Below are 72,089 nucleotides of genomic sequence, written 5' to 3'. Positions count from 1 at the left end.
AAGCACTACATTCATTTTCTTGTGAAACAAGGTCAACTGGCATCAATACCCTTTACAGAAAGTGAACCTACATAGCCAGGAAGAAAGGCAGGTCTCACAAAAAAATGTGAACACTAATCTGATTTTAGCCAGCCCATACCAATTGCTCTTTCTGCCTTGAAAGTGTGGCACCAAAATTACAGCATTTTATTTCATTGCACGCTTAAAGATGACAACAGCATTTTGCCCATCACCTTGAAAATCACCACCGAGCAGGGGATATTTGATGTAAGATTATGTGATAAAGCAAGTTCCAAGTCAATGCTGTAGGTCCAAAAATAAAATACAGGTTAAACATAGGTAGCTAAATTCAAAGTCAAATGCCTGTTAGATGGCGAAGTCTCCTTCTCATACCACCCTGCTCAAGGCAGTGCCCTCATTCTGACTTTCTGTTGCCTAATTCAAGCATTTGAATTATCCCTCTAAGGATCACATCACAGAACTTACCACTGAGTCTATTCAGGGTGCATTTCACTGGTCGTGGATCCTCAGTTTTCCACCTAGCAGCAGAAACAGCTGCCTCTCACTCTACTGTGAATCAGCATCACATTGTGCACCAATAGATGTACTTTGCTCTATATTTGATGTTATAACTCTTCCAGCACACTGTACAAGGAGTTAAGTGGCTTCAGAAGTATAAATCTGTTTTTGGTGAAGAAATAATTAGGTAAATCTACAGAAAACATGGAAATTCTTATTATAAGAATAATTGCACACAAATAAGATTATGTGTGCAAAAACCGCCGAATTCTTTCACCACTCTGGATCAGATCTACCTGTAAAATTCAGTAATCCTGCTGCACCCAATACCTCATAAACACCTCTTTTTCAAACAACGTAATTTTCTGGTTCCCTAAAATGGAAATTAATCGAGAGCTTCCGTAGTAACACAGAATTTAATTTTTTTTTTTTTTTTTTTTAAATTAAGGTTCTTCCTTTGTAGTCCCTAATACTGGACAGCTGCTACCAAGATCAGCAAGTATTCTGACTAACAGAGGCAGAAGAATTTTGGATTATTGTTACGTTTAAGGAATGTGGAGAATATAAAATTCTATACCTCGAAACCTACTTCTTTCAGACTGAGTTTCTGTCCCGTGTACTGCTCATCTGCCTTAGTCTGCAAGGCTGAAAAATCTGCTGCCATGAAGAAAATAATGTAAGATTTTAATTATTCACTAAATACTTAAAAATACAACAATGTTGCCCTCACTGTTCATCCTTGTTCTAAGAGTTTACTGTGACCATAAAGTTTTTTTCACTGCTGGAAAGAAGGATAGTTCTTTTCACCAATTGCTTTGGTGGTGCTCTCTTGTCACAAAGGCTCCCACAGCAAATGAAGACTGAAGAACAAATTCTTTAATCTCTCTTGGTATTATCCGATAATGCACAAATAATTGAACAAAAAGATAGTATTAGATCCACCTGAAAGTTAGTATATGATGCAACAAAGAACTAGAGAAGAGTTGTTTTTTTATTCACTGTGGCATCTTTCACAGAAATCTTCATTGGTGGGGACAGAAATACTGTCAGGTTCAAAAAAAGACATGCACACACATATACATAGCAGTTATTTTTAAAAGTACAAATGAAACAAGCATTTAAAAAATGGCTTTTTAGGTATTTTAGGAAGGCATTTAGGTGTGTATTTGTGAATGTTATGAAAACATCACTGTCATTATTCACTGACACAAAATAGTATAAGAGCAACTTTTCTTGTTTGTTTGTTTGGCTTGGGTTGTTTTCTTTAAATCTAAGAGTTTTTTTACAGTTCATGCCCAGCTCAGCCAGTTATTTGCCTACTGCTTGTGGTGAATGGTTTGTGGTACAGCTTGAAAGGAGCAGGGGCTCTGAAGATAGGAAACCCTTTTTTAAATACTCCAATCCTCTTTATAGATCAGGGTGAGGGTCCCTGTGGCTGGAGCTCTGCAGGGTTATATCCTGAACTGCTATTTTAATTTGCATCCTCTACAAATGACAGAAGCCCTCTATTCATTCTGTGTTTTGCAGCAAGGCTTCATCACCTTTATTTTTTTATTTATTTATTTTACCATTTTTCATGTGTTTAACTCTGCTTCCATTCTTCTAGATCCTCTGCAGAGCAGTAGTGTACCTTTTAAAACAGATAAATTCTCCTGCTGCTAAGGTTTTACCTTTTGCATTTATTGCAAAAGTATGAGGAAAGCTGGGCTGAGCTGAAAGACTTTTACTGTGTAGGGCTTGATTTTTAGTAATGTGGCACAGCTCACAACTGTAAAACTTCAGCATTCCAACAGCATTTGGCTCTCCTCATATGAATGGTTTCATAGATTATAACTCAGAATTTATGCAGGTGAAGTTAATTTCAACACTGGTGAATAAGATTTTTCTCCCATTTAAATTGTTTTTCTTAAATAACCATCCTCATTTAAAAAGGAAAAATTCCCTGAATCTGGTCTCTTTAAGACTCTTTTTCTAACTGTGCTCAGAAGACATATTTCCATATGAAAAGGTAAATCATCATTTTCTTATTATATTGATTTTCCACTTACTGTGACGGCAAAGATTTTCAGTCTTCCTAAAAAGAAAATAAAGAAGGATCAAAGTCAACACATTTTTATAACCTGATGAATATTTTCCACACTGAATCACTCAAGAAATTAAAACCAACAGTCTACAACATTTAAAATCATGGTGTGAACGCACTCCAGTGTACAAATGCTGCACTCCTAACCATTTAAATTCATTAAGTTCTTGGCAGCACTATCTTATGTGTGCATATGTTTAATTTATTTGTACTGACAGAGACTCCACTTCAAAATACTCCACCAGATAGGGATCATGAGATGGTATCAAAAGTGATTCGCTGGATCTTGTCACAAGTTAGACAAGGTTTTCATCCCTTTTGACAATTTTTCCAAGAATAAGTAAACAGGAAACGAGAATTACTGCATGCAGCTTTCCCTCAGCTACACTGATGGAAACCCTGCACAGAGGACGAGCAAAATTATTTCTGTTGGCCAATATACGTACTCAAATAATGAGCATTCAATCTAGCAAATTCCAAAAAAAACCACCACGAAAGCCACACCTGCGGGTAAAAACACTGCTGTCAAAAAAGGAGCATTCTATTACCACAGAAGCCTCCCTGCAGAAAATGTATTAACAGACTCAAAAAGACAAAGTGACTGCTTCCTTTGTAGGGAGCCACGCCACCCATGACTTCCCAGCAGCAGCAGCAGCACAAGTTCCACCAGCAGATGTGGAATCACCAGGACAGCTCAACCAGTTGTAGCTGCACCTCCACCCCAGAGCTGCTGCCCCTGCAAACTTTGCCCCAGGACAATCCTTTAACACAGTTATGGGTGGCTGTCACGTTCTTCTCTTTCACCAGCTCATGACAACTCCTTGGAGAAAATATTCCTGGATATCCAGGACGCAAAAACCTTACTAGACTTCAAGACAATAATCAGAAGTACCTTTTAAGCCATGCAAATGGAAAAAGATCTGTGATACCTTTCACAAGGCATCTCTCCTAAAATATTTTTCAAATATTAACACCTCTCATTTGAGGCACGTCCCATAAGAAACCACAAAGCAGTGCTCAAATAAGGAACTGATATCACAGCTTCTCATGGTTATTAAAAGATATCCTAGCTATAATTGAAGCCAGGGAGCTACAACCAAGATGATCCTTATTAAAATAAACTAATGAGATTTGACAGAATATGAATTTAAGCCTAAATACCAACAATGTCACAAATGAAATATATTAACTGAAAACCGTTGCATTTGATTTGAGGCCCTATCATGCAAAACGAGAAAAGAGGTCACCCTAGACCTTCAGGGAATCTGTTCTTAGAGAAATTTTAATTTTGTTCACAACCCCTGGGAAGCCAAGATAATGAACTGCCTCGCTCAGAGATGTAAGAGGTGTACCAGTCACACACTGACAGCATCATGGTTCATGTTACCTCATCTACCTACACGGAATATTCAGCTGAAAAGAGCAGTGATAATGGGGACTAGACAGTGTGCTCCTTTACTCACACTGGAAATCCTGCTTCAATAGGCCTGAGCAAGTGTTAATAATTTCCCCAGAATGAGTGGGACACCAACCCTGTCTCTTGTTTCAGTCACATGCTGAAGGAACGGGGTTTGTACATTGCTAAGTGTAATACAAGAGCTCCTTACAGAGCTTGGAAGCTGTAAAATAAGGTAGGGTGAGCCAGTAACTCTTTAAAGGAGTCCCTGGGTCACCTTCTGACAGAAACTTGTAAATGCAGGTGTCTGAGCCTTTTGGATGCAGTGGGAATGCCAAAAATATTCACCCATCCAAACCTGGGACTACATGCGCAAACCCAGGCAATCCCACACGCTAACAGAAAGCGACCAAAAAGTGTGTCACAGAGTCAGTCCAACACACTCCTGGGACATCTGGCCTCAGAGTGTGAGCCTCGAGGGCTCTGCCTCTGCACGCCAGCTGGTTTTGTGCCCTGCTGTCCACTGCCTTTCTGACAGCCAAGTGGCTACTGCCTCCTGCGTGGGGTCCACGATCCAAACTCCTCCAAAGCTAAAATCCTTGGAGGCGCTGCTGTTTGAGTATACCTACAACTCCCCACACTTCCACAAGCCTCAGAAAACACCACCCAGAGCAAGAGAAGTGCTCTGCAATGCTGCAAGCCCTGCAGCACCATCCCAGCCCAAAGGCACAGAGCTGGTCCCAGCACAAGCCAGGACCAGACACCAGTTACCCAAGGCCTCTGGCACAGCCTCTGCCTGCAAAGCAGGCGCTTGGGAATGTGCCACTGGAAAGCTGAGCTGCCTCTTTTTACACTGGGACAAGCAGCTGCTTAGAAGCTGCACTCAGATTGCTCAGTGGTTGTTTTGAAAACTGGCCAAAATCTTGCCTTCAGAATTTTGGTGCTGCTTGGGAGGACATGCAGCAGCAAGCAAAGAAACCTATTTCTAGTGGCTTGGGTTGCCTGGTAGTTCAGTGATAAAAAGTGTCTTTTTCTGTCTGAGTGGCTTGAAAGATGGTAGCACAGTCAGTTTAGCAGCATTTTGTTGATGATGGTCCAACACTGAGCAAAAACTTGCTCAGTTTTCCACATAAAAATACCATTCCATGGACTCTCTTCTAATTTTGAGAGCACCACAATTGCCTGAAATCACATGGTTCATGATATTGAATACCAAAATTCAGTCGTGCTCGTACAGATTGAAAAACGTCACCTAATCTGTGTGGGAGACTACCTGTGATCTTTGTGGGATGATACAATCCCCACACACAGAGAAATCCTGACTTTCCAGCAGTTACAGTGGACATTCACTGGCGGTTTCTGAGACTCAGCCAGCATTGCAGTCATTTGTGTAACTTTAAAAAATGAGTGGTAAAAGCAAATCAAGTCATTTACAGGAACTGATGGTTTTCTTTCCACTTATCTGAAAAATCAGTGTTTAACACAGCAGAAGTTGCTAGTTTGCCTTTAAAAGTATCTTATCCACTACTGAACTTGTTCAGTTCAAAGATTGCCTTCAATATTTTCCTTTTATCACTTTCTAAAACCGATTTCTGCTACCTAACGGAATAAAACTTGCTCATTTCTGGGGTATGCAGAGCAGGAGCACTCATGACACCCATGAGATCTGCAGTAGGTACGGTGAAAATGCAAAGTATTTTGCTAATTTGAGTGCGGGTGGCAGAAAATTCCCTGCTTCTGCTTAAACACTCTTCATTACAAAGTCTTGCTCCTCATCTTCCTTCTTTTCTTCCTTCTTGGCTTCTTGATCACACTCCACTTCTGTCCCACGAATTCGCCTCCAGGGTCTATCAGGAAAACAGAAACATAATTAAGAGCAAAACATTCTGAGCTTAGAGAAGATGAGAAAACACACTTAGCCTGGCACATGGAAGCGGCCCAACTACTTGTGAGATGCAGCACGAACAGCAAAAGAACTCTCAGAAAAGCCTGGACACAGCCCAACTTGCTAATAAGTCAAATCAAATTCCAAGGCAAGGCAGAGATAACACAGATCAGAAGACAAAAATCAATGAATATTCTGGAGAGAGCTGTGTAAAGATTGCGTGATGAAGTGCTAAGTCAAAAGTGTGTTTATATGAAAATGGTTCTCCTCATACAATCAGGCTACATGGAGACCATGCAAATTCCTTTCACAGAGCCCATGCATCTGTCTCCAGAGAAAGTGATGGTAGAAGAGAGATAATCTGCATTTTTTTTGCAAACTTTTTTTTTTTGGCATTCCATTTCTTAAGCAGTAGAAATGAGAATACTGTGAAAAAAGGAAAAGATTATGTAGCCAGGAGTATTAACGAGCTCTCACTGAAACCTGACAACCAGTCTGAACAACCTCATAGTGTAAAAAGCCCAACTTGTAAAAAAGAAAGAGAAAACACTGTAGACTGAGAATCTATAAATAATCTCAAATGGAAAGGCGCTGTTCAGCTGGCACAAAATAATTTCCTTTATTTTCAGTCAGTTTGGAAAACTAGTGTTTTAATATATTTTCTTTTGATTACATAATTGTTGAATGGGTGTTGCTTGGTTTGTCACCATATTTGTATTTCTCTTCTATGTTTTTCATTCTTTTTCAGTAAAAAATTTGCATGAATGTGTAGGGTTGTTTCCAGAAAAAAAAAAAACATAAATAGAAAGAGTATGTTCTGCTGCCTTTTTTTTTCCTGTAGATTTCAGTAGCTTCTTACCAGTGACTCACAGTGTCCACCCTGCTGAAATTTCCAGGCAGAGGAAGTGCATAACTCACATTTTTCATTATATTATTAGCTTTTACCTGACATACTCCTCAGTGGGATCAAGTGTGCTTGGTTTCTGCTGCCTGAATCCTTCCCCTTTCCTGGATTCAGAGTGAGCACCTCCCTGCAAATGAAATTCACAGTGAGTGGCCACGGGCAGAGTGAAGGAGGGGATGTCTGGGGTGCCTTGGGGACCAGCATCATGCAGCAGATCCACTACTGCTCTGCAAGATCCCCACAGGAAGAGTGATGGTGAAACTTGAAGACAACTGGCAACAAAAGAGGGCTGAGAACCTAAAAGCAGTTGCAGGGAGAAAATGGACTATACATCTCTCACAGGACAGAAATCTTCCTTCAGGAAGATGTGCCTGGCAGTCTTTGCTAACTCCGGATTTTTCTGACAAATCGTAAATGCGTCTCGCTGTGTCACTGAGGGACTCCAATTTTTATATGAGTTGTGTACATTTATAGTTTTATCTCCTTTTCCTCCCCCCTGTCCCCCCCAAAAAACCCTCACAGGCACCAAGTAGCGTGATTTGAAAATTTTTAAGAATTTCACAATGGCAGGACTTTTATGAGTTTTAAAAGCAAGTTGCGCAAGAGGAGAGCAAGGCAAAATCAGACAAGTGATGAACCTGTTAAAAACAAAACCCTGAAACTCTTCCTCTCGTGCTCTTTAGGTTTATCTGGAAGATTATGCTTTAGCTGCTGTTTTCCCAGTATCCTTCCCCTGAAAGCCTGAATAATAGCCAGTTTTAAGTGGCACCAGTGGGAGTTTCCAAAACCCTTTTTCATTGTAGTCCAATACAACGTGAATGACAACACTCGCTTTTTCAGAGAATGCCGTCTTTGCATCCATTTTAAAAAGAAAAAAATCAAAAATCTTTCATAAAATGATACTGAATGTTCATTTTTCGAGTTGTTGCTGTGGTCTGAGCTGCCAGGAATAACAATCAGCAGGCCTGTGAAGTTGCCCGTCGTGACAGTGCTCCTAGGTAAAAGCAAACCTCATATCCGTTCATCTTATCTGAGCTGGGTTTAAGCAAACAGCTTTCACTCTGCACCCTTTCATGGTCAGATACTGGGAGGGGAATAAAAGGAAAAAGTCTAAACTATGCTTGGAAGAAAGGCAATAAACATCCTTGATCACTATTATAGATACAGTTAGTTAATACCTCCCAAAGATGATGGATGTGCACGGAGCAGTGCTCTGCATGTGGAGCAGCTCTTCAGCTGGAGTTAACTCCACATCACTCAAAAAACCCTCCATGGGATTGATACAGAAACATCACTATCAAGATATGCAGATTAGGCCTCCAAAAGTGTCAGAACTGTATGAAATAAGGGGGTTTTTTTTAACCTCTGTTGAGTGCTAATCAGGCAAGTTCCTCTGAGACAGTGCACTAGCTCATGTCATGCTGAGCAGAGCTTTTGGTTTTAACCCAAAATTCCTGCAGAATTGTATCTATCTCATCAAACAAAGCTTATAAATTAAAATTCATCTTACTTTAAACCTATGCCTTTGCTCTACAAAACTATAACATCTCTCTAGTGCTTAATACATGGAAACACACATATTGCCCCAAAATGACATTCCTCTAGCCCCACATCTGGCTCAGCAATATTCAGCTGTGGGGGCCTGAAGGACGACTATGGAAAAGCTAGCAAAAAATCAGCTTTCCCCAGATACATCCCCTTGGTATCCAGCAGCTCAACACCGCTATATTATCTGGTCTTAAAACCACCAAGGGTGCCAGAGTTAATTTTAAGATTTACCAGAAGGCTTTATGCTAAGACTTTGTGATGTTTCATCCTCTTCATTACCTGAACCTGACTTATAACTGGAAAAAACCCAGTGAAAAACCACACAGGTTCACTTTGTGGGGTGGTTTTGCTGTTTCTTTTGGTTTACTCTGTCTAATAAACCAAAAAGAGGGCTCCTAAACCAAAAACAGGGCTCCTAAAAGACTTACTGACCCAAACCCCACAGCACAGAGTGTAGATGGGCTAGAGTCTCTCAGCCCAAACCCGCTGCAAATAAAACGAGTAAACAACCCAAAGAGGAGTCCTGGGGAAATAAACATCATGAAACATGACAGCAGTGAAAAAACTCGGCAAAATGCCCATTTTGGGTCACTTTCACTGCGCTGGGGGGGGGGGGTGGGGGCGGGGGGGGGGCTCCAGCTCTCCCAGCAGCATCTCGCCCCGGTGGGGAGGAACAGGGTGGGGGCAGCGAGGCGAGAAGGGCCCCGAGGATGGGAACGGGAGGGGGACGCTGTCCCAGGCCCGCTCTCTCGGGTGTCCCCGGAGCGCTGTGCCGAGGCCCCGCCGCCTACAAACCGCCCCAGAACCCACCCTGCATCCCGCCCCGCCTCCCTCATCCCACATCCCGCCCCACATCCCGCATCCCACATCCCGCATCCCGCATCCCACATCCCGCATCCCTCATCCCGCATCCCTCATCCCGCATCCCGCATCCCTCATCCCGCATCCCTCATCCCGCATCCCACATCCCGCATCCCCCATCCTGCATCCCTCATCCCGCATCCCGCCCCACATCCCTCATCCCACATCCCGTCCCGCATCCCTCATCCCGCATCCCGCATCCCTCATCCATCATCCCTCATCCCGCCCCACATCCCTCATCCCACATCCCGTCCCGCATCCCGCATCCCTCATCCCGCATCCCACATCCCGCATCCCACATCCCGCATCCCTCATCCCGCATCCCACATCCCTCATCCCTCATCCCGCATCCCTCATCCCGCCCCACATCCCGCATCCCTCATCCACATCCTGCCCCTCATCCCACATCCCGCATCCCTCATCCCGCATCCCTCATCCCACCCCGCACCCCACATCCCACATCCCGCATCCCTCATCCCGCCCCACATCCCACACCCCGCCCCACATCCCGCATCCCGCATCCCTCATCCCGCATCACGCCCGCCCGCGGGGCCCCGCGGCTCCTCCCGCCCCCGTCCCTCTCGCCCCGCCGCCGGAGGTGTTTTCTCGCCGTGCCCCATCAAAGCCCCTTCTGTTATTGAAATCTGAGGCCGCTTCCTCCGCGGCGGAGGCGGCGGGCGGGAGGCGGGGACGGACGGGCGGGCCGGGCTCCCGCTGCCCCGAAGAAACGTCCCTTTGTTCGGCCGGGAGGGGCCGGTGCCGCCCCACACGGGGCTCTGAGCACCCCCTCGGCCCCGGCCCCAAGGCGGGTGGGCAGCCCCGCCCGACCCCCGGGGTGCCCCAGCACGGGGGGACCCCCGAGCCACCTCGGTGCCCCGGGGATGGGGACCCAGTCCCCGGCCGTGTCCGAGCATCCTTGGTCCCTAAATACCTCCGCTGTGGCCACCTGCACCTCGTTATTTTACACCAGAGAAATGCATTGCACGCCTTTTTTTTTTTTTTTTTTTTTCCCACTTTTATTAATAACCACAAACTAATACCCTGATACTTCTTTCTCTCAGGCACAGGAGGGATTTTTGGGGCGTCCTGTGCAGGGCCAGGAGGTGGACTCGATGATCCTTGTGGGTCCCTTCCAGCTCAGGATATTCCATGACTGTAGACAGAGCCCTGTTTATTTGCCTGGGGGTTGTTTTATTTTTGTTTTATTTTTCCTTCCAGTGGGATGTGCTGTGAAGTCGCCGATGAGGCACAGCAGTGGTGACCCCTGCTCGGTGACGCTGGTGAAACCCACGTCCCCTCAGATGTGCCTCTGCACCAGGATGTGTCAGGCTCTGGCATTTCCTGATCAAGCAGGATTGATGGGCTGCAGCCTCTTTTGATGGTGCGGGCTGAGAGTTTGACACCCACAATGATAAAAGCTTAGCAGGGTCCAGGCTGGAAAATGATGTTGGAGATTTGCAGTGGGTGTGACACAGTCACACTCTTCTGTTTAGCATTGGAGAGAGAGCTGGTGGGAGGGAGGGGGAGAGGGAAAAGGATAAAATTAATCCAGAAGATCAAGTTGGCTGGACCACCTGCGCTTTTTAATCCATCAGATTTTAGAGGTTAAGAATTCCACATATATTTCCTACTGCTGTTGGGAGATTTAGACATCAAGAACCTCATTTTTCTCAAGTGGAGGAAAGTAACACCTGCTTTACTAAAACAACATTATTTGAGCCCAAATTTGCCAACCTGTAGTACATCAACAAGGCTGGGCCTTTTTTTCCCCCTGTTCCTTTCATCTGCTGTTGTTTGATTTGGTTTTAGTTGGTTGCTTTCTTTTAAATAAGACACGTTTAGAGTCACAACAGTGTCCCCACCTTTCGCCTGCAGTTGTAAGATGTGAGGTTTGACGTGTGTGCTTTTCCTGCCGTGGCATTCAGGGGGTTAAAGCAACACACCCCACGGATTTTATCAGGCTCCTTTGGTGTCTCCTGATGTGAAGTGGACAACAATACAGAAGTTTTTGATGCTGGAGGAGTACTTTGGCCGGGGGTGGTGTTTAGAATTTGCAGAAAGTCTTGGCATCAACAGTTGCTGGGATTTGGTGATGCCAGAGCCCTGAGCAAGGTGTGTTCTGGTTTTGGGGTGTGATAAGAGAAGCTGGGTTTGTTTCCTAGGTTAATAATTCTGCTGGAAGTTGGGGGTAAAAGAAAAACAGGAGGGGATGCTGTTAGGTCCAGCTGTTTCCACCCCACTACACCCCCCCCCCCCCCAGACCTTTCCTGCATCACTTTCTCGCCGTCTGGAACCCGGGTCCCACCCCCAGAGTTAATGGGAGTGTGGGGGGTAAATCCGGAGCGGGGGCTGGGAGCGGGCAGAAGCAAGTGGTCGGAAGTGTCATGTTTCTCAGGGTGCCACACACGCTAAATCCCTAAATTCAATGGTCTCTTCATGAGGAACGCTACCAAGTTCTTTATTTTCTCCCCCCTTTTTTTTTTTTTTTCTTTCTTTTTTTTTTTTTTTTTTCCTTAAGCCCCGTGTAGTTTTTAGCTCAGGACTTGTTGGAGTCGAGAGAGGCTTTTTTAGGTGCGGATCTGGGCGGGCTGGTCCTGAGGGGCGAGGACAGGGACCTGGAGGGAGAGGGCAGCGTGCTGGGACGGGGTGGGTGTGTGTGGGTGTGTGAGCGAGAGGGAAACCGCGTGTGTGGGTTTATTTTTTCCTCCCATTCCTGGGGTCTGAATGGGAGCACGTTGAGCTGTAATTAAGACATCTTGGAGGCGTACTTAACTCATGACGTGTTGCTTTTCTTTTCCTCTCGGTGAGAAAGTGGCTCTCTCTTCCCTGAGTCAGGTCCTCTGCCACCCAGAGCCACAGAGAGACACTCGGGACATAGACACACACAACGCGCACGCTGACTTAAGGTGAGCACCAAAAAACTTCCTCCTGCACTTCGCTGCCCTCCGTTTCAAACTGCTGGAGAGGTCTGAGAGCATCTCAACTCGCAGGGAGCTCTGCGCAAGGTAAAAAAAAAAAAAAAAAAAAAAAAAAAAAAAAAAAAATCAAACTTTTGGGAAAGTTTTTGTACTCCTTTGCTGCTGCGAGTCGGATGGGGACCCTGTAAGCAGCGCCTGTGGCATCAGCTGCAGGGCTGCCTGAGCTGGAGGGATCTTTGAGCGTTCTAATTTGGCAGCTGAGGCGGGGGGCGAGGGTGAAAGACGGATTGAAACTGGCTAACTTCAATGTCTTTGACTTTTAAGTGCTCTGTGTTTCCAAAGGAGGGATCATGTTGCAACTGCAGATTCCCTCTGAAAGACAAAAGTTGTATACTTGTGCTCCGTGGCTTCCTCCTATGGGATTATTCTTCTCACAGAGATTTGTCTTTTTTTTTTAGAAGTATTCCTCCATCCGTTCAGATGCTTTTAGAAGTTTTCAGGATGTAGGAAAAAAAAGAGCATGGTAGACTGAACAAATGTTTCAAGGACTGGAAGCAGAATCTGCACAAAGCCCATCCAGTTAGAAGCCAGAAGATTTTGATAAGATGTGATATGTTACATACTGATGTCATATTTGGCTATTTATTGTCAGGGGAAACCTGAATACCATTGGGCACAGGTCTCTGTACCATCTCCACTCACTGAGAAAGTTGGGATGCCTCAGCATTCGACAAGTGTAGCTGGTCCAGGGCAGTGAAAACTGCATCATTTTACTGCCTGTTTATTCAGGGCTTGGGGTCAAACCCATATAAAGGTGCCATTTGAAACGTTTTTCATGGCAAAGCTCCTTGTGTGGTAGGTTTAGATAGCCAGGGCTGGAAAGCTTTTGTGTGTTTGAATTAAGGAGGTTTATTGCTGTTTGTATATAATTAGTGAGGGTTTAATTGCTGCTGGGGTCTTTCAGGGCAAGAAAGTTGGTGCCATATATGTTGCTGCTTGATGTCATGTAAGTGATACAACACCTTCAGGAGACTCTGGGGGCCTCGCAATGTGCTCAAGAGAATCGTGCAGGTGATTAACAGCTCTGAGTTTGTATTAATGGCTATCAAGATTGTTTAAGTGCCTAAATGTGGAAAGAAGGAACCTGGAAAGAGCCCTGTTGTTCTGTTAGGAATATGGATGATGTGGTAGTTGAAACCACAGATGAAGTGAGGCCGCGTAACTATGGATACAGACCCTCTCAATAAACACAGCTTCTAGAGACAGGTTACTTTCCAGCACGTGGGGAAATATATATCACAATCAGCAAAATCATCACCAGCTCCTGTGAGGAAGGAACCAGGGGTCTGCAGAACTGTGCCAAGGTGTGCCAGGCAGGAGGCAAAGTCCTCGTGCCACGCACAAACAGCTCTAGTTTCCTGGGGGTTCTGTGTCTGATCAGGGCTCCTGTAAAGCCCAGCTGAGCAAAGCTGTTCTGAGAGCGTTGCCTGAGACTCCAACCCCTGCACACCCACCTGTGTTAGTGTCAAGGGGAAAGGGAAGAAGGAAAAATGCAGGAAGGAACAACAACAACAACAAAACCTGAAACAAACAGTTTGTGATGCTTTTCAATGCTACAGTTAAAGCAAAGTGGGGGGAAAATGTAGAGAGCAGCTTTTTCAAGTTAAACCCCCAAAAATGTCAATGTAGTAATGAAGACACTGCTGGTCTTCATGGAAATTTTGCCAAAGGGCCAATTCCTTCAAAGCCTTCCTAATAAGATTCCTGAATGTATAAGAAGATTCAAATAAGAAAGAGACAAAAAACCATCAGGAAGAAAAGTGGTGTCCACAGCCGTGTCCCTGTCAGAGTCTCACAGTGCAATTCACAGCAGAGCATCCTCTCAGTACAAACCTAGCAGGCTCAGTTTCCTCCCAGTGCCAGTGAGCCTGGTTAAAACAACCCAAGATAATAAAAAGAAACCCAAAAAACCCAAACAAACAAAACTCTGCAGAAGTACAAAGGTTTGGGGTAGGGGGAGAAGACGTTTCAGGAAAGGATGGAGGGTTTCTGTTGCATTACAGTTCTTAAAATTGGTGAGAAGAGCATTTTCCACTGTAGGCTCCCGCAACATTTCTGATTTTATGCTGGTATGTGACTAAAGGGAATGTTTTTGTCCACTGTTGGTGACAGCTTGGAGCCAAAAGAACTGTTATCAATATTTATTTACTGAAGTCACTTAACCTCCTTGCCCCTCGGTAAAAAATCTGGAAGCAATATGGACCACCCTTTAAAAGGTGTTTTGAGATCCTCAAGTGAAGAGAGACTTTGCAATTGCTTACATTTAAATACATTAGAAGTTTTCCAATTCGCTGCAAGGATTAAAGTGTGAAAACTGGAATTAATGTTTTCTGCTTTTTCATTTGCTTTTTCACTGAAGCAGTACTTAAACTATTCCTGGAAGTTGAAATATTTTGCATTTCTGTTTCACTGTACACCTGTGTATTTCGTTGCTTAAACTTTAGGAAAATGAAAAGTTTTGTGGGGGAAAAAAGGTTATTTTCATAAGACAGGCTGCTTCTGTTGCTTGTGAGGAAGTATTAGACATTCTGTCTCCGCTGGTACGAACTGTAGCACACAGTGCTGCACTTGAAAAGGCAGCTTGTAACTGGCAGGTAACAAAATGTTCTTTGGGGTAAAAAAAAAAAAAAAGAAGAAGAAATTAAAAAAAAAATTTGAAAGTCTTGAATATACTTAGGATTTCAATCAATGGTGTTTAAGGAGGATTAGAGGAAGCAGCTGGCTAAACAAATATTAGGTGTAGAGTGGATGCAGTGGTATAAATTAATAATGCAGCTCTTTATCTGCTGTATGAATGAGAGGGTTTGTGGCGATAAGGCAGCTCTAACACGGTCCCTGGATGCCACCTAGTGGATATTGCCGAGCCTTTTGGCAGAGTCTTCGTAAATTCGCATCATCTGTAACTAATTCAGGCGCAATTTAACTGCGAGTGGTCACTTTTATTCACGTTTACCATTAAAAAACAAAATCAGCTAGGGTTTTTTTTGTTTGTTTTTCTTTAAATTAGATTTTTAGCGGGGGTTATCTCTGTGTTTTAAGTGCTCATTAGGTCTGATAAAAAATCGGTTCAGCTTTTATTTGTAATTTGCCGCTAGCATCTATTTGCAGAGACTTTTTAAACCCCTCAGTAACAAACAGCCACAACTTAGTAGTCAGTTTGATGCACTGAGCTGTTAGTGTAAAAGTGAAGACATTTCTGTACAAATACTGTGTCAGGGGAAGCTGTGTCTAGCAGCAAGGGTTTCAAAGCTCCTTCCAAAAGTCTTTTATCACATAGGATATGCTTTTTTTTAACCCCCTTTCCATTTTTTTCCCTGAATACTGTGTCAACGATAAGCAAAAATGAAGTAAATGTATTATTTCTGGTAGCTGAAAAAAGGTTGTAAATCCCATTTTTTTTTTCCAACTGCCATTTTTCTCCACCTTTCTCAGACGTCACACTCACCACTTCAGTTGTCTTTTTTACTGGGGAAAGGAAAATTGTTTATTTAACAATTATAAGGATTGCTTACTCAGTGGTAGGCATCCAGGTGCTATCGGTTCTCATAGCTCTGAAAAGGATCCCATCCAACAACGAGGTTTTAAGCAGGCAAACGTGCACCTGGATATACTTTGTGATGGGATTTATGGTATGTGGCCAACTTACAGGCTTCTACTTCCTCAGCTTTTCAAAAATGTCACCATCAACACAGCTTCCACTGCAGCCACCCCCTAGGCCCCCAGACGAGGTGAATCCATGGCTTATTTTTAAAATAAGTGCCACAGTGGCTGTTGGAGCAAAGAATTATTAAAACACATGGCAAAGTCAAGCTCGCCGTGCTTCACTTTCTCCTCGTTGCCATCCCTGAGAAGGAGATCAAACCTGCTGGTCATACTCAGCAGAACAGTTCCTGTGTCCTTCTCATTCTGCCAGCTTTGGAAACACACTTTTTTGTTTTCTTTACATTAGGACAACGGGATGGGTGTCTCAAACATGACCAGTAGCTCTGAAAAACAAAAGCATTTAAAGCCTGCATGGAGAAGCCACACATCAGCAGTGTGCATTGATTATCCTGGCATCTCTTCCCAAGACCCACACGAAACGTTGCCACAGGAGGTTGTTAACACAACCATGAGTTAATGGATAAAGTCTGCTGTTCCATTAATCAGGAAAAGTTTATGAATTAAAGAGTAAGAAGGCAAAATACCACAGCAGCAAATGGACTAATTGACTCAATCCTGTGCTTCCTAGGTGGCTTACCTTTCCTTTCAGCTCTACCCAGCCTGGTGCTGTGAATCACAAGGGCTTCTAATGGAAAGAAACACAAACCTTATTAATGAGAGTCTTTGCAAGGCCACTGAGCCTCTCCTGGGACCAAGCTTTCCACTGGCACACAGAGGCACTGCCGCTTCCTGGAGCAGGGCATGTCAGGGCAAAACCTGCATCACTAATGGCCTGGCAGAGCAGGAAAAAAAGTCATGAGGCAGAAGAATGTCCCTGGATGTATGTGTCTCGCTCCAGAAAATGTCATCTTGGCATTTGCCTTACTGCAGGAGACCATCCTCTTGAGACATCTTTGCATTAATAACATCTTCTAATTACCTTACGCACGTGCAGCCTGCAAGGAGCGTGTGGGCCACGGAGGCAGGTTGGATTGGAAATGTGTTTGACAGAAACCTTAAGCAGTAAGAAACAGGAGTTTCAATGTAAAAAGAAGGAAAAGTTAGAATTATTTGGGTTGGAAGGGGACTTAAAGGTGCTCCAGTTCCAGCTCCTCTGCCAAGGGGTCACTTAAAGGTAATTTAAATTTGGGGTTGATCGCTTTTGCTCTGTGTTTTTGCAAGTATATTAAGGTATATTAAGGGGGTTTTTTGCATGTAATATGTTAATTAGCACTGCTTTGTGTCATGGTACCTGATACCTAAAGCTAATGCAGCTTATGAAGATAGCTGGTACCTAAATCGTCAACAAGTGTTAGTGAGCTATGCCGTGAGGAATACCTACACCTACTGCGATTAACACTTTCTTATGTTAAGAATTCCTTTCCTGCAGTGGTGCCTACACACACAGGGCAGTGGCAGCCTCTGTGCATCTGCTCTGTGAGATTCTGGTCCAGAAAAACCAGAGATAATCAACATTACTCACGTCAGTAACTCGGCGAAATCAATAGAAACCCAAACAGGCCTCAGTGAATAAAACTATTCATCTATTTGCATACATAGTATCACACATGGCTGATCAGGAAGCAGCTCATAAAGCTCCAAGCTGCAAATCTGTTTAGTTTTATAGATATAACCAGGTATAAGTTGGTGTCAAGAAAGCATTAAGCGAAACTGTGCACATTTGCAACGAGTAGAGGAATCAAAGCCTGCACCTATGGAAGAAGGACATGATCAATGTAGGGGAAGAAAAGCTTTCATTGCTAAAATAACTTCCCAAAATCTCCAGTCAATAATGAGTAACTATCCGTCTATTCATTAACATGCTACGCTCCAGTATATTTATGTGGTTGTTGGTTGGGGTTTTCTTCCATAAACATATTTTCAGGCAAAAAAGAAAACCACCCCTGAGCCACATAAAAATAATGCTGCCTAGAAATAGGAAAAGCACGCTGCAAAATGTGAAAACGCTGGAGTGTTGGGCCCAACCAAGAGATTTATAAGAAGCATATCAGAGAAAAATAACGTTGCAGGTTGTGTGGTAGTTCTCCTGCTGAAATCGCAGCGATGCACAAGTGGTGCAACTACAACAGACCATGATGGTGTCACCACTTTCTGATCACACTGCTTATGGCCTGAGGTGATTTGCTCAGCTTTTTTAACACCCAAGGTGCTGTACACACAACAGAGGAAGTCTGGGACTTTAATATCGTGCTTAACCTGAAATATTTTTGTGCACACTCTTATTTTCAAAAAAACTACATTTCCAGATTTTCAAATATCTGAAGCAAAATGTCACGTTTTCCTGAGTCTCTGTAACTTGTTTTTCTAATAGCTTTCATTATATAGATCTAAAATATGTACACAAGACACGATTCAGCTTTTGTCAGCAAGTCTGGCAGGCAGACGGATCTTTTGGTTTGGGTTGAGTTTTTTCAGTCGCTGTATTTGTTCTTTGATTGGTTTCATTAGAAATCATTTATGCTGGTGCACTGTAAGTAAACTCGAGGATCCTAAAGTTCTTTCTCCAACCTAGATAATTCTAAAAAGCTGTGTAAATGCAGTGACTGTGTGTCTGGTGGTGCCTGTGCTGCTGTGCCTGGTCACATTTAAAATGTGATGTCATTTTGATGTGTTGTGGGGACTTCATGGTCACCTCTGTGAGCCAAGAACCAAGGAAAAACAGCAAAGACGTCCATCTCCTAAGTGTTTTCTAGACTTTTGCCCAGCTGAAAAAGCAGACAGAGAGAACAGCAATTCAGCTGTTGTCATTGATGCAATAAATGTAGCCAGTGGATGGGTTGTTGCTCTCAGTTTCCAGGCATTTAATGTGTTTTCCCCCAAGAGCAGGCTAAGAGGAGCATGCAGCCACTACGTTCTTTTCCAAAGCAGCCTCCATAGCTGGTTCCATCTGCATTTTAATATAAGCTCCACTCTGATCAAACCAGAACACCTTTCAACCAGGCCATTTCCCCAGCATGATGGCAGAAGGGCAGTGGCAAGTTTAACATCTTCATTAACGAGCTGGGGAGATATTTTCCGGACAAAACTAGTGTGACATGTTTTCAAAACTGGTTAGGAAATAAACAGCTCACTGTGACAACAGGAGCACATTTCGAATGGGGTTTTGCCAGGGCTAGTCAGCATTGGTACTCTTCAAGGTTTTCATTGGTGACTTGGATAAGGAAATAGAAAATATGCTTCGGTTTTCGGAAAATGCAAAGTAGGGAGAGACTGAATTATTTTGGAATCTGTGCTTTGAAGTTTTAATGGTTTTGCCTGACTGGAGAAAAAAGAAAAAGGGAATGTAATGTTTTCACAAAAGAGAGTGTGGTAAACTGGCACCTATAGAACATACAAAGACACTTCAGCATCTAAACAGGCAGAAAAATATTTAACAAAATCTAAAAAGGAAAATGAGAGTTCACACTTTGTGGCCCAAATCATAACTCTGTTCTTGAACAAAATAATTCAAATACAAGATCTTTGCAGAAACAGTTCAGCCCAATCTGACTTCTAAACTCATTTGTGTTCACAAACTTGAAAATTATTTGTTTTCAATCAGTCTTATTCTGCAAATCTGAGTCGGAAGAGGCATCCTCACTTGTGAACATTACTGTGCTGAGTGATCCATTTTACACACCAAGTTGACAGAAACTTCACATTTACTGTTTCTGAAGACATATCAAGCAGCAAAAATTATGCAGAGAATTATGAGATGCTCCTTAAATATGACTTTGCCAAGGATTAAAAAAATATTTAAAAAATATAATATAATATAATATAATATAATATCATATCATATCATATCATATCATATCATATCATATCATATCATTCTTATACTATTGGAATATTATAATTATAATATTATATTTTATAATATTATAATGTAACATTATAATATAAAATTATAAGACTATAAAAAGTTAAACTACCACACTGAGGGAAAACTCTCTAAGTGCCAAGAGAAAGCACAAACATTCATTTCCAGACCAGGAGACCCAGGTCCTGTCAAGCCATATTTTAAGAGTGACTTATATTTGCTGCATCTGATGATTGATAGAGATTCTTTTATTTTATCTGAGGAGAATTGGTTGATTTCTGCATCATTACTGAATTATTGCAATTTGTTTGTTTGGACTTCAGCCTTTTCCTGATATTGTACTGGGGAAAGGTGGCTTTACTTCCAGCTGGTTAGGGGTTCCAGCAAATCTATATTTATTCCTGTGACTTTCAGAGTGCAAAATAATCATGTCAGGAAACAAACCTCCTTCCACACGCAATGATATCCATCAACTCTTCATTATTATAACTTCTGAAACTGCCACAAAATGATGAATGAACAAATCTTATGCTTTTTTCTTTAAATTACATATATATTTGTGGCAACTTTCCAGTTGATATTGAGCTTATCACGTAAAATAAAACAAAATCTTACAAAGGTAAGTGTAAAAATGGTGACCACATGGTGGAGGGCAAGAGCTCACCCTGAGAAATATCTAAAGAGAGGGAGGTGGAGGTCTCTAATGTGGGACCACACCATTCTCGAGGTCCTTTGACACCAAAGAGCCAATTTGACATATTTTTTGTGTCAGGCTTGATTATTCCCTTAACTGTGACCCAAAGTCATTAGAAATCCAGGATCTAGATTCAATATATTTTGGTTTTCTGCTTGTGCCACCTATGGGGAATGGCTCTTTTGCCCATGGAGTCACAATCCCATTATCAGGGAAATTTATACATGGAAATTTGTTAACTGGGGGAAAACCAGAAGCAAGAATACCCCTCTTCTTTTGCAATTAAATGTTTGCAAGTCCAGTTAAAATGTGCTAACAACTATGAGCAAAAGGATGAACTAAACATTCTTCTAGTCAACAGCCATAACTTTCCATTCCCAGGTTTTTAGGATGCAATATTGGCATGAAAAAGGCAATTCTGATTCTCTGCAGGTACATAAGCTCTTTCCAGACTTTAGTAAGGACAACAGAACACATAGGAAACACAAGTGGGTTTACCTCAAGGGAAATTTGTTTCATATTCCTCTGTCATGGAAGCTTAAATATGGCAAATGGCCTAGAAAGCATAAAACAAAAAAATATTTTCATAACATTTTGTGGGTTTGTTTTATTAGGTCATCAGTTTTGAAGCCATAATATCAGATAAGACTCTTGACTCCCAGTAGGAAAACTCTTTTTGCCTTTGTCCTTACAATGGAAAGCTTGAATGTATGAACTGCTGGAGTAAACTGGGGAGAACAAAGAATAAAAAAGGAGAAGACATTACAAAATGAGGCCAAAGGTCCATTTCAGCACCACTTGGTATTGCCTTTTGAGGAAAAAGGAAGAAGGGCAAAAACAGCAGGAGAGAGTGAAACATATCCAAATTGCAGTATTGCCTTTCCTCAAAGAACCGAGGGGTGTGAGGAGGAAGCTCAGCTCTTCTGTGCGTGGTAGGCACTGTTGTAAAATGTTGAAAATTCTTCTTAGAACTGTGTTTAGCTGAATGTAGAGAAGGAAACAAAGCAGGACAGAGCACAGAAAACGCGAGGCTCATTTATGATTGAGGCTTCCCAATTGAGTCTTCCATTTCCTATCATCCAGCACTTAATTGCTCCTGGCTTTGACCTTTAATGCAATTCTCCAGCACTAAGCTGATGAGCATCTCCAGATTGACTCAGGAAGCTGTGGGTGCTTTGTGCTTGATTCAGTGCTGGAAGAGCCTTGGGGAGTGCTGTATTTCATCCCAAAATGACCTCGGATATATTCCACAGAGTGCCCTGCTTGGACAGCGAGGGATGAGCCAACAGATTCGCCTGTGATGCTGACCTTTGCTTTCCTCCTCCTGAAATAAAATCACAGCAGAGGATAACCAGAGGCCCACAGGCACAGAGCAGGCCATTATGGATAAGTGCTTGCTGTGTCCTTCTAGCACAGTTTATCATTCCACTGCTGCAGGAATTCTGGGGTGATTGCAAGTCAGGCAATGTTACGGAAAAGCTGGAGCCCAGCACCTTGCTGCTTACATCTCTCTGTCACTCAGGGCAATAACTTGTCAATGCACAATGGAGAGCCCACAGAGGACTTCCAGGGGGTCATTATTGCCATCCTAACCCCTTGCTGTTCCAAGGAAAGACCTTGCTGTGCCAGCAGAGGACATAGCACAATATCCACCTGAGACTCAGGCACCTGAAAACAAATGTTAATTGTTGCCTTTTAATTACATACTGCTTTTAATAGGAGAGAGAGAATTGCTGAGCAGTTAAGGCATTTTGCTGTAAGGATATTTTGCTGCTGCTGCTGAAGCATTGCTTCAGTCCCCTGCTCTGACTTAAATCCCTCTGTGACTTTGAAGAAGTTGGAGGCTCTTAGTCCTTCATTCCTCCACCTACCAAAATGGGATGATAAAACTTCCTCCATTCACAAGGATGTGTGAAGATGCAGATATTCCTGCAGGCAGCCTCAGCAGTTCATCTGGTGGTGGCACAGAGTCACCTATAAAGTGTGGCTGTGCAGCCAGTTCAAGCAAGGCCAATTATTGCTTTCATCTTGAGGCCATATTTATTTCTCCTCGTGACACTGTCCCAGGATGGCCTTCATGCCAGCCAATCTAATCCTGGCCATCTCCAATGGCTTTGGGAGGGATTATAATGAAGGAATCCAGAGGAACTTTATGGAAAATACATTTCTATCATCAGTCGCTGCTCAGTTGGTACCATATCACATTTTTTTATGCGAACTCGTGCTTCCAGCAGGGTTTATGAGCTTTGTTGAGACACTGAATCACAGCCACTGAGCCCAAAACAACACTTCCTTTAGAAGCTGGAGTAGTTCTCAGCACTCATATAGATTTGGGCTGCCATCTTCTGTAGTACTTCAAATAATCATTATTCCAAGTACTGGAGAGATGTCTGAATGTTACAGACTACAGGAAAGTGAATTTGAGTGAAATAAAAGAATCTAGGTTGCCTAGGAGTACTGGGAATCATTTAGGCAAGACAAGGAAAAGGTCATTATCTGCCCCAGAAACTTTCCAACTTGCTTCTAGAAAAAAAAATGCAGCAGCACAGAGAAGATGTGGAAACAACAAGGAAACCTACATACAATTCATGCAGTTTGTCACTTACAAATGACACGTTAGTGATCAAAATTAAAACTAAAAAAAAAAAAAAAAAACTATACAGAAATTATAAATGGGAATTTATGTGCCTTTTTGAATGCAAGGGAAGCCCCGTTATTCACTGTGTCTAAGCCATATTGTGTGTAACTGCCATGCACTTACTTTACCAAGATGTGAGCACCTACACAAGTAAAAGGAAAATAAAAATCTGGTCAAAATGCCTTGAGCAACGAGGTTATTGTTCTTTCTGCAGAAGACAAAAAAGGCAGTTCTGGCTCAAGCTTTGTTGAAAATAGTTGTGCAGCTTTCCACTATTTACTTTTCTAAAGGTTAATACAGCAGCCTGAAAAATCTTGAATAATTACAGCGAGGGCTGTGTATGCTAAAGTCTTCTGACTCATTGACTCGGAGGCCAATAATATTCCTTTTGATTTTCTGACTTCATTTCCCTGTTAAAGTGTGGATAGCCTCTGAAATTGCTAATTTATAGATTCGTAGGCATAGTGGGAAAGATTTTAGGTACTTTTGTTCAAAGCAAGTAAAATGATGTTGTGTGCTGGCCCCTTGCTCTGCTGATTTTTCTGTGGGTGTGTGCTTGATAAAAGATGTCACAAAGTAAAGTTCACCTTTGTTTATTGCATGAGAAGTTTAGATATTATGGGGTTTTCCAGATTTTAGCACGTGGGAGAGGACATTTCTGACCGTGGGGTTTCAGGAAAGCCAACACAAACTTGGACATAGATCTGGAAAACATGTTACTCATGAAGGCATTAATTGTGTTGTATTTAAACAGCAATTGCTACACTTCTGACATTCTACTTTCAGGTTTTGAAACAAGTAGGAGCTGTGGCACTCTCTGAGAGATGGCAGAACACTGCAGGTTCCTCCAGCGACCTTGCCATAGCTCACCTCCAGAAGCTCTTCTTCAGAACCACAAATATATTATGTACTTTTTGCAAATCACCTTTCATCCCTACATCTTAAATACCAACAGAGAGATGGCAACTAGAATCAAGTCATTTAAGTGGACACTAAGTTAAAATTATATATATTTTTATTATTATTATTATTATTATTATTTCTTTTTTTTTTAATTAAAGCTGGTGTTCTGAAACACGTTTAGCAGTTTCAAATCAAAGAGAAATCTTCTGAATTTTTCCTGGACGCATCCACGATGCAGAGAATCCTAAATATACATATTCAGGCTCTATCTGCAGTGCTTGTGCCATGATTACCCTGTGCACTGCTCTGGGATGTTGCACAGAGCCACCACAAGACTCAAGGAACAGACCAGCCAGGAACACTTGGCCAGAAAACATTTTCAGGTCAGGATATTCCTTCAGTGACTGCTGAAAATGTTTCTTGTGTTTACAGCTCTGGATGTCTCCTGTGAAATTAATAACTTTTCTTCAGTAACCAAGAGGAGTAGACAGTGTTGTTTAACCTCTCCTTTTGCCTGCTGAAAACCAAAAGATATTTATCTCTGACAGCACCCACTGGACTCTTTTGCCAGTGCTAGAAAATTAAGTTGCTTTTCCTTTTTTTGTGATGACCAGCAAAAGAAAGGGTGGGCCTGCACACCTTTATCCTTGTAAAACATTAAAACCTAGAGGCCTCAAATATCTTTGCATGCTTCAGAAATATTTTCCTTAGTTTGGAGGGTTTCTGTTGGGTGTGGGGGTTTTTTTGTTTGTTTTGTTTAGTTTGTGGGTTTTTAGTTGATTTGTTTTTCAGCAAGGGTTAGGGGGTGCTTTTTGTGTATTTTTGAAGCAGTAGCATTATGCCAGATGTTTCAGGACCTCTAGAGGAACCATTTCTAGGTGTTCTACTAGGCTGTTAGATTTTACTTTCTTATGTCCTTAACATACAAGCACAAGAAAGGAGAATTTTGAAGCAGAAGGGGAAGACACAGGTGGGAAGACAGAGCAAAATATTCACAACTTCTCATGAAGGGAATGAAACCTGAGGAAAGGTAAAAAAATATAATTTTGGCTAAAAAACACAGTTGATGGAGGAACTGTAGGTGCTGAACAGCTGCAGAACTTTGAAGTGAACACAGGGAAGTTGTATGCTGGGCCACAGTCCTGGATGATTTTCCTTGCTGGAATTTACTGCTTGCTCTGCTGTGTCACAGCAGGGAACTGCTCTGTGTCCCTCCCTGAGCTGCAAGTGAGAGGCCTTTCCCTGCAAACACATCTCTTATCCCCAGAATAACCAGGCAGAAAATACTTTCTTGCAGAGCTTTATTAAAGGGTAAATAAGTAGTAAATAAATGTTAGAACGTGCAAAGAATTGCAAAGCAAGACATCAGCTGAAGTCCAAATATTGTCTCTGAATTCAGAGTGCGCAAGGAAAATCTGAGTTTTAGTCAAGGTGCTATTTATAGCTTTTAAGTTCAGAGTTTATAGTAGAAATGAGTTTACAATGGAAAGTATGTCAGGTTATGAGTGTGCCAGTACCTTTTTTCCAACAAAATCTAATTTGAGACATTTAAACAGAGGTGTTCGGAGTGGAGGACTAGTGTCAAAAGCCTTTTTATTTTTGTCTTTTCTTATGACCAGCTTGAAACCCTTCATAAAATATGTGTGCCAGTCCTTTTATAGTAATAATGAAGGGAATTTCTGCTTTTAAATAGCATCTGACTTTAGAGCCTTTGATGTCCCAGCTGTGAGAGAGAGGTCACACAGTAACTCAGACAGTAACTGTGATGGGAGGTGCACAGCCACTGCCATCCTCAGCTCCTCCTCTGATTTGGGCTTCCCCTTTTGCTCTCGTTCTGCTCTCAGGAGATGGGATCTGTTGCAGCCACCCGCTGCTTTATTCTGGTCTGTGGGTTTGAATGCAGGCCTGACTCAGCCTCCACCCCTGTTCCCTGACTTGTTTCAGCTTTTACCCTCACTGCCAAAATCTAGGCTGGAGTCTGCTTCACTCAGTGTGGGATTTATACACCTGGAGCTGTGTGACAGCTGAGGAGGAGCTGTCTTCTCTTGGATAATCCATGTGGACCATAATGAGAACTGAGGTCCCAGTCAGATGCTCAACAATTGTTCTTCTCCACTGCCCCCCCAGCTCCTCACCCACAATCTTGAAATAAAAAAAAAACAAAACTTGTTCTCTTGCCACAATTGCCGTCCCCTTCCCATGGGAGAGAAGGTATCACATTTCTTTAATTGATTTTCCCCTGCAGCACATCTGAGACACTGTGACTCCCTGAGACCAAAATGCCTCTGGTATCTAAAGGCAGGGATTGTTCCATCCTGACACCAGCAAAGATCAAAGCCAAATGCCCCAAGTTAGTCTGGAAGCGCAAGGAAAATGGTCCTTACTCCACATTTATACAAAACAGATCCATGACTGCACCTCAAAGGATGTGTCGTATAAATTTGAGATTAAAACAGCAGGGTTCAAAGGCGTTAATTCTGTGTGGTGTAATCTTCTAGTGGCACGTTGAAGGTGAGAAATTTATCTTCCTTAAATGCAGGGTTTATATGCATGCTTTTATGTCTGTGTCAGATCTAATTTGAGCAATGACCTGATTTTTTTGGGAAGAGATTTCTACTGTCTACAGCCTTTCCAGTGAGACTGGATTATTAAAAAGCTCATCAATTATATTTGTGCTTCTCAGATTGTTTCGTCTTGGTGCTATGAAGCTGCTTTTTAAATAGCACCCATTCCTCAAATTGACCAAAAGACGAGAATATTTGCTATGGTTGCCATCATGTATCACCTACTGGAACTATATTTGCTAATTTTCTGTTGTCAGTGACATTTTGTTTACTACTTTTTGCTGTATTAACACCTATGGCCCCTAAAATGAGAAGCTTACCTCCCCTTGGAAGTGCTGTTCCGGTGAGAATGTTAAAATAGCTGTTTTACATGGATAACCCATTTTAGAAACAGATTAACCACCACACAACTTTGAAGGAGGGGTGGGCATGGAGGTTGCATCTGGGCTCTGCTCAAGCCCACCCTGTGAGACTCCAGTCCCACAGGAGAGAAAGTTAATAGTTTATAAATAAGTATTCACTTTCTGCCTGGGACCCACAGTAACTGCATGAGTAGTCATTCTTTCTTCAGGGCAGATAACAACATATCTTGGTGTTTCAAGACTCAAAAACAGAGGGAAACTATTTTCTTCTTATTTATTTTTTGTGTCCGATAATTTCTCTCCTTGTCACGGGTAGGCTTCTCTAGAGAGAGGATGAACAAATTCCTGAGCACTGGTCTGTCTTTCCAGCTCTTACTGGTGTAGTCAGAAACATATCTTGCTTTATCAGAGTGTTATCAACAACCAAAACTGTGATGGGCATCCATACATATGTAACATGCGGATAAACACATGCTTTCTGCAATGAGCGTTCACTTTGCTCACCAGCTGCTACCAATTATGCTCTTGGAGGCGTTTGTTCCCTCTTGCAGCTATGCCCACACCAGGGCTGACCTGTCAGCATCTCCCTACCTATCTAGCTAAATCAACAAACCTTCTCTTAGCGTAGATTAAACTTAATTAGGGATTAGCACAGCTCCCAGCTCTGTTAGGCAGCCCTCAGGCTGGGAGGTGGAGCTGTGCTGGGGTTGGGTTTTGGAGGCCTTCACAGGGATAGGTTTGGGCATTTGGGGCTCTTTTTTTTAACCTCTGCTATTTGACTCTTTAAAAACCCTTCCCCGGCAAAAGAGGACTGCTGGAGAACAGCATTTAGAGTGCAAACCCTGACATTTGGATGTGAAGGAATCCATGCCTTTGGCCTCTGAGAAAGAAATGCAACTGAGCTGACCCCACAAGATTTTAACTCCTGGTAAGTGAGAGATCCTAGAGCAGGGTCCCATGCCCCGTGTGCTCTGCAGTTTTTTTGTAGCTTGGGAAATTTATACATGTCACCGAGATGAAAGCTGGCCTAAGTACAAGTCGGTATCTCCGTTAATTTATTTGATAACTTGTGGTCCTGGTAGAAACTCACAACCTTAACTTCTAAAAGCAGTAAGGAAATGGTAAGCCTTGATGATGCACAGATCCCTCATGGTCTGACAAGTACTTGTGGTAGGTGATGCTACACGGGGAGTGCAGAAAAATGACAAGTATTCCATAGTGCTGACTTTCCGAGAAGAAATGAGCAGAAATACCAGCTTTTCAGGGAAATCCTCATCACATCCTCCTGTTCTCCCCTCTTTCCTTTGGGGCAACGCAGGCTAGTAGCAACAACCCCTGCCATTAGCATGCCAAAGGGGAAATCAATCTTTTTTCCAAAAGCAGCAGTTTGAGGCAGGGATTCTCCTTTCAGGCAGTTTTGGAGATGCTTTGTTTCCACTGTATTTCAGTTCCTCACCCCTGGCTGCAGTTTTAACAGCCCTGTTTGCAGTGATTGGAGCTTATTATGGAAATTCTCTCGTTTTCTCTGGGGCAGGAATTTGGTGTAAAAGCTCAGTGAAGTTTTGGTAACTGAAAAAAAAAATAGAGAATGGCTGTGTCAAGGCAAAAGTCAGCCTTGCCCTGTGTCCAGTGATCCCCTGTAATTGCTTGAGGAAAGAATATCTATTCCAAAAAAATGGCCAGGAGGCGTGCAGACCTCCTGTCTTGTGTATTTTTGTAGGAGATCCCTGTCTGTCACAGGGATGTCACCCTCCACAGTGTGACAAGCCCTGCCTCAGGAGCAGAGCTTCCTCTCAGGGGTAAGGATGTGGACTGGGGGGTGTTTAAAGCCCTGGAAGGTGCTTTTGGAGAGCCGGGAATAACGTCTGTGAAGCAGGAAAACAGCCTGCATAGTCCTGAGGACATAAAGCCCAGACAAAAGCCTGGCGTTTATTCTGGATGGCTGTAGAACTGCTGATCCCTGAAATTAACTAACTTTGGAGGAACTTGGAAAAAAAAGTAAGTGAATCCTATCAATTTGCCATTAATTTAATCTTTGGAACACAACTCATTTTCAGCCTACTAGCGTGGGTATTCTTGTTGACTAAGCACGTGTATGGCCTTGTCTGGCTTAAAACAAATCAATACAATTTCCTTGTTAATTGAGTTTCCCAGTCCAGAGATTGTCAAGAAAACCTGCTCTTGGGTTAATGTTTTGGTTTGGCTTGCTTGAGGTTTTTTCTGAAGTCTGCACAGGTTTACTTTATCTTAAAGACTGACCAAGAGCCAGCAGATATTGCTGGCAGACAAAATTAAGTCTCAAGCCAGTTCACTTACCAATTACATCAATGTTTTTTTAAAATGTCTTCTGTTTCCTGTCACAACTCTACAAATTAAAACCCATCCTTGGACTTTGGTTCTCTCAGTCTCTCTGTATACCAAACCCAATTCTCTCTTGTTTGTGGTTTTCCACACACTCTTTTTCTCGATGTATGCCACTTTTCTGCAGCAGAATGTGCTTCCTAGGCATAGACTCCTCAGTCGTGTCTTCCTGCATCTGAATATATCTGAACCTACAATATGATGCACTTTTGGAATTGTGCAAGGTGCACTAAACTGCCTGCTCTGCAAGCCCTTGTGCTTACACAGCTTAAGAGGCTTTTATTTGCCATGATATGTTCTGCATCATGATTTTATCAAGCAAGTTGCAAATGGTCCAGTTAATTCTCTCCTTTGCATTTTCTGAAATTTGCTCAGACTACTGTGGTTTTCCATGATGAGGGTGTCACACCAGCGCAGAGCGCTCGGGGGAGTTCCTGCGTTCTTTTCCCTATTACACCTTTGATTTAAAAACATGTCCTGAAATTATCTTTATTTTCACAACACTCAGCGGTCCGGAGTGGAAATGGAACTGCCATTTTCCTCTCTTTCTGCCACACCTCCGGGATGTAAGGTCTGTCTTCCTCACATTTTGCTCATAACCACTGCAGCAGGCAGGGAGAAACCTCCTGCATGACCAAGCACTTCAGCAGCCAAGCCGTTTAAGCCAACCACAAGTGCCTCCATTTCATTTGCAGATATTTAATGATCCTTATCAGGGGGAGCAGCAGTTGCTGCTTAAAGCAAAGAGTCCACTTAGGAAATTACTGGAGTCAGATACCGTGAGAGAAGTCCCAGTGATGAGAAAGGTGCTTTGCTGGCAGTGTTGAGTGCTACTGGGAACAGGTTTGTGGCTCTGTGTGGATCAATAGGAAGCTCCATCTGAGTGTGCCGCATTGTGTCATTAATAGCATCAGTCAGGAGAGTTTGGACCTGTCATGAGGGGGAAGAAAAAGATTTCTGCTTGAAATAGGAATTGATTGACCTACTTATATTGAGGTTTTTGCCAAAAATCAGGTATACAAAAACAAAAAAAAAAAGGATCCCCTGTGTCATAACCTAGTCCTCTTCTATCCACATTCCCCTTCATCCTGGGCAGTTTTTCACAGAGCAAGCAAGTTCTGATCTAAAACTAGCTCTGTTTCTCTCCTCCATGCTAAAATGTCTTTATGAAGGCTGTAAAGTTTTTCTACAGCTTAAAACTATATCCTTTCCTTAAAGGATATAGTTCCTTAAGCTCAAACTTATTTACGGCCCCACTAGTTCTGTTCCCAAGCCTTAGCTGAAACATTCTGTAGCTTCCCTGGCATTTGCTCTCTGATATATTTATAGAGAGCAATCATATCCTTACTGAGGTGTGTTTTGCCAGACCAACCAAGACAAGCTCTTTTGGCCTCCTTTTATGAACAGGTTTTCCTTTCTTCTGTTTGCCCCAATAAGCCCTTGCCTAAATGTGTCCCATTCTAAGCCACCTCCTCCTCCTCCTCCCAGGGGACCAGGAATGTGGGCAGTCCTCATCTGGGCACAGAATTTTTCTGGTGTGGTCTACCTCTCATGAAGCTCTTCTCCACTGCTGGCACATTTACTGTTCCTGTGTCATGAGCAACCACTCCCTCACAGATGTATTTCTGCAGCACTGCCAGTTTGCAGCTTCAGTTTTCAAATTATTCTCCTTTCCTCTGGAGTCTAATACATCCTTTTCCTATTTCTTTCTAGTGCTCTTTTTAACTTACTTAGTTCAAAGTGCAGAACTGCAGTCTCTCTATGTCAGTATCTGCAACTGCAGGTATAGAGAGTCTGGACCTTTGAAAAAGATACTAATTTCTGTCATCTTTCTCAGATCTGACTGACCAAAGCTGACTGTGTAACCCTCTCTTAACTTTTTTTTTTTTTTTTTTTAAATAAATGAGTCATGAATTTTTGGACTCAAAAAAAAAGCGGTTTTTCAGACCATAGTTTTAATTTGTTGTATCCTTGCTATTGTTGATTCTTTTGTAAACCAAGCCAAAAAAAAAAAAAGGGGGTAAAAAAAGAAAGGTGTATGCATAATATTGAGGTGACACTGTTTACTTTTATTAAAGTTTGAAAGGGTTGCCTTTATTTGGAAAGATTTTCCTACAACCATCCACAGACTTACAAATGTTTATTATTTGTTTTCAATAGAGTTTAGCTAACAAGACTTTAACTAAACAATCATATGACTCATGTGTTTTTCCAGTATTCTCAGGCCTAAGATACTGCAATGAAAAGATAGTTAAGAAGAGCAGGGAGGAGGGGAAATGGTACAAGTGGACATCTGAATGCTTTCCTGTGTGTAAACATGTGGCCAGCTATCACACAGGGCGTCAGAACGTGGAAATGGGTGGTGGTTTTCAGTGGTGGGTTCGTGAAGAAATCCAGTTCCATTCTAGGCACTGATAAAGTCTCATTGCAGTGATGCCACAGCCCCTTCTAACTCTAAAAATATTCATTTCCACAATACCCTTTGAGCAACAAAAAACACCGTCATGGTGTCACCTCTAGGGAGCTCAGAAACAGAAAATTAACCCTCCCCATCACTTGCACCTTTCCCCCGAGGTCCCACATGAAGGGTGGAGAGGGCAGGGTTGAACTCAAGTCCCCCCACAGCCTGAACCCATGGCCTAACCCCTAGACCTCGCCGCTCTTTAGAGCAACTGATCTCAGTAGAAAGTATGCTTTGCCATTGATTGCAGATTAATCCAATTAAAAAAAAATTGTTGAAAGGGTTGTGCTTTCACAAGTGATCCCCATCTGGCTTTGATCTGGCTGCACCCCCAGCCAGCTCTTCACCACCACATAGCCCAGGAAAACTCATGTATCTTTGCAGCAAGAAGCAGATGTTTGATGAAAACAGTGCTGCTATAAACTTAAAGTGTTTACCTTCTCAGAAGCAGTGATTCAATGGGGACTTGCATTGGCAACGTGGAGCAGCAATTTGAAAAAATGCAGGGCATTACATCACTGTTATTATTTCTTTATGAATGTGAGTGGCTTTTTAAAGTCATTCTCAATGACATTGAGACTGCAGACAGTGCAATTCTCAGACCATAAGACAAAAAAAAAAAATAAAGGCAGGAGGACAGGACCAAGTTCTCATGGTTGGCTGGACAAGGAGTCCTGTTTTATGCTTTGCACCAGGATCCATGACAAAAAATGTTTTACTGCTGGTAATTCCTTACAGCAGGCTGGCACCAGCTCCCTCTCAGGAAGTCTGGCAGTGCATCTGTTCTCTCACAGAGTGGCATCCTTGAAGGATGTGAAGGCACTGTTAATGCTTTTAATTTTTATTTTATATTGCCCGTACCGTCAGCTTGGCTGGGGACGAGGAATGGGGAGTCCACCAAATTAAACGTGGGGCAGTCAGAAAGGAGATGCTGCACCTCCCCTGGAGAAAACAGAGAGCATCTGGCCTGTTTCCAGATCTCACAACATTAACATTACATGGACATTTTCTTAACATTCCCATGACTTTTACAAAATTTCCTAAGCGAAAAGTCTAAGACCAAACTGTGAGTGGTGATCAGGCCACTCGCCTTGAGCGATCAAAAAACCTGAACAAGTTTGGAAAGCAGCTGCCTGCAGTGACATGGAATTTGTACAAAGAATGTCAGTAGGTGGTTTTCCTGGTTTCTTTTGAATTCATTCCTTTCTGACATATTTCCAGAAAATAAACTTTCTCTGTCCTTGTAGGGCGGTTGAGGCATGTTGGTGTTTGAGGCTCATTTTGTTTTCCACGTGCAGTAACAGCTCTCCCACCAAGGATATGCACACACTTGATGGGAACTGGAGAAGGTTTAGACTGTGTAAATTCACCTTCTAGGTCTGCTTCAAAGCCCCATCATCATTTCAGTGCCTGGGAGGGCATGGGACATCTCTGTGGGGAGATGTGGCATGGGTTGTAGGAGGGATGGGCAAGTACTCACCACAGAAAACTACGAAATAGGACTACAAGTCAGAAATCCTAATTCTTGTCATCCTGGGTGCTGTGCCTGGCAGAGTTTAGAGAGTGGTGTTGCTTTGGTGCTCAATAACCTGAAAATTGCTAGTGGGAACTAAAATCCTAGAGCTTCCCTACTGTCCCAGTCTCATCCTAATTAGTTAAATTTTAAAAGTGTCCACTATGCTTAATGGGCTTTGAGTACCTTCTTTGCCTTTTCATTGCACACAAAAACTTCAACAGTTCTGATTGATTAGAAAAGGTGGGTGGACAAGATTAACCATTCAGTTTAACGCATGAAATCTGGCACAAGGAGTTCAGGTACAGAAAGGCAGTTCAAGCTCCCAGAGACAGCAATCATACTGAAAATTCTTAGTAATATAACCATATAATCAAATAAAATGAGGGAGAGAGATCAGGTTTTCTTACTGACTCCCAGTGACCTCCAGGCTTGTATGCTCAAGGAGAGCTTTTTGCTGAAGAAGATGTCAGAATACAAACACAATCTGTCTGGAGAGACAGCTCTCAATTTTTTGAAGACCACTGATAGGTGGAGATTGCAGTAAAAGCAATCTTCTCTAACGGAAAGAACTGCAAAAAAATGTGTCCAATTTATAAAGCAAAAAGCAGATTTACCTTTCTGTGTTATCAAAAAAAAAAAAAAAACCACCCCAAATACTTCAAGGAAAGCCATCCAAATTCCTGAAATAAAAATATATTTATACAAACCATTATTAAAAACAACAACAACCAAAAAAAAAAAAAAAAAACAAGCAAACAAACAAACAAAAAACCCTACTGGAGGCACTGAGTGATCAGCATTCCTTCCAGGGTAGATCTCTGTGCTTTGTAAAGCACATTTTCTTTATCCCTGATTGTATTAAACCTAGAGTACCAAATTTTCCAGATCACATGTCCTTGACTGTACCCTATAAATAATGACAGAAGTTCTGCTACCCCTTGTTTCTGGAATAAATTCCATATTTAACGCAAGGCAGGCACTTCAAAGACTGTAAGGACATTTTCTTTCTCCCTGCAAGTCATTTATCAGCATTCCTCCTGAGGAATTAATGGACTGCAGGGGATTCCAGATGTCTTTGGGTTGTCATGCTGCTTTTGCACTGAGCTGTTCTGCCCATGGCTGGAGAGCCACGATGCCAACCTGTTCTCCAGACAGCAACTGTCTGCCACCTTAGATGGCCCCAAACCTCACACAGGCTCACAAATTGCCTTAAATACTGAAGTACCATGGAAGAAAGAGGCCTTGGAATGCAATCTTTAAGTCATCCTAATAGAGAATATAAACATTGTCATTCCTATGCCACCAATTGTTCTTTCTTTTTACCACGGCACCAGCCAATTCTATTTTGCACTTAGCTTGTGGACCCGTCTGCTGCATCTGTCCTGCCTTCCATCACCCTGGAGGACTTTTTCAAGGAGAAAAACTTGTCTTCTTAACAAAGTAAGTAAATAGCAGAATCCAGAGCAGGTGTTGTAAGGGTAAACACGGCAGGAAGTGGTTTTTCATTAAATTTGGTGAACTGAGGTCTCAAGTCTGCAGCTGGAAACGAGTGTTTTACTTTTGCCTTTGGAGAACAGAAGATTTCTGGAGGAGATGGAGCTTATTCAGAAACAGAAATGAGCGGACAAAAGGCATCCTAGGTCAGTCGAGCACACACCTCCCTTGCACAGACCACGCTGACCAGGTACAAACTGCCTTGTGACAATAGTCTGGGCTTCTGAGTGGAATGTAAACATTCTACCCACAGACACAGGGGCTCAGGTGTCCACAATCTGCAGCTGAATTCCACTGTCGTGGTTTGACTCAGCTGCCAAAACCCAGGCACTTACACAGGCAGATAAGATCCGATCTTTAGGAGCCTCTGGACAGAGCAGAAATCTGTTTAATCAGCTGGGCTGAATTGTTCTGCTCCAGCTCCCCAGTTTTAAGAAAACCTGCTGAGGGGTATGTGTGAGTATTGCCTGGACTGGTCTTCCTCCTGTTCTATTACCCTCCAGAAGAGTCTAAAGATGAGAGGCCCTTCATTACTGCTGCTGGCAGTGTCTCCCTGAAAATACACATATTGTGTTCCATTCATAGATATCTCTCCCTGCTTAACACCAGCTCCCAGATGGATCTGAGCTCCACAGAGAGGAGCCTGTAAAGGCTGATATTGTACAGTAGGTTTGTGCATGGGTATGATTAGTCCACAGATTTGGGGTTATTTCAACCCCAAATTATCAAGACTGATTTTATTGATTCTGTTGTCTGGTTTAGATAGCACTGATTCCTTTACTTGCTGGGCCTCCCTGTACCAGATTTAGAATACTCCACAGAAGGGCAGAAAGTTGTATTAGGAAGTCCTCAGGAGGATCTGCCCAAGGAGTTTGGGTTTCTTTTGTGTCCTTTTGTGTTCAGGCTTCCACGGGTTTTTACAGCTCAGGGAAAGAAGCATTTGATATAAGACATCATCACCTCTTCACGCCAGACAAAGACTAACTCCTGTGAGCAAAAAAGCTTTCCATTTCCACAGGCTTTTAACTACTGCCAGAGAGAGAATGTTGAGGTAGGAGGACCTTGTCCTCACACGGTGGATGTTTGCATGTTGTGCGGCTAGACAGCAGCTGCAGAAGTAAATAAGAAATATGTCATTCTATTCAGAACAGACATTGGCAGGCAATGCTGTTTTTCAGTGCTCTGCCCTTCAGAGAAATGCTTGCCACTTATGCAGCCGAATTGCTTGAAAGCATTCTGTAAATTGTCAGAATATTATGTTAAAAGACAAACACTGGCACTTCACAGCCTTTTAGATATGCCAGCAGCAGATGAGTTAAGGCTACATAAGTATTTAAAAATGGTGATTAATGTCAGAACTGCAAATCGTATCTGAGAATGAACAGTTCTTGAGAATTTAAACACTGCATGTACAGTGACCTTGAATGTTTCCCTGAGCCTTGAGGTTCTCCCTTTAAAACTGCTTCCCAGCCTCTTTGTGTCCCTGTCCAGGGAGATAGTAGATTCACAAACTGCAGTAATTGAAACCAGTGTGAATTTCTTCAGCATGACTAATCTTTACCATTTCTTATTAAAAAAAAAAAAAAAAAAAAAAAATCAATCACGCCCAGCCAAGATTTTATTAATTTTAATATGAAAACATCCACACCTATCGTGTCTCCCCTGAGGTCATCCCAGGCTCCTGCAGAAATGGAGTCTGACTTCTATTGCTTTGGCTAGAGGCTGAGGACATGAATTCCTCTGATTAATTGCTTTTTGGATAACCTACAAAGCACCAGGGGTCAGACTCTTGGCCTGGTAACGTTGCCTTGGCTTGGTGCCTCCGCTCCCATCGTGGGGAATCCCAGGAGGAGAGTGGTACCAGCTCGTTCCTCACTTCAGGCACACACATTTTCTCAGCTGCTGCTACCAATGGCACAGTCTCTGCCTATCAACAAATCTAAAGTGCCACCATTTTGGATAAATCCCACCCCAAAATATGTGATGGTCTGCAGCCACAAGGTTGCCATGTCTGTGGCATGTGGGGTTGTTCAGGTGGATACTGAAGAAAAGGAAAAGCAGGTCTCCAAATCATCACTGGCCTGCCTCTCATCCTGCCTGTGTGATGCTATCACATAAACTCTCTAGGGTAAGATCATATTTGCCTGGAGGTGCAGGTAACTATCCCTAAAAGGTATATCCTGCATCCTGAAATTGTTTGTTCTGGAAATCATCACCTGATGGTGCTGCATGGAGGAATCTCCCCCAATTTATGGAGACTTAGACAAGGAAGGGAGGCACGTGTGGAGTTCTCCATCCATGTTACCAGGAGGTGAATCTTTCTCTCTCCTCAGCAGAGCCTCACCCCCTGTGCACACAGTGCTCGACAGAGGCATGGCTGCTGTCCCCAGGTAAGGCCCTGTGACTGTTTCTTTTCACTGGTGCCTCAGAAAAGGGCAGATTTGTGGAAAGAAATAAAGGCAAAACGCTGATGAGCTGTTAAGGCACTCCCAGGGCAGGTCTGCAGAGCCCCTGAGGGTTTTTTCCCTCACTCAGAGAGCCCAGGAGGTTTTGCCTCCGCGTAGGCTCCAAGCTACAGTCGGAGGTGGGAATACTCCCACAGACCTTGCCTTCCAAATCCAAGCTTCTCTGTTAAACAAACCGCGTCTAAATCAATAAAAATCATTAACAAAAAAGAACTGTCAGACGTTAGACAATAGCCAAAAAAAAAAAAAAAAACACACCCCAGACCCCAAACCTGAAACATTTTCCTCTCTGAGGGGGAAGGAGCGGTGTGGCTGGCGTGGGGTTTGTGGGGGACAGAGCAGTGTGGTGTCACACGAGTGTGCCCTGCTCTGCCAGGCAGCCAGGCCAGCGGTGCCACCGTGCAAGAAGGAGCATCCAGCTGCCCTGGAGTGACCCTCCCCGAGCCCAGGCTAGGGCTGATGTGCTCTAGAGGGAGCCACATCCGTCCTTGCTCTCCCCAATGGAGGTCACCAGCTTCCCAGGCTTTCCAGGAAAAAGAGGGAGTGGCCGCAGAGGCTTGAGTTACTGAGCGTGGACCACCTGGGAAAGAGAGTGCAGCCAGCACTTGTCCCACCTCTAGGCAGTCCACAGGAAGGATTAAGGGATGCTGAATTGGCTTTGAACTCCCACCCAAACTGGCTTTGAAGAAATGGAAGGGCAGGCAAGTAAACGTGCATGTTCTGATAAGGAAAACCGGCAATAGCGTTTCTGCATTTCAGTCTGCAGCAGAGGTTGGTTCAGGTTACAATATTTAGATCTAGGCTTGAAACACTTCAGGGCTTGTGTCTGTTTGGGGGTAGGGGACTGCTTTCAAAGCTCACACCTTGACCCAGGTTTTGACTGAGTACTCTGCAAATTTTATGTGTTTCTAGCTCTGAAAGAGAAAAAAAGGAGGAAAGAATTATCTCTCTGCATTTGAGAAAAATCATATTAATAATGCCACCACTATTTGATGATGGGGAGGGGAAAAAGCCTAGTCTCTTGAAAGGCAAAGTTGGGAAACAGCTACCTTTTATTTCAAGGAATCAGATTCATAAATATTACAGCTACAAAACACAACAGCAGCCCAAACCCTCCACATAAAACCTCTTGCATTTTATGCCTCCTTTTCTATTTCAGGTCCTCATTTGCCTAATTACTTCTCAGAGGCTGGCAGAGATTTTCCCTGCAGCGCTGAGCTCTGCTGACTGCAGAGACCCTACCTGGCACACTCAGTTAGTGCGTCAGCATTCTAGGTGGAAATGAATGAAAAATCAATCAGGGCAACTGCAGTGGTAGCATATTCAACTCTAACCTACTTTGTGTATGGTTTCAAATATTTCATTGTGTGTTTAGGCATCTTTTAAAATGGTAAGTGGATCTGAAGTGAGATTGATCTTCCTAGTCAGCCTAATAAATGTTTTGTCATTTTTACCTCTTAGCTCGAGCAAATTTGCCACCCTGACTGCTAAGTTAAGCTGCAGACTTGATTGAAATGCCAAAACCTACAAGAAGATTGTTTTAATCTTGAAAACCTATCACCAGCAGATTGCATCATGCACTGGATACAGATACAGTGATAGAGCTTTGATTATTTTAATTGTATTTGCAGACCACATCTAGAGTACCTCCGGAAAACCAAAAGTACACCAGAACCTCTTTTGAAACACGGGTACTGCTCACTGTGTGGTCTTGCAATGAGTTTGGATTAGGAATATTTGTCTGTGCACTTTTTTCTTTTTCTTTTTTTTTTTTTTGTTGCATTTCTGCATAGGCAGAGTTAAATACGGATTGCCAGTTTCATTTAAAGTCCACAATAAAAAGGCCCGATATTCATGCCTAAAAAATTAGTAGCTGTTGCAACTTCTTTCAGCTGAGTGGGTTCAATACATTAAAAAACCCTCCTAAGATCACTGCTCTAACAAGTTGTGCAGTGCAACACTGTGCAAGGTTTCCAACAACTCACAGTCCTCTTCCTATGTGATGCCCTTACAGTGAAGAAGATTCTTTTGGCCGTAAAGATGAAGAGTCTACTTTTTCTGGTGCTGATCTCTGTCTGTTGGGCTGAACCTCACCCTGGCAACTCAAGTCTGGAGCATGAAAGAATTGTTCATATTCAAGGTAAGGAAATAAGTGAGAAAATAAAAATATCCTCATATTGCTGTGGGAAACAGAATAATGTGCTTAATGATCCTTAATTTTTATTTTTTTTTTTTTAATGCTGTCACACTGGTTTTTGAGTACTTGTATTACTGGGGACCAAATGTTTTCTTTTCTGGTTCTGTTGTATTATTATTGCTCCTAAGGAAAGTGAAAAAAAGAAAGTTGCACTGTTTAATAGCACTTAGTCACAACCTTGCAAAGGTTAGTGAGTAAAGTACACCATGATTTAAGACAAAGAGAAAAAGCATGCATCCTAAAGCCATAAACAACTGCAGTGGGCTGAAATACTTCAGTTTATTGTGGAATAGATTTGGTTTTAAGAGGTCTGTCATACATAGTCCTCCACAGTACAGAAATTTATTGCTGTGTATTATTTTAAAGGGCTGAGCACATCAGAGATCATAATTGGGCAATGTAAATCAGAAAAAAAATATATAGTAACTTACCCCAAAAGAAATGTGCTTTTCCTCGTACCTTTAATTCACACTAAATATTATCCTGGCCTTCTGCATAATCCTGTTTGGTTCATGTTTGAGTCCCAGAGATTACAGCTGTGGCAGGATTTGAGTCTGCAGAACAATGCAGCTGTTTTTTCAGTCCCAGCTTCAGTCGTTGAGGGTTATCCTGCATAAGAAGAATCAGGGGTTTTATGCAGTAAGGACAGGCAGAATGAACAGGGATTTTCCTGCTTTCACTCCTACCTTCCTTGAGCCTGGCTAAAATTAATTTTGCAAAATTAAGAAAGGCAGAATTACTGTCCCCACTCCCTCCCTCCCTTTCTCTCTCTCTCTCTTTTTAAAGTTTGATTTCTTTCTCTCAACAGCCAGCAAATTGTGCTGTTTGAGTGTTTGTGTAAATATTAATTCCCGAACTAGAGCAGGTTACCAGGGAAGGCTGAACATTTAGGAGTTCACAGGAAAGCCACACAAGTTAAAGGCACCCTGCACCTATTAAAAATGGATTGTCAAGGTCAGACAAGGAGTAACAGATAGCTGCTCTCCCTCTGAGGAGACTCACAGGATGAAGGTCAAATGAATGTGTGATGTCAAAATGAACTGCTCTGAGATGATGAACACTTGTTTCCCAGGGAAAATTTCAAGCCAGACATCAATGTCTAATAAACATATATTCTGCCTTTTCTTTCTATAATGCAGCTGTTTATCTCTGAGCCTTATCTTTTTGGAAAATTAAATTAGTGGAATAGTCGGCACTTTAGTGTAATTCACAAGTCATAAGTGTCAATTATTACTAACCCAAATGGCTCAAAGCTGGCAGAAGTTTTGAGCTGAACCATTCCGCCTTCCCATGAAAACTCACCTGTACCTCAAGTTTGTTCCCTCAAGGAAAGCTGGATAAAGATTTAAATGTGAGCACTACCACGAGCTCTGAACACCAGCTGGCTCAGGCTCTGAAATGCACAGGCAGACCACAAATCAAAGAGGTTGAAACTGCTTGGGACTTGGCATTTTTGTTCCTGACTTTTGCCTTTCCTCTCTGCACTGTGGAATCCCACCAGGGCTGGGATCCCTCTCTGCCCAAGGCTGCATAAGCAGATACAAATCCCACACCTGGAGATGGGATGGAGATCAGGGAACACCGTGGAACTGCTGTGTTGTAGCCTCATTCAAAAGCTGGTTTCTTATCACATTAACAAATCCAGCATCTGTCTCCACAGCTGAAATCCAAGTGACCTGTAGCTAAACTCCTCCTGGGTTGCATCCCTGGGGATGCCTTGGAATTACAAAAGGTGTGTGAGTGTTGTGCATGTAAGTGCTTACACAGAGGTGAAAGGGATTTCCTGAGGCAGAGAAGGAAACTGTTCTATATTCCCCATTCTTTACATCATGTAATCTCCTCTAGGCTGAGATTAATTTTTTAAAAAGCTGAGTTTCAGATCTCCTTCCTGCAAAAGAGTTCTGCACCCTGCTTTTCTGATGTGGAAAATGCCCTCCTACTTCTCCATGTTTATTTTATAGTCTTACTCTTCTCCTGCTGTTGTCCTTTGGCTTCCTTTTTTTTTCTTCTTTGAGGTTTGCTTTAAAACATTATTAAGATAACACTGTATCCCCACAGCTATCACTGGAGTGTACTTTTTCAAATTCTTCTCTAAGTGTATAACCTCCTGATTACTGTACCAACTGGGTACTGTAACCTGATAATGTCAGGAATTCATCTTTCCACTGGCTCTCATCCGAATTCTTACTCCTTGAGTGCACCCAGCCAGGACTTTATTCCAGATAAAGTTCTCATTTGGCCTTAATATTTCTGTTTTCCAGTTAACAATGCTTTGTTCTTCAGACCTTGGTTCAAATTTGCTGTTCCCAGCTGTGCTGCAGTGATGATCAATAGTCTGTGGTGATAGATGGTATTTAGCAGCCAGTCTCCCTCACTGCCACTTGAAATTAACAAGTACAACCTTCATATTAATAATTCTTAATACTAGACCTTAAAAAGCTGGGCTGTTCATTCAGCATTAAATGTTATCCTACTTTTTCTGCCCTTCTTTCTTCAAATATTCTAAATATCCTAACTTTCCTCCCTTCAGTGCTGCTTAATAGGCCTTGTGAAAATTTTATTAATCCAAAAGTCACAATTAATGTATAAGGTAAAATTAGTGGAAATATTGAAGAAATTGTAATGAAGGCAGTTCACTTTTTTCATACATTTTTCCATATCACTCAATTCCCTAAGCTCCAAGCAAATGATACATCACATTCCTAAGCCTTATACATTTGGTTTTATTATGCATCTGATATCAGATTACTCTGACTTTCTTTGGTGAGTATCTGCTTCATCTTATCCCTCTTTATAGTACTGACTGTATTCCTGCTCAACAATTTTCCCTAAAAATTTGTTCTAAAGTCCTGTTTGCTGCTGAGGTCAGACTAGTTGACTGGTTGATGGTTGAATTACTTTCTTGATTTGTTATTTTCTGCTATATTTATTCTGTATGTGTTATTTTGCTGCTGTCCAGGAACACCTGGTAGTCTGTCCTAAAGTGACAGATGAGGTCGCACCTCGACCATCAGGTTTGCCACACCCAGTGCCAGTAGGTCAGGGTACCCCAACTGGCTGCCCCTCCATCAGTGTGAAATCTCCTGACACCTCTCTCAACTCAATATTTCTCAGCCAGAACAAACAGCATTTCATAAGTTCTGCTGTTCTGCAATTATACTTTGCTTTCATGGACAGAGAGCTCTGCCTTTCAAATGTCCACTCTCTGGAAAACCATTTTTCTTTATTTTTGCTAAACACTTTGCCAGTCTCTAAAACTGCAGTAGACACAGTTCTGTGTCTATATTCTCTTTTAAATACCTCAATTTTTCTCAGAAATTATTTGCTGCTTTCATCAACAGCCCTGTTCCTGTTGACAGTGTCACTTCTAGCTCCTGGTTCTCTCCTTGCTGGCTAATACACTCAATTTGGACTTGAGCAAAATTTCTCATCTGTGGGACAGTTTTACCTCCCTACTTTTCACAGTATTTTCATCTTATTTCCTCCAGCCCTATTGCTTTGTTTATATATCTTTTTCTCCTTTTGGGTTTATTCCAATATCAATGCACAAAATTTATAAAATATCTAAAGTTGTATTATATGTCTTCTGTGGCTTTATTTTCTTTGCTGAAGCCTGTGGTGGATTTCATGGTTTTGGTCAGGGTGCTTTGTTATCCCAGGCTGCTTGACCCTATCCCCTTCTCCTGGTAGTTTGTCATTCCAGTCTCACTTCTGGGATAACAAAAAATAAAAAGAGACAACTGTATTTCAATAAAACGTGTCATCCCCCTCGCCCCACACCCCAGAGAAACTCCGTGTGCCTTAGGGGGTACCAGTTTCACTCTTCAGAAAAAGCCACAATCATAAATGAAATAATCTGCTGCGGGTGAAAATGGGACTAAAGTGTCCCCACGCCACATCGAGGCCCACAGCAAGAAAACAACACTGCTCCCAGCATATCCATGTAATCAGGGACTCACACTTCTTCCTGAAGATCTGCAAAGTCTCTCTGACCCCTCATGAGAGAGGAAGACTCCTTGCAGTGCTGACTTTGCCCATCTCTCTGATCTGCTCGTGCTGCTCGCTGACCAATTATCCAAAGAAAGGCAGGGCACCCCTCAGAGATAAGGGCATTCCCCTGGGCATAGCTGCCCTGCAAAGTAAGCAGAGTTGGCTAAGCCACCACAGTAATTGCTGAGTTAATTACCTAAGGGGACCCAGAGCCTTTAACACGATTCCAGTTTGTTCAGGTTGTAGAAATACAAGGAAAGGCAGTGATGGGAACACAAATGTTGGTTCTTGGAGGATCACATTTCATATTTTGGCTTTCCTCTGAATGTAAGAAATTTATATTATAGAGTATTTCATTATGTTTGAGGTGCAAGAATGCACCCCTTTGCCTGTCAGGATCTCTGCACAGATTTATTTATGCATACCAAAAAATATGTCAACATGGAATGAATTGAAGACTTTTTAATGCTGCCCAATTGAAACAAGCAAACAATAATAACAAAAACCCCCTAAGCCCACACAAATAAGTTAAAGCAAATAACCAATAACAAAAGCAGAGGGAATCTTTGACCAACTTATTCTCCTGTATAATGAGTTTTATCTACACTTCTTTTCCTTCAAAACAAGCCAGCACCAACAAGAAGCTGCACAGAGTTTATGGACCAGCCAAAAACTTCTCCTCTGACCTCTTACACTAAATCTTATCTTCTCAAATTAATCTTATCCTGAGTATCTTCATGCCACTCCACTTTACTTTTGACTTCCCTCATTCTTACCACCTTTCTGCATCTTTCCATTTTCCATGATGCTGCCTGGCATTTCTCTCCATTTTCTTGCCTTTCTGTTCTCTACTTTATGTCTGGGTTTTTTTCCTTGCCTTTATGTTTTGACACTCAGGGCGATTTCGATGCTGCCACGATGCACTGTGCTGTCTCTTCTTGCAATCGAGCTGTTTCTTTGATTTCCATACCGCCTCCTTTCCTCTTCAGATCGTGGCCTCTTGCACCAGCAGGGGGTAGAAATGTCAGCAGAGAGCAGCAACCCCATCTCCTGTTGGATGGTGCTGTCATCGAAGGCACCCTGGGCTGCATGTTCTGGTGCAGACCTTAAGTGGTAGGTGCCAGGATATTTGGGCTGGGGAAAGAAAAAAAAAAAATTGTTACAGAAACGCAAGGATTCACGTGAAACATAAATTTAAATCATTAATTTGCCTTTGCTGGTTACATCAGTCAAACTCCGTATTTTTATATGTAGCACTTAAGGGCGATTAAGGAACTGGAAGAGCTCCTCGATGTTTCTGTGCAACAGTTTGGTTTTGTCAAACAGTCCTAATGCCACCCATGAAGATTTACTTCTGTGAGGAACGAGTGCCGAGAGGTTGCCTTGATTTCTGCTCTGTTCTGATCTCCATGAGATTTATCTATACCCAAGCAAACCACACTTAAAAGTTATTTAAGGCAATAATTTAGAAAAAGCTGAAGTTTGTTATTTCCCTGATGGTTTTATGTGCTCTTAGGTCTCCTAGAAACCTAAACCTGACTTAATATGTCCTCTTTAACAATTCCCCTCCAACACGTTACTCAAGCTGAGGAGATGGAATCAGCTGAAAAATGTTTTTCCTCAGCCTTGTAATGTCTTCGTTACAAAGACAGATTTCTTCCCTGCCATACATAAAACAGGTATTTTTAGCTGTACTATTATTTGGAAGCTGAAGCTTTTAAGTGAGATTTATCTAACATTTCTCTTACCGATTTTATATCAAAACTTAGAAGGAATGTGTTGGGGGTGTTCTAGCCTGCCTGTTTGGAGGCAGGAACACCAGAATTGGATCCTTGCCTTCTCTTTCTCATGACACAGCAAAACTGCCTCAGTGCTTCAGCCAAAAAAGAGCATCTTTTAGCAGATGATACATAAAAGATTTCCGATTTTTTTTTCCCAAAAGGAGAAGTAAAAAGTTACTTAGTTAAAATACAGATAGAAAAAAATCTGCATTATGTGCAAAAAACGTGTGTAATGTTCCCTCATGTTTTTCCTCGGGATTCTTTGAGTAATACCCCCATAGATCCGTGCAAAAATAACTCATTTCTCTACATATTACAGCAAATGGGAACTGTTGTTGTCACAAAATATTTATGATTTTTAAGTAAACATTTTCGATAACAAAAATTAAAATTTGAGGATAACAAAACTTGCCACTGCTGTGTGAAAAGTGAGGATATCTTATCATGAGCTCAAGTCCCTGGTAGCACTGCAGGAAAGCCAGAAACAATTCTGTTTATTTAAAGCAGGATGGCACAGGGTGTTATTAAGCTAAGGGCTTGCTAACAGTGTGGAACATTCAGGCAAGACATGAATTTATCTGAAAAAACACTTCTGTGTTGTCATCCCTGGCTTATGATTTTTTTTTTTTCTGCCTGTAAAAATGCACATCTTTTCCTCCACTGTCACTTTGCAAGGCACTCCATGAAAATGCTGGAATAATCAAGTTTTGTGGCCAGCTCAGCATAAGATTGTGGATACTCCTGGTGGAGAAAGCAGATAAAGCTGTTTGCTGAGGGTTGTGGTGTGACTCATCCTCTCTGCCCCACACTGTGTTCTTGGCCCTCCAAACCTTGCCATCATTCTGGAGTGCAGACGCCAGTTAAGGGAGAAAAATTTAAAAAGGAGCCCAGAAGAAAACCCCACAGCAAAAATAAAAGAAAAAAAATAAAAACCAACAAAAAACCAACAAAACAGACTGCAACCCAAAAACCAGCCCACGACTAAAAAGACAAACAAACCTTAAAACATGTCCAGCAGTAAAATTTGGAACTAAACCAACAAGGCAGCAGGTGAGACTGAAGTGAGAGCTCCAATAGAGCAAGTCCTCCTTACTGTCCTTGAAATGGGCACCACACTGACCAACACCAAGGCTAGAGATGAGCACACCAATGACCATCAGGAGCACAGGAGTGCTCACTGTGCAGCTTTCAGGCTGTGCAGGCAGAGAGCAGGAGGAGGACGGAACAGGTGCTGAGCCTGCTGCCGCCTGTGTCTTACTACTTAAGGTAGCAAAATATCCTTTCCCCTGCAGCTCATACCAGACTTGGCAGCGCTGAGATACAGCCAAGCCAGCCTGAAAAACAAGTTTTTAAGTGAGTTTTCATTTTTGTCAGGCAGCCTTTCCCTACAGCTTGGGGAAAGCAGCTCCCAGAGTCGTGTGTCATCCTGCCCAGCTGGGCATCTTCTACACCCTGGGTAAACTCTGCTTCAGCTAGCTTGGCTGCTTCTGCACTGTGCTGACTTTGTCATCCCTCTAAGTGCACCAAGAGGATTAACAAAAGGCCACAATCTGTCAGAATCAATAGTAGGGAAGCAAGAGTGGAAAAAATACAGCAAATTAGTCACCAGCAGGGACTGGTTTTTAGCTACTGTCTTTGAGACCATGCAAAATATGCCTGGAAGGGTGAAAAGCCTCACCTGGGAAATGTTTCTTATCCCAATTCTTCCCTTGGAGCTGAGGCCAGAGCCACGAGGGTGTTGCCACCTCTATCCCCAGCAGAAGGAGCAGCTGGAAGATGGCCAGCACTGCCCATCCACCATCTGAGGCTCGGGAGTGACACATGTGAGCTGCCTTGTCCCCTGCAAGGATCGAAACTGTCCTTTTTGTAAGGGCAGCTCCTTAATGAGGGTTAAACCCTCTTTAATCTGGGGGTTTCAGAGTTTACAGTTGTTTGGCTGTTCACCTCACAAATTCTCTGGTGGTGCTTCTGAAGTAAGCAGTTCTGAGGAAGAAGAGTTATCCTCCTCAAGCGACACGCTGCACTCTGTGACCACAGCCGGGGGTCCCATCCTTTTCCTTCTTGCAGTCACCTTTCAGATATTCCTGCCATTTAGAGACAAAAATAATTTTATTCAGAAGGATTGGCCTTGTCAGAATGGCCAGAGGGAGCTACTCTGACCACTCTTTAAATCAGTGTCTCCCCCATCTCCTGATCACTGTTTCACAACAGATCGGTCCTTGTTTCACTAAGACAACCCAGGAAGCAGACTTCATTGCTTATTTGAGCTGAGTTTCACAGCAGTCAGCCAGAGACAATTACATATTGTAAAGGAAGAGATTCTGGCCTGCTCTGTGTTTGGTTTCTTGTGGGTTTGGGGTTTTTTTAAATTCATCAGCTCCAGGAAGACCAAGGGCATTCATTTTGCCACGCTCCCAAAAATGTGCAGTTTAGGTAGATTTGGCCCTGGCTCTCACTGGCTACTGGATAATAAAGACCTCTAGGCCTCTTGCCAAACCTCTGTCATCTCATTTTTAATCCCAAGTCCCTTCTGCCTTCATGTCTTCTAGCCCAAAGTGTGTCTCATTCCCCAGTCTGACATCTGGTTTTCCTCGAAAGCCAGAGATCTTTCCACCTCTCCCAGATCTGGGAGAAGCACCAGCAGAGATGTAATTTTCTGCCTCGCTGTCCTTCCAGTGAGAAGGGCACATCATCCCATTTTCTACAAAAAAGAACTGGCTTTTACAAAGCTTGAGGGTGGAGGCATATTTCAAGTGTTACATCTCCCTTGGACCCCCCAGAGAAAAAGGAGATATTCCAGGATGAGAAAAGCCATGTTTCCCTTTCCTTTACCCAGGTAACCCTCCCCTCTGCTCTTTACACCTACAGAGACTCAGGTAATGGCTGCTGCAAAGGGCCGGAGGAGGTGGGAGGCACACAGCAGGGAGGAACATCCCCAAATTAGGATGCTGACGCTGGAGTCAGAGGTGACAGTGCTCTGGGCAAGCCTCCAGGCCTTGCTGGCACAGGCACAGTTGTTAGAAAGAGTGAGCATTAACAGCCTGAGTCAGACTCTCCCTCCTGCCCCAGTCCTTTCTGCTAATATTTATTAACTTGACTATTTCAGTACTAAAGACCCAGCATAGCTGAGCTCTGAATCAGATTTCTTGGTAATAACCACCCCAAAGCATAACATTTCTCCTCCCAAGGTGGACAGAAGGCTGTGGAACATCTTTGTCCCTGAAGGAAACAGGAAAATTTGCAGACAAACTGTGCTGGCTGTTCTTCACTTTCTTCCTTCTTCCCCTCCTCCCCCGGTGGAAACTGCTGGTAACGCTTTCCAAGGTGCCTTGCCTCAGATCACCTCTTTCCTTGGATGCTCTCCTCTGAAAGGGGGAAGATGGATTATTGGAGCATCCCTGAGCCTCTGGAAAGGAGGGCAGTGAAAAAGAACATCAGTTAAAAGGGGCTGCAGGTGATCTGCTCTGCAGCACTGATTTTGCACTGGGCAGGAAGGTGAAACACCTCGCAGTGCTCACATTTGTTCATTCCTGAGGAAACTGGAGCCCTGACCTGTGCAGGTAACAGCTATGCTCTGGACACATCAGCTCCTGACAAAGAACTGCACCTTTGGGACAGCTGTCTTCCTCAAGCAGATGCACATTTGCAGTCAGCAAGCTTGTCTTTGCAATTACCAGCCCCAGACGTGTTTGCATAATCACAAAATGCTGCATTCCCTGGGGTGCAGCTCAGTGCAGTGGTGGTCAGAGAGGGAAATCCAGCTGAGGCTGCAGTTTAGGCAGATATTTCATTTAATCACAGACCTGTCAACAGGACTCAGAAGCCTGGGACTCTCTGGAGACACCTATGATCTAAAACTCTCCTGCACACCCCTCATGGCCGTGGACACACCACAGATTCCTGCAGTGCTGTGGAGAGACAGCTGGAGGGGTGGGATAGACATTCCATGGAGAGCTCATCACCTAAACCTTGTCTGTCAGCCCACATCCATCCCAGTCCTTCCCTGCCTCAGCCATCTACATCTCCCTGTCTGGTGGCATTTTTGCATCAGTTTTGTCTGAAGCAACCCAGATTCATCACCAGCAGAAAACTGCTATTTGTCTTCACAGGGTCACCCTCTCAGCAGCCTCTCTTTTTGGGAGCTTATCCATAGCTTCTGCTGGATTTAGAGAGAGCCAGACCGAGCCACAGAGTGGGGAATCACATTTCTAGGCAGCTACATCGACTTGCTGAACATGCATGGGGGATTGCAAAGTCCTTCCTCACAGCCTGTGAGTGCAGAGTGAGGCTGGTGGTGCTTTCCCAGAGAGCTGGTGATTTACTGGGGGTTTTGGTTTTATTGTCTCAGTGGTCAGGGACACCAAACACAACAGGAGCGCTGAGCTGCTCAATCAGTTTTGCAAACTTCACATGAGATGCCCAGCAAGAGATACTGAAAGGAGGGAAAATTCTCACTTTTGGATACATCTGCTGACTACCACATGAAATCTGCATTTTCCAGGGTTTTCCCAAGGCAGCACAGCCCATAAAAGCCCTAGAGACTCAGGGTTGGAAGCAAGCACCTGCTCCAGCTGACTGTCCTAAGCAAAATGATTTCACCTGCTAGCGGGAATCTGGGGTGAGGAGAAGAGGAGACAGACAGCACATACAGGTTTGCTTGAAAAGTGAGATCAGAACATAAGAGACAAAATAGTGACAAGTTTTAAGGAAATCAGAAGAAGAGATGAGGAAAAACCACGTTGGTTTGATGAAGAGAGTGGGCAGCAGAAGATCATATTTTCTGTTTGGAGATAACTGGACTTCTTTACTCTGGTCAGAAGAGGAACTCGTACTCAAAAGTTAGAATAAAATACAAATAGAAAAGGCCTGAAATGTCTATTTGAGAACTGTGCTGACACTTTTAATATCAGTATGAGTAATGCTGTTTGATACATTAATGGTTTTTCTGCTTTGTGAGTGGGATTCTCTGCATCCCAGACTTCGAGGAGCTTTGTGTGCTGCTGCCTGAATAAGCTACATCACTCCAGAAAAATTGAATTATGAAAATAAAAAAGAAAGCATTGATAGACAGCTCTTGAACAACCCACAGAAAAATATGGGATGTGTTTGGGGGCCTTTTATGGGTGATGACATTCATTCACCCACTGTACAACTCTGTAAATCTATTTACACAACTCCCTCTTCATGACTACGGGGTATATGTGATGGCCTCTGCCTTTGTGGGGGGCGCAGAGGTACTTTCAGCTGAGCAAATAATTATTTATAACTGGTTTATAAACCTTATTACTGCGCAGGTCCAAAATGACTGCAGGGAAGCGATCCTGCAGATGTAGCTGTGGTTGTTACGGCATTGACCACATCCGTTTATTAAAAAGAAGACTGCAAACTAATTCTTGGGGGTTTTTTCTTATGTTTTTTCTCCTTAAATGCTACAGAAAACGGGCCCCGTCTCCTCGTGGTAGCAGAGCAAGCTAAAATCTTCTCCCACCGCGGCGGCAACGTCACACTGCCATGCAAATTCTACCACGAGCACACGTCCACGGCCGGCTCAGGAACACACAAAATCCGCGTCAAGTGGACCAAACTCACCTACGATTACCTCAAGGAAGTGGATGTGTTTGTGGCCATGGGACACCACAGGAAGAGCTACGGGAGCTACCAGGGCAGGGTGTCCCTGAGGGAGAGCAGCGAGAACGATGCCTCACTCGTCATCACCAACATCATGCTGGAGGACTACGGGAGGTACAAGTGCGAGGTGATCGAAGGGCTGGAGGATGACACGGCAGTGGTGACCCTCAATTTGGAAGGTAGGTGACACCTGAGCTACACTTTGAGTCAGATTTATGTGGTGTTGAGGAACATGTGCTTTGTTTTTACCTCCCAGAGCTGCTGCTATTGTGTTATCAGTGATATTGTATTGTCACTGATGTTATCAGTGATAACAGCAAGCTGAGAAGCAGAATTCGTTGTGCTCTGGGGAATCTTGGCCTGACAGCCCATGAGAACAACCATAAATTGGAAGAGCATTAGGATTACTATAACTTATGCTAGCCTAAGGAATATTCAGGTTCCAGCCAGACCTGGTGTGAGAGGAGCCAAGAAAGGATGAACAAACACAGTATCAAGAGGTCCACATGTTTTTAATTTGCTCCTGTTGTCTTGCAGAAGCCACTGCATCTTTTTGCCTAGGTGAAATTATATTAAATTCCTCCCCAATAGTAACTTTACAAAACTTCAGGATATTTTACATTATCCAGAAAATACAAATCTTCTTGCAAAGATGAAAAATGTTACAGTAGTTGTCCAGAGACAGTGGGTTTGGGTTTTTCCAGCCTTATAATTACATAAATTAGATCTTTATATTGCCTGCCAAGACAACTTGTACATGTATTGTCTACTCATTTTCTTGAGCATTGTTCTTGAAAACAGCAGAGTAAAAAGCATTTGAAAAAGTAGTGAAATGGGTTTAAAGAGGACAAAATTTCAGCTTTCTTTACTTCTTGAGCAATTCAGATGCATTTTATGAGTTTCCATGCATGTAAAAGAGTGTTTGGCCCTTTTTGTTTCCCCAAAGCACTGCACTGAACACAGAGGTAATTAAAAGTTTCATGACGACCTATCACATACTCTCACACTTACCAGCAAGTGTGTGCCAGAGGGATCCTGAGAGAGGGGGAGTAGAGAAAAGGAGGAAAGGAAAGGAGGAAAGGAGGAAAAGAATAAAAGAGGAAAAGGAGAAAAAGAAAAGGAAAAAGAGAAAAGGAAAAGGAAAGGAAAAGGGGGAAAGGAAAAGGGGAAAAGGAAAAGAAGAAGGGGGAAAGAAAAAGGAAGGGAAGGGAAGGGAAGGGAAGGGAAGGGAAGGGAAGGGAAGGGAAGGGAAGGGAAGGGAAGGGAAGGGAAGGGAAGGGAAGGGAAGGGAAGGGAAGGGAAGGGAAGGGAAGGGAAGGGAAGGGAAGGGAAGGGAAGGGAAGGGAAGGGAAGGGAAGGGAAGGGAAGGGAAGGGAAGGGAAGGGAAGGGAAGGGAAGGGAAGGGAAGGTGCGGGAAGGGAAGGGAAGGGAAGGGAAGGCTATTTATATACAGTTACCCTGAACAATAAGACTGTCTGAGTGGTTCTTGGAACCAAACAGATGTCACGGGCTTAGTTTACTTCTTTATCTATTCTTCCATTCCTGGCTGGAGGCCACAGAAACTTCCCATTTCTAAGTGCAGAAAGACCCTGCCCAGTTTCCATGCCAGCAGGGTGGTGCATTTAGGTTGCTCCATCCCACAGAACTCGTCTTTAACAAGAACGTACCCTGTTCTTTTCGAACTTATGAGATAAAGAAAACTGGGCATTTACAAGTTCAATTTAAATTCTGTAAAGCAGTTGTGAGTGAAGACAGAATTGAGCTGGAGGAGAAAACTCTCTATTCTTCTTCTCTGCTGGCCAAAAGCTCTTGTGTGATCAGCCTTCCCTCCACTGGGGCAGGCTCTGCAGGGGCTGCTCAGCCACTGAAGGGAGAACAGCTCCTCTTGGCAGGCTCAGCTTTGCCTGAGTGACACAGGGCTCTACTCACCTGCCCAGCCTCTTGCTTCCTCTGCAGCAGAAGTTCATTATTTTTCTGCTGTTAAAAGCGAGGGGGTTCTGCTGTGAATGTTTCCTGCTGTGCCTGGGAAGGGGAGATGCTGATGAACACGGAGGCAGAAGAGGTTTGCCTGAAGCTTGGTACAAATGCTTGTGCACATGCAGAAATCCACACCTGAAAGGCATTATTTGATTGATACTACAGTGAGAAAGCAGTGAGAAATCTTTTCTTTACTGCATGCAGTAACACGACTAAAATAAAGGCGATTTTCTACCTTTTTTACTGTTACTGTTTTGTAATATAGCACCAGCCTTGGATACAAGGCCAGGGTCCCTCCTCCAAAATAAGGAAATTCATAAGTAGAGAAGGAATCATATTTCTTCAGCCAAGTATGTTCCAACCTGTGCTCGAAGGAAAGTTTATATATTTTAATCAGTGCCTGGCTGACATAAGGAACAATGTCTTTTCAATTATTTTTGTCACACAGGGGACAGGTGTAAGACTGTTCATTTCTGACAACATGGAGTGGTGTTTCTTAAACTGGCAGGCACATTTCCTTTCAAAACCTCATGGTAAAATGTAACCTTCCAAGTGAGATAGGAGTGGTGAGAGTGTCTGTGTCAGTCCTGCTTGTGTCAACCAAATCCAGTTATTTTGGGTCTATGGCACACTGAAGTTTCCTAATAAAAAGATAAGTATTAAAATACACTAACATTACAATGGAGATATAGAACAGATAGAACACATTCCTCTGCTTGCATGGCCCTGTGCTTATTTGTTCAGCTCACCTGCAGCTTTTTGTGGTTCTGGCATTAATTGCCATTTAATGTATTTGAGCAAAGCAGAACAGATTGGGGGGAAAAAAAACCCACAATGTTTGGACAAAAATTAAAATACATCAACCCATTCTAACATTCTACATGTGGTGTAAATAATCAGGTTAATCTCACAGTGGGAATGACTTGCATCAGCAGCCTGATGTCCTGAGGTGGTGGCCTTAAGGATGTTAATTGACATCAGGACAAAGCCATTTACACCCAGGAGTGCCCAGGAGCAGTGCAAAGCAGCTGATGGCTCCCGTGTGAGCTCCCCATGCAAAACCCATGGCTGTGTATCAATATCAAAATCGTTGACCTCCACCTGGATGGACCCTTTTTCTTCTCCCACTGTGATAGCATTCTATTCTTACTAGCCTTAAAGTCCTTCTGGGATTGTCATTAAATAAAGCATTCATAATAGCTGGGCACTTTTAGCTTTGAAAGAAACACTGAAATTAGATTCAGTCTGAGTTTGTTACACACTTTACATTTTTGTGATATTTTTTCTTCATTTTCTTTAATTCAGAACCACAATATTTTTGCCCTAGACTAGAGAGATTGTGCTGAGCACCAGCTAAAGCTCGGAACTGGAACTTATTTGTGGTTTTCCACAACCACCAGCTTAGGATCTGTTCAGGCTATTCATTTTCATCCCATTTGTAGCCTGAAATACAAGGACCAGTCTAAGGGCTCGGGAGGGTTGTGCAGGGCACATCAGCTGCAAGAAGTGTCAAGTACTGAGGAAAGCAGGACGTTCTTTATGGAGAATCAACCTCATTGCCAAAGCCATTTTCTCTCTCTGAACTGGCCTTACTCTCCTCCTGCACATAAAATATGGATCATGGGTTTTACACTCTTTGTTCAGTGTTCTGAAAGTCAAAAGCCTGACATATTAAAAGGTCTCCAACAGCAGGCAGATACTGTTGTCCTAGTCATAAGCAAAGAATGAATTGTTAGCTTACATTAAATTTTCTTTAGGGCAGCTTTTTACAGTCCTACACTAAATTTTCTTTATGTTTGTGCCTTACTAGTTTATTTTCTCATGAATACCTGGCCCTGTAATGAATCTCACTGCACCGGGTTTGTGAGCTTGACCTCTCAGGCACGTGAAGGCTCCAGCCCTCAGCTACTGCTCAGGCACAGGTTTTGTGTGCCTTTATTTCAGGAGAACCATGGGAGAGGTGACAGAGAAAGTGGGACAATGCTAAACAGCCAAAGGCAGATTTTTACTATTAGAATTTTTTTTTAATGGTTTCTCTCTTCAAAGGGAGGTGAGAGCTGAACATGCAAAGTTTGCAATACAGGCTATAAAATAATTACTTTTTACTTCCAACGCTAGTGGGAATTTGAAGATCTGCTTAAAGTCATTAAAAACCTCTGTAGAAAGCAGCTTCTAGATAGAAGCTAATTCTTTGTGTGGCTCCCCAAGAACCAAAAACCACCAGCATTTGTGTTCTTGCTTCAAGGTATGTTGGCCTTTAAGTCCAAAACAGAAATAAAAACCCAGGCCTCCCTTTCAAAACCAGACTCTTTACTTTAAAGTACCTCAAACAGATCCATCAGCCTCATATAAACAAAATTTTCCAAATTGTCAAAACAATAATTTTTTAATCTGTTCATTTGGTCTTCAGCAGGATATAAGCAATGAAACCAATAGAAAATCAACTCCATGCTCTCAAGAGCAGGAGAAATCAGATTTAGCCTAATAATGTCATTTTTCTTTCCTCTGAGTGTTGCTGTTACATTCATGCACACACACACACAAAAAAAGAAAAAGCTGTTTCAAATATTCTTTGTGTGATAATCTGTTCTGCTCTGTGGTGAAAACCCCATTTTATAGGACACAGTTTTTGTGGGCCCCTAGAACAGAGCAAAAAGTCTTGTAAGACCCAAGAGAGGGTTGTCAAGAGTAAGTCATGACAGACCAGTGCAATTCCTTCTGTGACAGGTCATTGCAGACAGAGCTGTGTTTCTACATGCTCTGAGGAATGGTCCTTGAAAGATGCAGGTGAAATAAAAATTTTAAAAAAATATCTGAAACTGACAACCCAAAAGGAAAGTGCTAAAAAATTTAGAAGCAGACAGGCTAAGAAGAGCAAAGAAAGGCAACAGTCTCCAAATTTTTTATAAAGGCTGTAGAAATACAAGGGAATAATCTGCCCTAGCCCAGATCAGTCTAGTTTGTGTGTTTCTATTTGTTGGAAGTAAGCAACCCCACTGACAACGTGGTTATGGGATGCTGGGGGCTGGAGGAACGCTACTTCAAGGTTCAGTTTCATTTTTGGGGAGTTTTATACCTGCTGGCTGCCAGTGGCTGGATGATCAGACAGCTGGCAGTCCTGACAGGCAGGAAAATGGGGATGGAGACTCTGTGAAAATGAGGGGCTTACTGGTTTTTATGGAATTTTAGGAATCCAGCATGGAAAATTTTGCCATAGAGTGTATGCCAGCAGAAAACTGTACCCTACAGAACAGTAAATAGCAAACCCTACTGTTGCCCTGTGTTTACACTGGTGGCAAGAAAACTTACTTTGCAGTTTTGGCTAAAACTGAAGAAGCCTATTTCTTTACTCTGTCTGTGAAAAGATCTTTTTTTTTTTCCCCCATATGGATCAACAGAAATTCGTGTTATTTTGTTCCTACATGTCAATACTCTTGCAACTGCTAATTGTGGGTGGTGCTGGCTTAATTAACAGCCATAAATCATTACAGGAGTTGAGCTTTTTGAGGTTGTTTCCTCACCTTGTTGGGTAAATGCTACAACTCCTTGCACTGACAGTGTGTGTGAAGCCGCTGAGTAACTGCACTGAATTTTAGGGGTTATCTGCAGATAAAACTCTGAAATACAAATAACACAAATAAATTCCCCAAAAACACAGTAACAGGAGAAGACTTGTACATTTGCACACGTGAGTGAGAAATCCATAGAAATACTGGTGTTCCTGTGGGGAGGATATATAACACATCCACTTCTGATTTGGTAGAAATCCCAATTTCCGTTACAGGATTCATTCTCTAGACTGCAGTTGCTTGGTCACAGGTGCATACATCCCCTCCTCTCTCACTAAAAGATTCATTCTCTGCCAAGCTGATGTGTCTCAGGTTGTTCCTCTCTCTTTTGGGAGGCAAGGGGATGCTTCCCTGGGGGCAGAACCTATTCCAGAGAACCATGGGTTTGGGAGAGCAGCCACACCATGATTCCTTATATTGGAAATTAATATCCCCACTGAGGAACCACACAGGGCTCAGCTGCTTCCTCAGGGTAGGGAATGGAATCACTGAGGTCAAGCTAAGGCTCCTCAGCTCTGTCTTCCCACAAAGTAACCGGATTTTAACCTTCTGAGGCTGGAAGTTTTGATCTCCCTCCTTTTTTTAAGCTGAATTTGTTAACGTTTGGGAGAGGGTGTTTTGTCTAGTGGCAGAACACAGGCCTGGAGTCAGAAGTTAAGGCTCAGTCTGTGCTTTGGGAACAGCAACGAGCCTCAGGACAGCTTTTGTCCATTCAGGAACAGATGGGATGGATTAGACTTTGATGGGTTTGTAAGATCCAGGACTGAGGAAGACACCCTGTAATGAACTAAATCTCAGCACCACTAAATTGTAAGAATGTGGATATGAATAGTGACATCTTACTATGAATTTTAGCAAGGTTTGATCAGGAAATGAAGGAAAAAAAGTTTAAAAAATTGCACGGTAATGCAAAGGTGCACAAAACACATACCCAGTCAATTTTCCTCAGCAAAATCACCCCCGGCCCCCCCCAGCCTCAGGGTGAAATTAATGCTAATCAGTTGCAGGCTTGTACTGCAGATGAACTCCAACAAAAAATCGGCTTCTATGCAGTCTGCTCGAGTACAGCCCAAAGCTAATATTACAGTTTAGTGCATATTTATGTTATAAAAACATTATGTCCCAAACTGTTGAACTCAGATTTGTAACACATTTACATACATAGTTAGCCCCTTTTAAAAGTGGTTTTGGAAACCTTAAGGAATCAAATCTGTTTAAATAGTTCTCAATTCGTTGTTGCTCAGTTTTTAGAAATATGTAAGTTTATATCTTGATCTTTCCTCATCGTAGGGGTTTTTTTTAATGTATATGCAAATCAGACACATGTACTGGAAAAGGAGTCTTGTCTGGGGAAATGTAGTTTTGAAAAAATAGTAAGTGTTAGATTTCAAATAAAGTAATAAAGCTTGGACTCCTATTACATTTGCTAAATTTTTATTATACCAGGCAATACTTCTCTCCATTAGCACTGACAAAAAATGGGTATTTTCATAACAAAGATATGATGAAGGAACAGAGATCCAGCAAAATAGGAAACATCTTCAGTGTCTTGTTTATGAAGATAAATTTAACACATGTTGTTAAATTACGTTCATACTCTGCGGTTCAGAACATCACATAACAGAAAAGCCCTGTAACAAAGGATTTACAAAAGGAAAGAACTGAAGCAGACTCTCTAGTTAAATGATGAAGGAGAGCAAAATATTGTTTATTACTACCCTGCCAAGTTTACATTTGCATGCTTTATTTTCTTGGACCAAGTCACTGAGATTTGGTAATAGCGAAGATTTTGTTTAACAAAAATAACACTTGGATGACAGAAGGGTGAGGGAGACAAGAGGAAGGAAAAGGATTTTAAGAAACTGGTGGAATAGATACAGAAATGGGTTAGATTGTTCTCAAGGAAGAGTGGCTTCATCACATGGTGACTGCCTTGCTTGACCACCAGGTAATTTCTCTATCCTATGCTGCATTGCCCTGAGGACAATGAAATTGTTATAGGCAAGAGGATCCATCAGCAGGAAAAATGTAAAAGAAAGATGGATGTTTATACCAGTGAAAAGTTTTTGGCTCACCTCATGTGTTATCCTGTGTCCCCTGTGTCCCACAGCACTTAGTTCTACAGAGATGTCTGAGGATAAACATTCCGAGCTGGATGTTCTCTAATACCATTTTATTTCAGTTTATTATGAGAGTAGGCTAAAGCCTAAAAAATTTAGGTCTGGGTTAAGTTTCTAAGCCCTGCCAAAGATTAGGGTGGTCTGATCCAAAATTTTGTTTCAAGTCTCTCTTTTCTCTTTTATCAAAGCCACATGAGGAGGTGGTTCTTCAGTGTTTTCTGAAACGTCTTTCATGCTCTAAGAAACAAAGTTTAACTTCAGATCTTTTTCATAAAACAAGCAGGAGAAAATAAAACCTGTCGGATAAGGGCAGTGACTGTGATTAGACGTCACTTTGGAAGCAATTCTGGAGGTGTCCCCATGTTTCCCAGCCCCACTTGGACGTCCTTTGTCGTGAGGTCTCTCTGCTGTACCTGTCTGCAACATCTCAGCAGCGATGAGCACCAGACAGGGACTGGGAACAGGCTGTGTCTTGTCCTCTGGGGGGGAAGGAAGCATTTGGCAGGTCCACGCTCCTTGCACAGTGTCCCTCTCTTAGGGTAAGCCATCAGTGCTCTAGGGGCAGACAGGGAAGGTGGTGTCACGCATGGTTTCCTACCAGGGCTGTGCCACCATCTGCACTGGGGGAAACCTGTCCTCTGTGAGGAGTTCTCCCTCCCTTGAGCGGTGGCAAACTGCCCAAAACCAGGTGGAAAGCAGCAGAAAAGTCTCCCACACAACATCACTGATTTCATTTCCCCACAGTGTTCCTACTTTAAGACCTCAGGATGGTAAAATGGTGCCTCTTACCGGATTAGTCTTGACATGCTGTTGTTAAGGTAGACACTCCCATTCCTGGAATAATGTGAAATACAAAAACAAAACAAAACAAAACAAAACAAAACAAAAAGCAAAGAAGCAAACAAAAAGCAACTGTTTTGAACCTCTCAGAAATTCTTGGCAAGGGTTCATGCAAAGAACACAATGGTCTTTTATGTCGATTGAAACATTTCATCTTAATGTCTACGAGTAAAAAGAAATAATTCATAGAAATTCAGCAATTCATTCAACAATTTGTTCATTCTAAATAACTGCCAGGAACTTCCCTACTCCCACTCCACACTAAAAACAGCCCACCAAACCGACCAATCAACCAACCAAGCAGCAAGCGAACGCACCAGAAAAAACCCCAAACAAACAAAAAATCCAAATAAACAAAATTAAAATAAACAAACAAAAATAACCCCAAACAAAAAAAAATCCAAAAATAGAGCTAGGTAGGGTTTAGCTGACTTTTTTTTTAAATGAGAAATTGATCTTACAATTGATAAAGGGGAATTTTCCATGAAAAACGTGTAGTTGCACCAGAAATAAACCAACAGTCCGACACATGCCATGGAGCCAACCTCTACTTCCCATTTATTTCCCCTTCTGGTGTCTGAAAAAGCTGTTTCCCTTCGCTCTGCTCTTTCAGTGCCCCGTAACTCTCCCTCTTCCCCTGCTCCAGGTGTGGTGTTCCCCTACTCCCCGCGGCTGGGGCGGTACAACCTGAACTTCCACGAGGCGCAGCGGGCGTGCGTGGAGCAGGACTCGGTGATCGCGTCCTTTGACCAGCTCTACGATGCCTGGAGGTCGGGGCTGGACTGGTGCAACGCCGGCTGGCTCAGCGACGGCTCCGTGCAGTACCCCATCACCAAGCCCAGGGAGCCCTGCGGGGGCAAGAACACCGTGCCTGGCGTCAGGAATTACGGGTTCTGGGACAAGGACAAGAGCCGATACGACGTCTTCTGCTTCACTTCCAACTTCAACGGTGAGATCGTTTTCTTCACCCCTCCCTCGTAAATGGCTGCGCTTAGGCAAGGAACTCCAAGGGCAGAAAGTTGTGTTGGGTTTGTCAAAGCTTGTGTCGGGCCTGGAAAATGCCAGGAATTAAATAGTCGAAAAAAATGACTTAAAATCTTTGTGGAATTTGCAAGGACACACAGGCAGAATAAAGTCGTCTTTGTCACATGCTTATGTAGGTAGCTTTTAAAACTCAGGACTTGTAGTGGCAGGACTTTCTAATATTTCCTCTTTAACCGCACTAAAATTTATACATACCCTTTTAATGTTGGTGTGTAACTAGTTTAATTCGGTTAAAGCGATGAAGATACCTGCAGTTCATTAATTGAGGTTTCCTGTTGAATTCAATTATAATTCTGTTAATATTGCTTAAATATGTCACCAAAACAAAATTCTGATCATCATTTCACCTACTCTTCAGTGTCAAGCAGCTCCTGCTTATGTACCCGTTCTTGTATGACTAATAGTTCCTTATCAGCAAACCTATTTCTAGCTTTATTCCTTAATAATTTAGATTTCCAATTTTAGTATGCTGCCAAGCCTCCAATCAGTTTTGCTCTGAGGATGGACTGATGCAAACCTTACTTTAGCAACTGCAAGCTGGGTTTTTTTGCTATTAGTTGATGTTTCTTTAGGTGTGAAATTAAATTAAATGACCCAGTCTCAGCTTGCTATCATTTCAGGGTTTATCTAGAGGCTGGAAGATATTTAGAAAGCATTGCTGTGAATGCCCAATCCTCTACAGCACCCTAGTTTGGCATAATTCCTACACAACTTTCCACATGTTTGCCTTGCAGACCACTCAGACCATGGAGCATGGCCTTTTTTTATTCATGCACAGATTGTTTATCCACAGTGAAGCAGTTCCATCCTACAGCACAGCAAAAAATAAACATAAGCCTTGGCTTCAGAAAATGTGCTCCAGTGCTAAGTCTCCACCACCCTCCCTAGAAAAAAAAAAAAACAGCCAAACAAAAAAAAACCAAAGCCCTCAAAAAAACAAAAAAACCCCAACCACAAAACAAAAAAATACACACTAGAAAAAGAAAAAACTAAAACAAAAAAACCAAACTAACAAAAAACCCAAAACAAACAAAAAAAAAATCCTCAAAAGCCTCAACAAAAAAACCCAGACAAATCCTCGAGCCAACAACATTACTTTAGGTTCAAAGTGATCTGAAACAGAAGTTTGGCTGATTTTTTATCATACTGCTTCATCCCAGTAAATGCTGGCTCAATTTTTTCTTGCTTCATTTATCAAAGGTGGAATCCTGTATGTAGTAATCTCTTCTGTACAGATTTAACCCTGTACTATAGGAAGAGTACCAAGGAATTAAATAATCAAACAAAAATAATTACAATGTGATAGCCGCACTTTTTGTGATGCTTGCAGAGTGAAACCTTGTGACTACTGCTCACTGATCACCACCCTTTTACACACCAGAAGCTGAATAGCATCTCTTAAGGAACAAGAAACATAATTTCAGGGAAAAAGAGAGAATAATAAGTACTGACAGATAAATATTGTCTGTGCCCTGATACAAGGAGAAAGAAAGAGAGAGAAGGAGAAAGGTAAGGTGAGGATAAGGTGCACAGGTAGGAGAGCAATCAAAGAAAAGACAGAGACTTGAATCTCAGCCTTGAGTCTTGAAACTGGTCTGCAGACAGAACATTACACAGCAGTGGGGGGGGAGAGGGGGAGAGAGAGAGAGAAAGAGAGAGAGAGGTATATTTATACAGATATATAGATATAGGATATATGTTCTTCATGACTCAGTGTCAAATGTCTCTCAAGACATCAGCTGAAAATCCAGACTTCTGCTTCTCTCAGCTTCCATTTCCTCAACTCACCAGATTGCCTTATCCTCACCTGTCCCTGCTGTGCTCTCCACTATTCCTGTCCCGAGCTCACCTTCATATCCACAATTAACCCAGCCACTCTGCCAGCTCCCTGTTTCCAGCACAGCATTTTGGATAGGCGTGTTTAATGGCATATGTCAACTCTCTCGCTGCAGAAGGAAAAGGTTATAATGACCTGTTTTGCCACCAGGCTGGGATTGCCAGCTGCCAAAGATAGTGGCTGCAGGCAAAAAAAAAAAAAAAAAAAAAAAAGCTATTTCTGCAACACCCAATATTGATTCTCTCAGCTCAGAAGCAGCCAAGGAAAATCTGAGGTGGTTAGGACATGGTGCATTCCCAGTGGCTGCTGGAGTCTCCTGATAGGAAACAGCAGAGCCTTCAACTTTGTGTAAGGGAGATGGGAAAATGCCAATGGCCACAGGACCAGGGAAGGATAAGGATAGCTCAAAAAATATATCAGTTGTGGGAGCTTCTAGAAAAAAGAGGTTGAGTGAGGTTTAGATACTTGCTAACTGGGTTCTCTATAGGGAAAGAAAATCCCCAAATATATTATGATCTCAGGCATCATTAAAAAAAAAGGGGTGCTTGATTTCAAAAAATTCAGCAGTCACACCAAAAAGTCTTGGTTTGAAATACATGTAAATCGTGATTTTTACCAGAATAAGAAGGGTAAAACCCATGGCATTTAAGCCATTACGAAAAAGAAATGAGACTGCAATCATCAATGCAGTGAATTCAAATCCAAGTTCAGTGTTTTCACTCTGGAATTATTGGATCCCATCTGTGATTACCTGGATACACAAAAAGATAATGGGTAAAAATGAAGGGGTTATGCCACGAGTAAAAAATTTTACATGCTTTTCTGTTACCTGCACAAGGAAATAGTTTGAGCAAAACTGCAATATCAAATAATCTTGTTACTTTACGAAATTGCTCTCTATTATCCCTTTTCTTAGAGTAAGGCAAATGTAATACTTCCACATTTTGTTCCACCTGTGAAGCTGATTTATACTCAAATCTTTCTGTTGGTTCATACAAGGCTTGTTCATGTATTGTGTCCAAGAACATGAAATCATTTCATACACTTTATATCTAGTAGTACCACCAAGCTACCAGTTTATAATGTTATACAGTGACCTGTTCCATAAAACAAAGCAAAGAGTAACACCTAATGCTGTCTGTGAAATCCATCAAAATATTGCGAAAAAACAAAATATTGTCTGCCTACACTGGATGGCAATGTGTTTCCCAATCTGTTCTTGCATTCCTTGTGCTGATCAAGGCTGTTGAAAATGAATGCACCCAAGTGGGGAGGATCTAACTTAAGCTTGGAAATGCCACACTGGAATTTCCTGATGTCTGAGGGCTCAGCTTTGCTCTCTCACAGCCAACTTCTCCTTCACTTGTCCTGCCCAGTAGAAGCCACTTTAGTCCATGTCATCTTTAGAAAGCTGAGGGTTCCTGCCCTGTGTGGTGGAAAAACCTGACATGATCCAAAGTTTTTTCAGGGCTGCGGATCACCCCAATTTCTCTCCTTGACTCGTCCCAAGGAATAGGATGCAATCCCTCCAGATGTTCAATTTGAGCAAATAAATGCAGATGAATCCTTTTGTTACAGTCTTCCCCACAGAGCCTAATAGCTATAGACCAAGGAGTATATAATGAAAGAGCTGAGTAGTTATTCTTTACCTATTTTCAAAGGTCTTCTGAAGGAGAGCTGTACTTTTTTTTGAAGGAAAATCCATGAGAATCTTTCACACTGAAAAGTGCTAAAAGAGCTAAATGTAAATACATTTATCAGCTCCTCTATAATTAAGCATTCCCAAAGAAAATAAAACTAGGTACAAGCACAGCTTGCATCACGCTTTCTGCTCATTAACGTTCATTTTGTTATATACTTTGTCCACAGAACCATAGTGCATAATTGATCTTTCATCAGCTCTAGGAGAATCAAGCAAAAATCTCGTGTTAACAAAGTTAAGAACACAACAAATTTTAGAGATTCATGTTAAAAGCACAGATGTGAGCCACCTGTTTACTACAGCAATACATGTGACAAGCCAACCACCCCTGCCATTTAAATGGGAGAAAGGTGTGGACAGCCCTGTCTGAATAATGCTGACTGCTCATTTGACCATTTCAGAGTATTTTATCACTGGGAACATGTAGCTACTGTTCCAAAAAAGAGAAATAAACCTCAAATAAAATTACACACCCTTTATTAGGAGTGGTTACTTCTGACTCACCAGAATCATTACTGGTATTGGTGTGTCTAAAAAAATTTTTCCCACATATTTAATTCAAAATCAGTTGTTTGAGAGGATCACTGGATGACAAAATATTTACCAGGTCTCCAGGTCTTAAACTTCTTTTTTTTTTTTTTTTTTGAATAAGAAAACTTGCTAATAAACCTCTCTATTTAGCACTGAACTTCAAGAAATCTCCAAGTGTGATTCATCCCTCAAACACCCACAGTCACAAGGGTGTGGGGTATTCAGGTCAATGGCTGGAGTTTTCCTCTTTAAGCTGTTCTGTTACATGAAAAATCTTAAAATAGCTGTTATAGATGGTGTTTGAGCACAAACCGTCTGCCCCATGATTTGGGTGTGAGGAGTCAAATCATGCAGGCTCATCCTCTGCAGAAGTGACCCAACTACATTAATGGGAGAGAGACAGTAAATGCCTCCCTCTCCTTCTACACCAATTAATAAATACAGAGATTGAACAGCTAGGAACCCTTCCCACCTATTATCAGCTGAAAAACTAAAAATCTGTAGGGAGCTTATTAATGGAATTTTATGTAATCAGACTTTCTGGATACACATTGCACCCCTGTGGGGTTTGCTGTTAAATTTCTCTTATTTGAGGAAGGAGCAGAATAGGGGAGTTTTCATTATTGATGTCATATGTCAAAAGCCTGACCTTGCTTCAAATCCCTAGGAAATTACATTCCATTGACATATGGTTTGAAGAGGAACTCATAAATGAGGTGAAGTTTACACACTATCAGTCCAAACCCCTGTTCCCCTAAATCAGAAATCCTGTTTGCTTTGGGGAAACCTCTTAATAGTGTATCAGTAACAGGTTTACACTTAATAAGCATTCTCTTTAGTGTCAATAGTAATTGTAAATAGTCTCAACTTGCTGAAATGGAGTTAAAGAAAGTGTTCTACAAAGGGATGATTATCTGTTCTTAATACTTTCCTGTGGAAATTCTGTAGATGTTGCCTCAGACAGCAATGAAATTTTCAAAAAGTTTCTTCTCACCACAGCTGCAATGTAAATGCCTATTTTTTAAACTGTTCTTGTCTTGATATACAATTTCCAAACCTTAAGGCAGGGTTAATTCAATTACCTTTATATTTTCAGCTGACCTGACTTCCCTTCATTTAGAAAAAAAAAACCCTGTTTGATTTTTTCAGGAATCTGAAGCTGACATAACTCTTAGCTTGCTCACCACTTTTTTTCCACCAAGAAAGTAATCTCAAACTGAGCAGAGTTCTGCATATTTACCTGGTTTTTATGAGTCAGAAAATGGATATTGTCCTGGAGTACATTCTTAATTAAGCAGTAAAGTGCGTGCTTTGGAATTAAAAGGTGCCCACAAGAATAAAGGCCTTCCTTTTCTTCAGCTAACTTTCCTCTTCAGGAGCGAGCACATTGGAAAGTTGTGAATTTGTTTGGAAGCTCTTATGCCTTCAAAGAAACGTGCTTGCTCTGCAGTCCACTTGGCTGTCAAACCAGTGATGATAAATAACCCCATGTATAATGACTGAAATGCTTACAATGAACGTTTATTGCCTTGATAGATGGAATCAATGCTAATATCATTGCTGTGTATGGATTAGGAGGGGAGACTTCGCTTTTGGGGCTTTACTTTCTGGCATATATTTTCATTACCTTGAGACAGGGCACATTTTTCTTAGCAGCACTATCAGTTCAGCCCCATGTTGCCATGAGGATATACCCTTTGATGCCTAAAGAGAAACAGAGCAGCAGAACTGCTGGTGAAGACTTAAAACAGAAATAATTTTGGTCTACCACAGGCTCAAACTCTCCTCCTGAGACGCTGTTCGACACCTTGGCTTTCTCACCAAAAAAAGTAAAATTATTTTGTTTGTATTTAATCAGACACAAGGTCACCACCCTGTCAGAGAGCAAAGGAGCGTGTGTTACCTCCAGCTGCCCTCCCCTAAATGCTATCACTGAGTATAAATTCAGGTGGGGATGCCATACTTTGATACTAGCAGAAATAAATATAGCATTACCTTTTTCTTATTTGTTTGCTCAAATAGTCTATTTTATGGCTGGGGTTTTTTTGGGTTAATTCTTTCTTTCCTCCTGATATTTATCAACTCGGCTTATTAAAAAATCACAATATTTTTAACAACACAAACTCCAGCTGCCAGAGCCCTAAAAGAACCATGGTTTGATGTGATCCTTCAGTGGAATGTCTCCATTTCTCCTCAAAAGTCAGCGTTACAGTATTGTTATCTGAAATCAAAAGAGAAAAAAGCCTTGTCACAGTACTAAAATGGTAAGATGAAAAAGCAGTACTTTGTTAGAAGCTTCCAGGTGCATCCATAGTCATGGACTATGGGCACACCAGATATCGAATTTCTACAATTTTTATAAGGTTAATTAATTAGGCTATCTAACAGGTACATCCCATTGGAGATTCAGTTGCCCCAGCAACCCACCCCTGGGTTGGTCCAAGGGCTTCTATGCCCCAATTCCTGTTATGCCTTCTTGTAGGTCCTCTAATTGAAAATAAGACTAAACAGAATTTCAGGACCGTGTTAGAAGGTCAGCTTATTACTCTAAAGTCTAAGAGAAAGGGTAGGAAAAGGAGAAAGGGTAGGAGCTACACAACTGGTATACAGAGCTGTGAATAGATGAAAAGTACATAAAAACTAAAAATCTTTAGGCAACACCATTGAGGTCACAGAATCACAGGATTTAAGGTTGGGAAAGACCGCCAGCATCATCGAGTTCAACCTCCGCGCCGCTAACGGCGCTCGTCCTTCCTCCCTTCTTCCCTCCAGGTCGCTTCTACTACCTGATCCACCCCACCAAGCTGACCTACGACGAGGCCGTGCAGGCGTGCCTGAAGGACGGGTCCCAGATCGCCAAGGTGGGGCAGATCTTCGCCGCCTGGAAGCTGCTGGGCTACGACCGCTGCGATGCGGGCTGGCTGGCGGACGGCAGCGTGCGCTACCCCATCTCCCGGCCGCGGAAGCGCTGCAGCCCCAGCGAGGCCGCCGTGCGCTTCGTCGGCTTCCCTGACAAGAAGCACAAGCTGTATGGTGTCTACTGCTTCAGAGCCTACAACTGAGAGAGTGTACCTACAGCGTGAAAGTTTTCCTTTAAAAAAGTCATTGAGAACGCGTGAAAGGTTTCTTTTTTTTTTTTTTTTTTTTTTTTCCTTCGGTATGAACTCACGCAATCTACCAAAACTGTGATAAACCTCTTTTACTTACTGTAAAGTCATTTTCGTAGACCCACCCCCCCCCCCAACCCATTGGTTTGGTTTTTTTGGTTTTGTTTTGTTTTAGTGGTTTTTTTTGTGAAAATATCATTCCATAGTTATTTTAAATTAATATAATTTAATGGGAGCTCTAGGTAAGGAACTTTTAGATTCAAATTCTTTAAGCTATGTCATCCCAAAAAACTTATAATTTTCATGAATGGGGCATGCAATAGAGCTTGACAATTGCTAGGGCACAATTATGGAGTGTAAGGCTACTCAAAGCAGAAGCTTTTAAAAGCACAGATTTTACATATTTGTACCAGTTTGAGAAACATTGCAAATTGATTATATCAGGAATTTTACAATAAAGCAATCTTTTTGTTAAAGGGGATCAGTGGGGTTTCGCAAAGAAACCTCACAACAATATATGTTAGCAAATAACTGTTTTCACTGGTTCACATGGGAACAACAGAGAGTTTAATAAAAGCAGCTGAAACAGTCCACAAAAAACAGGACTAGTTTTACAATCTCAAATCTTGCCTTTCTGAAAAATAAGCTCATGGTCCCAGACATAGGAAGAAGCACAATTAGTTCTCCTGGACATTTCAATTGTGTTTTTGTTGTGTATAAGTCATTGAGTGAATAATTAAGTAGTGAGAAAACTGTTTTCTTCTTAACTCCAATTAGAGATGCCTGAGAAGTGTTGTATTACCTTTGAGTAGCTTTACTGAGCTATTTTTAAACTCTTAAAGGCCGTTTGCTAAGCAGCATAATAGCATCTACTCAGGGCAGTTGTATAAATGAACTGCTGGACAGAGAAATTGTAAACTTTAGCAGCTTGATTTTACATTAGCCTTTGAAATGTTATTGTCTTAATTAAAGAACATTACAATATTTAATATTTCTTAGCTATTTACACATCACAAGAAATAAAAATTAAGAAAAAGAAAATTCGAAATAATGAAGTCTTAAACCAAGACTATTAGACAAAATTTGAAACCAGCCATTAAGTTTTAGAAGAGAAAAAGAAAAACAACTCTTTGTTTCCTTGCATTTTGTTTGTATCTAAAAAGTACATCTGTTTTTTAAACTGTCAAAGGAATAATACATATCGCTAGCCCTGAATTATTTAGTTAGTCCTCCTTTAGAAAATAAAGCTATTGAAATACTTCTTTTCACTAAATCTGCAGTGGTCTAGGTGGAAGATGTTTACCTAAATCTGCCAGTGTCAGAGAAAAACACACACTGTGCATGGTGCCTAGGATTTTCAGAGCTGCCTAAAGCACTAGGTCCTCCCTAAGTACCAGTTCGAGGGAATTTGGGATTTCTAATGCAAACTCACTTTGGATGCAGCAATTCTTGGTGCTCATCTTCAGATACCTTAATGCAACAAGTTTTTCAGAGAGCAGGTGCTCAAGGCTTTCTGAAAATTTACTCCACTTATGGTGTCTCAAAGCTGGATATCCAAAAAAAAGGCAGAGAGGCCACGGATTAAAAATATCTTGGTCTCGGGTAATCTCTTAAGTGGTTTTTGATGTTCTCTATTCAGTATTGGTTCTAACACTTAAAAATGGAGAACTCTTTTTCCTACTCTACGCTTGCTGACTACAAAGAACTCAGAGGACCAACGTTTGCATTTACACAAAGTTTTATAGCTGCCCACTGTTTCCATAACTTAAATGAGGTATAGTGGTATTTATCCAGCTAGGATACAACCTGTATGCTTTCATGAATGGTTTGGTGTAGCTATTTTTCCATGGACATGAGTAAATAAATATCTTTCCCGGAGTGGTTGTGGTCCTGTTTTAAGACTCTGTGAGCAAACCAGGAACAATACGTGGAAAGGGGCCATAGAGTAAGATGTATTTTATTGGAGTTCATTCCCATTGAACTCAGAAGCAAATTTCCATCCTTCTGGGGACATTTGCATCCTCTGTGGATATCTGTTCATACTTTACAGATGGAGCAATCTCAGTGCCAAACCCCTCTTTTTTTAATCCGCTAGGAATTGGATTTTCTTGAAATGGTAACCCTTAGCTATAAGTAGAGACTTACTCTAGGTCAAGTCCCTAAAATCATGCAACCTTTTTTTGAACAGCCATTTTTTACATAGGTGCCCATTTCACACATTTTCTCAGGCTGTTCAGAACCTTCTCTGAAACCTTTGGAGAAAAAAAATGGAAATGGAAATAGAAATGTTAAATATCCAAGCAGGATAAGGATTGAGGTATGCAAGAGTGGACCATGATCAAGAGGAATACATGTCAGTCCTCCATCCAAACTTCAGAAAATCTGAAAAAGTGCAGACTATTCTACAGTTTTTCTTCTGAAGTTTGGACAGGGAGGTTGCGGGATAGGAAAAGCTGTAGAGAATATCCAAGTAATTACCACAGCTAGATCCAGAGTTGCTGTAAAGAGGGGAGCCCTATGCAGCTGGCTCTACCCTCCCCAAAGATCTGCTACATCTGGAGGAGGCTGCACAGTTTTCTTATTGCACAGAGGTGAAGAGACCCTCATTAATTTTTTTTTTTTTTTTACCTCTCCAAAGAAACCCCTCACAGGGTTTCACCCAGACACATCTTTTTTTCTTCTTCTTCTTTTTTATTTTAATTTTTTTTTTTTTTTTTTTTTTTTGCAGGAATGGGGATGATATTTTGCCTGCATAAAAAAAAAAATAGATGTACACATCCAACCCACTCGTGGGGCTGGCTGAAGTGCCCTCACTGCTAGACCAAAGGCACTGCGGGAAAGGCAAGTTCAGCCTTTCACCAACTTTGCAATGCTCTGGAGATGGCTGGTCAGGTCCTAAATCTCAGCAATCTCAGGCTTGCACTAGTTTATGCCTTCTGTGTCCTCACCTCCTCCTCCTCCGGGCTGGCTGCCGCCGCCACGGCCCGGGCGTAGCATCCCCCCGACCCTCCCCTGCTTCCAGCATCCCCCAAACCCCAGCACAACCCCGGCAAGGTGGCTGAGCAGGCTCTGCACCACCCACCCAGGGTACTCCCCCAGCTTGGCAGCACGAGGAGGGCAACAAGGAGTCAGGGTGTCCAGAGGGACGCCGAGCTGGTGTGTGATCACAGATGGCCGAATTTTACCGCTGGGTTTTGTCGCCTGTAAGTTCGCGTTGGAGATGTCGCTCGGTAGGGATCATAATTTCATGTATGGAGTCACGGGGTGTGGGCTCACACCCGCTGTGTTGCTCACGAGGAGCTCGTTAGTCTAATTTATGATCAGGCTAGATTTAGGTCTGTGTATTGATATACGACATTATGTGCTATTATAACAGCTAATTGGATAGCCTGGAGAAAATATGTTTGTATGGAAAATACAAAAATGTAAAAAAACAATTAGTTCTAATGTAAGCAGGTATAAAAACCATAAAAAATGTGTATGATTACCTGAGAAGTGGGCATAAATAGACAAAAAGACACGAATTATATTTATTTTTACAGCTAATGACTCCATTTCCTTTTGTAATGTCAAATGTCAGGATGTTTTCTTATTTTCAACTATGCTAGCTAGGTGCTTGAATAAAAACTTCAAAAAGCAGCTTAATAACTGGATTAAAGCCTGTGCTATTTTCTGTTGATGAGAGAATATTGTTAGCGTCGTGTTCTCTGTCATTATCTATTTCACAATGTATCAGAATTTTAAGGCCCATGAATTAACGATTAAATCATGTTGTTCTTTCCAAAACGATGACTTCTCCTTATTGACTGGCCGTTTTTCTACTTCTGTCCCAGAAAACACAGATAAGGAAAGGAATAGATCAACATATGAAAATACTTACTTTGCCATAGTAAACAACATGATTACAAAACTAAGGGGTGAAAGGAGAAAGACTACTCTGTGAATATGATTTACAAAGAAAATAAAGAGAACTGTACTCCAAATCCTTTGTTTTATGCTTCTTTGAAGCATTTTCAAAGTAGAAATGCAAGTACCAATTTCTTCTTTGTGTTCTCTGCCACTTTCTAAAATAAAATAAAATAAAGCATAAGTAAGGGAGGTGCTTTTAAAATTATTTTTATAGATATGGCTGATGTTACACTGCACATCTATCTCCAGAAATTGGATGTAGAACAGTGTTTCATGTAGGAAGACATTTATTAAACTATTTATATAATCCTCCAGCCTTAGAAATTAAAACCCAACAAAAATCTCTCTTTGTAAATCGAAACAAGAAAAATTTCCAGCATCAAGCAAGAATTAATTATTCAAAGCACTTGGCCATGCTTTTCTTCAGCTTCTGTAATCACACTATTTCTGCGCTCTCTTATTGATCTGTGCCAGAAAGTTAACCCTGAAAGTTGCCTGCACTGCAGCACTTTGCTGGGAAATACTAATATTCCATAAGGTTTCAGTACATTGGCCATGCTTGGAAACAGGAGAAAAAGAGCTTTGGAAAATTCGTCACTCAGAATAGGGAAATGCATTTTATCATTAACACATGGCTGAGACGAATATCCTTTATTTTCTAGCAACTTGCTTTAAAAAAATTTAAAACTTGCTTTCATTTCGCAACGTTATTAAAACTGCCTTTTGTAGAAGTGGTCACTCAGTAAAAAGGGTTTAGTTA

The 72,089-nt window shown here is 42.2% G+C and overlaps 1 protein-coding gene across 1 annotated transcript; it reads left to right on the top strand.

Annotated features, from left to right (window-relative positions):
* Nucleotides 1-39,137: 39,137 nt before the first annotated feature.
* On the top strand, nt 39,138-67,375 carry HAPLN1 (hyaluronan and proteoglycan link protein 1; the record flags this gene model as incomplete). The annotated part of the gene is made up of 4 exons (XM_082301212.1): nt 39,138-39,237; nt 50,501-50,872; nt 59,846-60,148; nt 67,086-67,375. 4 exons carry the CDS (start codon nt 39,138-39,140, stop codon nt 67,373-67,375), a joined length of 1,065 nt encoding a protein of 354 aa, XP_082157338.1.
* Between the last annotated feature and the right edge of the window lie 4,714 nt (nt 67,376-72,089).

The sequence above is a fragment of the Coloeus monedula genome (genome assembly GCF_965178545.1).
Source record: "Coloeus monedula genome assembly, chromosome: Z".
Taxonomy (NCBI): domain Eukaryota; kingdom Metazoa; phylum Chordata; class Aves; order Passeriformes; family Corvidae; genus Coloeus; species Coloeus monedula.
The sequence above is the reverse complement of the archived record's forward strand: the minus strand, read 5'-3'. Positions and strand labels throughout refer to the sequence as shown.